The sequence below is a fragment of the Arachis hypogaea genome, chromosome 3 (genome assembly GCF_003086295.3).
Source record: "Arachis hypogaea cultivar Tifrunner chromosome 3, arahy.Tifrunner.gnm2.J5K5, whole genome shotgun sequence".
NCBI classification, from domain to species: Eukaryota; Viridiplantae; Streptophyta; class Magnoliopsida; order Fabales; family Fabaceae; genus Arachis; species Arachis hypogaea.
In genome coordinates, this window is record NC_092038.1 from 39,442,578 (window position 1) to 39,514,666 (window position 72,089).

Consider the following 72,089-nt stretch of genomic DNA (forward strand, 5'->3'; position numbering starts at 1 on the left):
GAATTTTGGAATACTTCAAGAATTAACTTGAGTTCCACTAACTTTAGTCTTTCCCAAGGAAAGACTAGGACTTGAGGAACCAAACTTATTCCGTCCACTTAACTTACCTTCACAGTTAGAGGTTAACTTAGTGGGAGAAAAATCCAATTCTCATCACAATTGATAAGGATAACTGGGATAGGACTTCCAGTTTTCATACTTTGCCAGGAGTTTTATTAGTTATTAATTTATTAATTCTTGCAATCTATTTCTCTTGCTTAAAACCCTTTTTCAAACCCAAACACTGTTTTTCCATAACCAATAATAAATCATACTTCCCTGCAATTCCTTGAGAAGACGACCCGAGGTTTGAATACTCGGTTATCAATTTCAAAAAGGGTTTGTTATTTGTGACAACCAAAACGTTTGTAAGAAAGGTTGATTGCTTGGTTTAGTAACTATACTTACAATGAGAGTTTACTATAACTTCTAAACCATCAATCTTCAGTTCTTCAGTCCTCGAATTAGACGAGCATTAAAATGGAAAAAGTTCAAAAGGTGGAAAAGAAACTTTTGGAAGACAAACTGATTGAAATCGAAGGAAATTTGGAAAGCATTTAAATAAAGCAATAAAAGTGCCTTCGATGGAATCAAAGGGCTTCTGACATAAAAAATAAAGGTACTGAAATATAAATTTGACAATAAAATTTAAAGATGCTTTAAAGATAGATTGAGCAGGAAAAATAAAGTTTGCTGAATTTATAAATTAAAAAGATAAAGATATGGAAGGAACCCTACGGAAATTGAATTCGAACACAGACTCGGAAATTCGCTGAGATATGAGTGTGCTTGAGTGTATTTCTGAAGAAAAGTTTTCACCCTGGTTCCTTAATACTTTCTAATATTTATAGCCCTTTTCCCTAACCGACCATTAATGACATGACGCCCCCTTATGTGTGAAAGTTTGGGTAGCAGTTCCTGCTCTTTCACCCAAACGTGTGATAGTGACTGAAAATTCCTTTAACTCAAAAAAACCTTCGATCTTACTCATTTGAGTAGCTATTCGATTTACCATGTCCATCAAATCCATGTCAAATAATTTTACATTCGATGCCTTCATGTGCATCCCTTTTGATCTTTATTTCCATTTCGAAACTTTATTAACATCTTGAATCAGCTCAACCTTGGAATAGAATTATTTTTTACCAACACTTACTTTCTAACTACATTCGTACTTTCTCTATTTATAAAATTCTATTAACTAACTTCATCAAAAGAAAAAATTCTATTAACTAATAAAACTATTAGACTTAATTTTACTCGTTTCATTATTCATTATTTAACATAGCTTTTAGCGAAAGTCCGCCTTTGGAGCAGCATATGTTGCCTTGATTTAGATAGCAAATAATACTGAAACAAAGCAAACTATATATTTAAGATCTGAATCGATGAGAACTATGCTCGAGTTCTCCAAATTCAGCCCCATGCTATTAATGATGCATAAGTTAAAATGATTATGCGCTAGTGTGTCATACGATGGGCAAAAATTTTCAAAAAGGGGTACAAACACGTCATAAAATACAAATTTTTTAAAAAAGGGATATGAATACGTCAATATATATATAAGTAAATTTTATAAATTTTTAAAAATAAATGCTATTTCTTAACTAATAAAATATATTTTATGACAGTTTATATATTTAAATAAATTGAAGCTCAAAATTACCTATTTGCAACATTTGTAAAATACTTATATCTCGACCCTAAACATTTGTTAGTGTTTCACTCAATTTTTGTAATCTCAATAGGGTATTAAAATTGAGCTTATATCAAGATCTCAAGTATCGAAACAGATACGACTATTCTCGAAAAAAAAAAGTAGACTCAATCCGAATATTATTTAATTATGGTATTAAAGTAATTTTATATCGAAATTACTAGTAGTAGAATAATAAAAGAATAAATAATTAAATAAATAAGATAATAAAAGTGTAGAATACTGATCAAAGCAAAATAATAACAAAATTCAAAGAAAATAAACGACAATGAATCAAATAAGCAAAAGAAAACAAGTTAAAAATTGAATTCTAACACTCACATGCACTTGTACTCCATACTCTTCCGTTGTGTCGTAAAGACAGGAAATTTATAAATTTATGTGATAATCTAGTATTCTTTGTTGAAGTCCCTAAACTCTTCTAAGTTTTTAATATTTATAGGCCATGGAGATGAACTTGCCGTAGAGCATGTTATCCACTATCTTATACTACAAAAAAAAATATTTTTAGCAATAATATATTGTAAATTCTCTTCTTAAAACCTTTTTCTAGTGGCAATTATATATTTACCATTAACTATAGATTATAATGGTCATTTCAGCTATTGTCACTAAAAGAAAGCTAAAATTAAAAAAAAATAAAATGAAAAACGCAAAATCGTCAATATCCGTGTCTCGCCACTCTTCCTCACACAAACAACTCTCTCAGTGCCTTACTCTCTGAGAAGTGATAACCACACACCAATCTTCTTCTTGATCTCGTTCTCACATCTCCATCATTTCATGTTCTTCATCGCTCAAATCTCTTCCCAGTTTTCATCTCAATCTTAATCACGCTCTGAATCCTTTTCTCGGACAAGCTTGTGTTGATTTAGATTGAAATCTCAATCGCGCTCTAGTAATCAGGTATAAGTTCCTTAATTCTCTCTCAATTCTGATTCTTGTACTCCCAATTTGTGTTCTATTGCATCCTTTTTCCATATCTCTTATCAATTTTTAGTTTTATCTGAGTTAACTTTTCTCCCACATTGGATTCTACTATTCTTAGTTTTGATCCCTATCGCATGCACTTAATGCAGGTTGAACTCGTCATTCAGTGATTTAGACTCAAAATTTTGAGGGTTTTCTTCGCTCAATGCATTATCGGTTTTAGATTCTGGTAATTTGATTTATTTTTTTGGCTTTATCATTTTTCCCTTCGATTTTCTAAACTTCTTTGGCTTTATCATTTTTGGCTCAGATTATGCTGTTAATTAGTTAATGCATTCTTTTGATGTGTTAAGGATTTAGGGATTATACATTCTAATGTCTTTCATTGTTCATAGATGGATAGGGCTTTGATACTTGGGAATGCAATCGACTACTTAAGGGAGTTATTGTAGTGGATTGATGATCTTCACAATGAACTAGAGTCAACTCCACCTGGCTCTTCACCGCAATCTTCCACCACCAGCCTTCAACCATTGACACCCACGCCGCAGACGCTTCTGTGCCGGGTGAAGGAGGAACTGTATCCTGGTGTCTTGCCAAGCCCCAAAAACCAACCTGCAAAGGTAAATCTTTTATCACCTCGTTGCAAGATACTATATGAATTGTAATATAAAATTTTGCTAATGTGTGATACATATACATATGAATTGTAATATAAAATTTCTGCTAATATGTGACATTTCAAAATTTCTGCTAATGTGTGATACATATGAATTGTAATATAAAATTTTGCATGCCTAGTTACAAAAAGTATTTATAAATGTTGTGATGTATTTCTTAAAAGTGTTGGTGTACTATCTATGAATGCATGATTTAAAGAGTTAGTGGAATTTCATGATGCATGAATTAAATCATTATCACTCTCTAAATTACATGCGGGAGTACTAGTTGGAATATGAGAATTGTCATTAAGTGACAATGATTGTGTATGGACAGTGGCTCGATCAAAGAGCCTGAAATTATTTAAACTAATAGCATGATCATTTTGGATTGTATCATAAATGCACTGTTGTAAGTTAGATTGAGTAGGCTTTGATGTTACCTCTATTGAGATTGAATTATGTTTGTATTGAAACACCAAGGCTCCGATCTAGTAATAATGAAAATAACCCTCAAAGATATTTAGATTTCATAGAAAAATCTTCACTCATATTAGAAGCTATGGATATTTCTGGTCCAAGGTGACAACAAATCATCTTGGCTTTCCACTATATATAGATGTTTGAATGGTTAAATAAAAAACACAACATTATTATATCTGTATTTGGTGTCTAATGTCAATAACTATGAATATGATTGCTTGTATTCTTTTGTAAAAAGTTCTTTAAAAGAAAAGTAAGGAAACTCATGCATTGTAGTTGGTTCAAAAGAATTTTGAATCAATGGTGGAGAATTCTAGTTTTTTTTTTGTTTTGAAACAGAACCGGAGCCCAAATAAAGTTAGCATTTATGTACAGTGAGTGATACCCATTCCGTTATTTCCCTTCTTGGTTGTGAATTGGGCTATTTTACATTTTTGTCACAGTTGTGCTAGTTAGGGATCAAAACTTTTTTTGGTTTTGAATGTTGTACTAAGAGAACTTTGGTCAATTTTTTGTTCTTAAGGAAATCATAGCTGTCATTGTTGTGAAGTGTATAACTAATTTGACAAGATATGTTTTCAATACAACTTCTATATCTATTCTGCAGGTTGCTTCTTTCTTGTATCACCAAGAGAGAATGAATGTTCTTATCGGACCAGATGTACATGAGATATTTGCTAGAATTCCAGGCTTTGGCTTTGTTCAGACATTTTATAATCAGGATACCAAGTATCTTAAGTTTCTATATCTATATGAATTGACTTGATTTTTTTCCTTCATTTGCATAAACATGTGCTTTCATTTAACGATATCTTAATATTTCAATGCCTTTGATCCAGTGATCTACATGATAAAGTAGATTTTGTAGCTTACTTGGGTGGAGATGGTGTCATACTGCATGCTTAAAATCTGTTCAGAGGAGCTGTTCCTCCGATTGTGTCCTTTAACCTTGGCTCCCTTGGCTTTCTGACTTCTCATAGTGTAAGCTAACATTTTGTCACTTCATTAAAGTTCTTCCATCACTCAGTGGATGACTAGCTTATCTCCCTGTGGCAAATTGTTTCCCAATCATTTCACTTCATGTTTAAAGGGTACAAAATGTCAATTGTTATAATTTATTAGAATGTTAACCTTTAACTCACAGGCTCACACTTTACTTACTGGTAGGTTTTTGAAAGCCAGGGACTTTAACATTGAGAAAACAATCCAAATGTGAGAAGAAATGCTTAATTGGCAAAAACCCCACTTGTATATCTTAATAAAGTTACCGATGGTTGTGTTGCCCGTCTTGCTGCCAAACAAGAATTTATGGAGCCATGTTCTAGTGTCAAAGACAGGTACATACTCATTTCCTTTTCTTTTCTTTGCTTTTTCTAATTGTCACGAGTCTTAATTCTTAATATATGTGTGTGGCATGCAGGATTGGCTACAGTATGATTGCTGATGCAGAAGAGAAGGGGCTTATATTACCTGGAAAGGTTGGTTTACCTTAGCTTTAAGAAAATTGCTGCTTTTCTTTATTATTTTATTACTTTCTTTTTTCCACTGCCATCACTTTAATTCTGACGTATACACTTATCATGAGGGAACATGCTATATACGTAAGCCCAAATTCAAATACATGTTCTGTGAAAAGCTTTCATAATATAAAGATATTTGTTCAAGATTGGAAGTCATTTTAGCTTTGATTGAATGGTGTTACTCTTTATTATTTTCTGTTAAAACTAAGATACAGAGCTAGCTAGGATGTGGATTGATGGAAGATAGTGTTGGTTATTTAGATATATGATCTGATTTGTTTCTTATCTACATGTGGCTCTTCTCATATTTTTTGGAAGAGTGTTCCGATGGAACCAACAAGTGAAAATACTGGCATCGGATTAGCTTTCGTGGCCGCAGCCAAGGTTACAAGCACAAAATTACAATGCCTGCTTCGATGAGTCTCGAAAGAAGAATCACTCTGTTGGCTTTTGGGGCTGAGTTGGTTCTGACAGACCCTGCAAAGGGAATGAAAAGAGCCCTTAAGAAGGATGAAGAGAGTGTGGCTAAGACTCCCAATTCCTACATGCCTAAGCAATTTGTGTATATAATGTAGATTTACTCTTAAATCCTTTTTTTTCTTTGTATTATTTGTGTTGTTTAAATTTGTATTATGCTTGATTACTTTTCAAGAGAAATTTGTGTATAAATATTTTGAATGTAATGAAATATTTTATTTTGTAGTAATTAATACGGGTATATTTATATTATGTACAATAATAATAATTATTGGTAAAAATAATTTGAAATTTTAGAAAAAGGATAGGTTGTTATTTCTAAAAGAGTGAGTATAATTAAAAAAGTTTTAAGGATTTAGCGGTAATAATAATGGCAACTAAAAATGAATAACATTACAATTTTAGAATTATTTTTAGTGGCCATATAAGTTGTCGGTAAAATGGGCTTTGGCGGCAATAGTAATGGCCACTAAAAGTAAATAACATTGCAATCTTAGAATTACTTTTGGTGGCCATATAAATTGCCAAAAAAATGGCCGCTAAAACATATATACTTTTGTGGCCATTAAAAAGGTCTTTACCGGTAAATGTTATAATTGTCACTAAAACATTTTAGCGACAAAGCATAAGACAGCTAATATCTAATTGCCGGTAAATATATTGGCGGTTATTTTTATTGCCGCTAAAAGCAAAATAAATAGCCGCTAAAAGTGATTATTTTTGTAGTGTTACTTCCTCCTTTTTCCCAGCCATGACATTGTCTTGACCATGAAAAATCTTGATCCCCAAGTTTTGACACCCACATCTTCCTTGGTCTTCAAGTCCCATGTCTCTCCAACTTGCTCATCGAATTCCACACTCGTGTTCTCCACTTAGTTTTGATGGTCGAGTAGCAAACCTGATGCTCAGGAAAAGACAATAACTACCGTTCAACTTTGATTCTCCTTGTACCATCTTTGTTTGATTTCAGTTTTTTCCGTCCTTGCTTCAGTAGTCGAAAGCTTTGGTAGTCGAAATGTCCTCTTTGTCGAGAGAAATCCATTTTTTTACTAACAAATTGCTCCTTTAAAACTTGTCATTTTGTTCAAAAATACAAATTTTAATATTTCTCGTGCCGGGCACGTGTAACCTTTTCAAATTCTTTAAAATTAAAAAATAGTTACGTTTCATTTAAAATAACGCGCACTTTTCTGGGAATGCATAACGCCCTGAGTTTTAATGAGCCTTTTCTTGAATAAAATATTCCATCATTACTCCTTAAATAAAATCATCCCCAATTTTTAAAAAACTTGCTTCTTGAAAACCCTAATCCTTTTCTCTCCAAGCAACACACCTTTCACAGTTTCTCGATCGCTCTTTCATTCAACCTCTACGCCAACCATCATCACCACATTCTCTTCTTCGACATCCATGGATGCAACTTCTCATTCTCGCAAAGAAGGAGATAAAGCCCTTCCTCTTCCTCTGTTAGTGGTTGGAACAACGCAGTTCTATGATGAAAATGGAGCTTTGAAAGCCCCAAACCAAAATGCAGAAACCTCTAACTCTGGTGTCGTCGGATATTTTGCCATTCTCAGTTAATGGAGTATTGTATTCCTTTTTAGGTCCTTTGGCAACCCAAGAACAAATTGATTCTATTTCTTCTTTCTTTCCATCACCGCAAGATCAACCCTTGATTTTCTACAAAAATATCAAGGCTTTATACTTTGCTGGTCGAGATTTTAGAACTGCTCCCCTTAAGGATTTGAATCTTCTTTTTTTGACCTGGATGTCTCGACTTGCACCTACATATTAGCCGATTTGAAAGTCTCTAAATATTATTCATGCCCTAGAATTAGCTACTTTTGAACTTTCTTATATTGCTCCGTTACTAGGGGTTAGTTTGTACTTTTGGTGCCCTGCCACTAACAACTTTTACTTTCCTTACGAAATGATGGGTCCAACTCTTATGGACATTTTGACCCTGACTAGCCTATCCATTGATGGTGAATTCATGTCATGGTCGACCGATTACCTTGAGGATGATTTTGATATTAATTTTGACTCAAATTCCATATCAAGTTTCATCCAAAACAACATGGGTTCTAATGGAGACCCTATGTCTAACAGTGAACATGAAGCTTTCCTCTTATTTTGGCTTAATTCTTTTGTTTTCTGCTCAAAATCAGTCCAAATTCAGAAGAATAACTACTTGTCCCTAGCCATCATGATTCATCACAAAAAACTCATTGACCTTTCTACCTTGATTCTGAGTCAACTTTATAAAACATTTTCCTTGATTGTTGGTGAAATTCATCAAGGAGATCCTTCTATTAACCCTTTTGGTCCCTTTAGGTTGTAAATTTGTGGCTTAAAGCTGTTCTTGAGCCTCGACTTAATGTTTCTAAGTCGACAATCCCCATCACTACAATCAATGGCATTCATCTTTCTCAACTTTCTTGGACGAAACCAAAAACCATGTCTCTATATGCCTTTTGATACTTTGTCAGAATTCTGTTCGACATTAATAAAGACAATAATATTTCACATTTTTCGAACCCATTTTCATTTCAACCCAGTTCTATTTCATGCCTTAACTCTTTCACTAGCTCTCAACCAGAAAACCAAGTAATAGTCGATGATATGTGGGTTAGGATCGTAATTTCCCAAATTCTCCATGTTGGCTTATCTTTTGAGTCGACATGAGCTCTTAAAAAAATTAGTTGTTTATTCATCTCAATATGTAGTCCGACAATTTGGCTTAGTCCAAACCTTACCTTCTCCTTTGTCTCTCAACCTTAAGATTCAAAAGATTCACTATGAAGTGTCGGATACAAAAGAATTTGATGAGATATTAGAGATGAACCACCAACGGATGTTGACTCAATACCAACTTCTGAATATCAATAGTTATTTTTTATCGGCTCTTCATTTTCATACATGGTGGTCAAAATACTTCTCTGCCCATTGTACATCTATTGATCAAGTCCTCTCGAATCTAGTTTTCTCTCGTACATGGATAGCGTCTAAGAATCAGAGGTAAGTAAAAGAAATCTTTTTCTCAAGTACTTAGCACTTTTGTAGGTATAATTTAGATACTCAACTCGCCTTTATCTTTTAATTCCTTAAGTTACTCGATAGATGCCTATTATTCAAGTTGCTGATGGCCCACAACCAGTTGAGAAAAATTAGGATACACAAGATAGAAGTCAGAGCAGAGGACGATTGATACGAAATTTACAAACCAATTTTTGTAAAATTACTGGCAAGTGCACCAGGTCGCATCAAGTAATACTACAGTGAGTGGGTTATCGTTCCTGCGAAGATTAATAGATCAAGTAATAATAATTAATTGGCTATTCTAGTTAAACAATTCAATTTGGTATGAGAATCAATTAGAGGATATAACATAAAACTACGTAACATGGCATTAAGTAAATGATAGTAATATAAATAACTTAAAGTAAATGACAAGAATGTAAATAGCTAAAAAGTAAATGATTGAAATTAAAAATGATAATAAAACTCATAAATGAATTAAAAACATAAGCAGTAAACAGATCTCAATTACAGAATTGAAATAAGGTAGTAAATAAAGTAGGAATCAAACAATTGAGGTTTAGAGATGTTAATTCTCTGGAACCTAAGATCTCAACTCTATCTCAATCATGCAATTATTGATCTCTAGTAAATCTTAAGTGATTGAACTCCAATTCTTTAGTAATTTAACCTCTCCAAACTTAATCAATTGCCAATTTCTTGATCAATTGCTCATGAGAAGAGATGAATCTCATTTCCTGATTTCTAAATCACACAATTCTTAGGATCTGAACTTAGTTGACCATATGTCACATATCAAATCTAAATTCAAAATCAGAATAATTGTGAGAGAGGATCTTCAAGCTTAATTCCTATGAATCAACTTTCTAGTGGATCATGAAATTAAACCCAGATTCAAACCATCTTCGAATGAATTTGAATCATTCAAAATAAAGAACAAAAATTCTCTCTTAGAAACAATAATACATAGAATAAAGATAGAGAATCAATGAATTCATTCCATCAAAAATTAACAGAGCTCTTCCTCTCAATGAAAAAGAGTTAGTGACTCATGTCTCAGAGGAATTACAAAAAAATTCAAATATGTAAAAGTGAAGAAAGAAAAAGTAAAAGTGTATTCTCAATTCTCTCTTCCCCTTTTTATACTTCCTTTCCAAATTATCTTCAGATTCAAATTCCAATTCCATCAAATTCAACTTCAATTTCAAGTTGGATTCAAGTCCAATTCAACCCAATATAGCCCATGAGTGTTAGTAAGGTTAATTCATCTTATAACTCCACCAAATTGGTTGATTAGTCAAGACTCCAAATATTTGAAGTGATTCTGTGAAGATTCTCGAGGGACGCCAAGCCAATTGTCACTCAATTTGGCCCAAAATACTGCCTGTTTTACCCTTGCCGTAGCACGCCAAAGTAGAGCCATGGAATTCCAAGCTTTCTTTCATCATTTTGGCCCAAAATATTCTTTTCAGGTGCTAGCCGTTGTATGCCAAGGATTAGCCGTGGGACGGCATACACATTTGTTACTAAATGGCCCAAAAATTCAATATGTGAAGTACCAGCCGTGGCACGTCAAGGTACTAGCGTGGGACACAAAACGGGATTCGTACATACGCACGAGGGATGCGTACACATGAGGGATGCGTACGCATGATCCTACATATGGCACTGGTTGTGCATACGCATGAAGGATGCATACGCACAACATTGGAAACTTGCTTCGAACAAGCGTACGCTTGAAGAATGCGTACGCATGACCTTCTTGATCAACCAGATTTGTGCGTACTCATGATTAATGTGTACGCATGTTTCTTCCTTGCTGCTATATTTCCACGTACGCATCATGAATGCGTACGCATGATCACCGTTGAACACCACTTCCTCCACGTTGGACAACAATGGTTCTAAGCTCCAATTCCTTAAATTTGGCCCCAAAAGTGTGTCCTTCAAAGTGTAGCCTTAACTTCAAATGTATTCTTGGCATGAAAGTGTGTTTTTGGCTCTTCTTTCTTTCCTTGGGTCTTATTTTGCTTGGTTTATCTTCAAAATATCCTGAAATACATTATTCAAGACATTAAACAAATTTTCAACTAATCTATGAATTAATTGCTAAAAGAAAACAAAAATTATTACTATTTAAATGAAATTCATAAAGAAAAATAACAAATGATGCAAATGTATCACAATACCAAACTTGAAATGTTGCTTGTTCTCAAGCAAAAGGATTTAGGAAAAAGATAGATAAGACAGAATTTAATTGATTGAACAAGAATTGAGTCAATCTTTGAAGGTTTGTATCCATCCTGGTCAATGAGATTAATTAGGCATGGTGATTATGACTGAACCTTTCTGTCTGGATGAATTTTGAAACCTTAAAATTTTAAGAATGAAGAATTTTCCTAAACTCAGACTTGAATGAAACTGTGAGACTTCCTTATTGCATTTTCATGATCCTTGAACCAAGTTCTTATATTTTATTTCAGAGAAAATTTTTGATCCATTCAATTCTAGATATTTTATCTCAAGGCAACTTTTGATAATAAAATTTAAATCGGTAATCCCAAACTAGTTGGTTTAAGTTACCAGGCAATAAGGCACCCCAAAGGATCTAATCACTCAAGTCTCTTTTTCACACATCTACACCACAAGCATATAACCAGGGATTACTTCCAGACATTGGTGTCCAGAACCTCTTTGGATTTCTAAATGTTTTGTGACAAGGTGGCTTTTAATTGTGGACTTTCAATCGATAATCCCAAGTTAGTTCACTCAAGTTACCAGGTAATGAAGCACTCCTCAGATTTACTTATCCAAGCCTTTTCTTGAACACAAACACCACAAACACATAACTAGATCCTTGGTCATCTATGCTCAAAACTTTGTTATTTGTCAATCCTTCTCCTTTTTTTTTCTTTGCCTGCTGTTTTTGACTTCTCTCAACTTCTGTCAAATTCAGTAAGATTTTATTAATTGACAATATTATTAGCTCACAAATATTATTATTGTCATATTTCTAAAGTTGTAGAGTTATTGGACATTATTTGCTAGCTCGGTAGCGTGCTCAGAGTTGCTTTCAGTTCTTTAGAATCAAGTTGTGAGTGGATATTATGTCTATAATTGTTTTTAAGTATACTATCATCAATATTTAAATTGAATCATTATTTTTAGCATTTGAAAATACTTTATTGTTGTAATTTTTGGATTATTAGAATGAATATCGATTTTTGAAAAACTCATAATTTTATAAAAATACACATGAGATGATATTTATATATTTTATTAAGCATACATGTTTTTCTTATTTGAATTTGTTAAACTTAATTTAAATTTTAGTATGCATTCTTATATATGTTCTATTTTTATGAAATTTAGTAATATGTGATTTGGTCTGAATTGGTTTGGGAGACTTGGACTAGAAAACTGTAGTTAACGATGGTTATGATGTTAATCTAGATGCATTTGGCTCAGACCTCAGCTAGCAGGGGCGTTGCTAGCCTAACGTATAGGCCACACGTTGAATTTGTTATACCGTACGGGCAAACTAGAGGAAAGGGCTACCCTTAGAGGTGGAGCCGCCCTAAGTGTGTAATATTCGATTTGATTTTACTTCTGGAATGAGAACTCCCATTTCAGTTCATCCGTTTAATTATTTATCTAATTATTCGCATATTTAATTAATATAAATTTTTATCTCCAAAAAGAAATATTATTTTTAAGGTAAAGTTTGTATCGTCTTGTGTGAGTTATAGATATAATGTTTTCTCACTAAGTTGCGAAACTCACTCTATTATATTCCCATATTTTTCATATATAGGTGTTATTCCAGGTTCTATTCCACCCGCCCCTCAGTAGATCTTAATAATTTCTAGATTATGTCAATACTCCATATGTCACAGGCAGGATCTTCGTGTGAGTTATGTTATTTTGAATCTCGAACTGTTTAGATAGTAATTATGACTTGGTTATGTGAAACATATAGATTTAACTATACATTTTAGTTATCAACTTAATATATATGATGCGACTTTCGACATGTTTGGTTATGGATATGATTGGAATATGTTGTTGTTGTTGCCTTTGAAAATGAATGTTTATTAGTGATACAAAAAGATAATATTCATGTTGGTAAGGTCCTAGGAGTAGAGGAGATTCTGTCCCTTTTTTTTTTGAAAATTTGATCATTTGCCTTACAGAGGAACTTGTCCCTTGAGTGCCAGTCATGGCTTGGTTCGGGCCATGACAGCCAAGAAGCAAGCCATGTGTTATACGTATGGAATAGTGTGTATAACGCACCAAATGAAGCGTTCCAGTAGCAACCCCAAGCTATGCGTTATACTTGAGGTGACCTGCATATGGAATGGTGCGTATAACGCATGGACTTTGGACACCTCCAGGGCTTACATGAAGCCATGCGTTATACATGGGGTGCCCTGCATTTATACGTGCAAAGCAAATAGAGGCCAGACATTGCCAATTGAAGCCCATGCATTATACGTCTAGCAGCCTGCATATAATGCACCAAACAAAGCCCTCCAATAAGCCTTTAATTTACTCATCAAATCTTTTATTCTTCAAGCATATAAGTGGGTAATTCAAGACTTAGTATAATCCCATAAAATCAAGCATTAATTACCAATTGTGGAGAAGATCAAGGGAGGTTATCTTGAAGGGAAAAAACTCTCTGAGAAGAATTAAAGAATAAAATTTGATTTAATTTAGTTTTTTTTGAATTAGTTTGATTTCTAAATTAGTTTTTAGGGTTAGTATAAAAAGGGAAGGAGCTACACACGTGAGTTTCTTCTTCCACCCATTTTTACAATTGAGAATTTTGATTTTTCTTTGATCATGAGAAACTAATCTCCTCTGTTAAGGTTTGGAGCTCTATTTATTACCATGCATTAATGTTCTTACTTTTCTATTCTTGAGTTATGCATTGATATTTTCTTAAGAATTTGGTTTTCGTCCTTCATCACAAGGGTTTGAGTTTATTAAGAAATAGCTTGAATCTGAATTGAATTCTATATGTATTTTGGAAAAGATTGTTTGATAGAATGAAGCTTGAAAACCTCTTCTCTCAATTCTGAAAGTTTTGAGCTTGGCTTGATAAGTGACATTGAATCAATTAGGTTTAAATCTTCATAATTGTGTGGCTTACGAATCAGTTTGTGTGTTTCATCTTTTATCATAATTGATTTATTAAGGAATTGACGATTTGTTAAGTTAAGAAAAATTGAATTACCAAGGAATTGGAGTTTGGTTAATTAGGATTTGCCATAAGATATATATTTTCATGATTAAGGTAGATAGAGAAAAGCATTTTTCTTGATGTTTTAAACACCTTTGAAATCTTAGCATTCCATTCGTACTGTTTTCTCAACATTTTATAAATTGCCTTCATTTAATCGTCTACTTTTGTTATTTGATATTTAGAAACCCTAATTTGCAATTGTCTAGTTAGAATAATCGATTAACTCTTGTGTGCTCAGTCTATTAATTCTTGTGGGAATGATAACCCACTTCCGTGGTATTACTTGATACGATCTGGTGCACTTGCGGAGTTGTAGTTTTGCAAAATTCCACATCAATGAGCCAAAAACTTGATACATTTAAATGTTGGCAAGTGCACCAAATTGCTCAAAGTAATACTACAGTGAGTGGATATCGTTCCCATGAGAATTAAATGATTGAATCAAGCAACTTCTAGTTGAACATTCTAATTATTAGATCTATCAAACCTTAGCAAAAGGGTGTGAATCTTGAAATCGAATCCTGAAATAGTAAGGAGCAATGAAGGAGAGTGTTTGTTTATGAATGAGAGAATGCTTATGAATTTGGAAAAGTAATCAGTGAAGGAGATGTTAAAGGCTTCGGAGATGTTTAACTTTTAGAAAAGTAATGCTTATGTTTTCTTACTTTTACTCATGCAAAAATACTTTCACGGAAAATCATATAACCAAATTCTAATTCCTTAGCTATTTAATTTTTCTTAACTCAATTATTCACCAATCTCTTGGTCAACTAATTAAGAGGAGAGGTTAAGCACAGTTTCGATTTAAAGCCGCACAACTTTCAAAATACTATTCCTAATCAAGTTGAAAATCATGAGAGAGAGTTTCAAGCTAATTCCGATATTAAATTTCTCAAAGTAATACTAGAATCCAAGATAGAATTAGAATATTTTCTAATATTTCTAAACATTAAAGATGAAGAACGAGACTTAATCTTGAAAAAGTATTAATGCATTAATCAAAATAAAGAACATACTTACATTACTAATCCATAAAATCAAATAGAGCTCCTAACCCTTAACAAGAGAGATTTAGTTACTCATGACAATCTAAAACTAATCAGGTGCTGGATGAATCCAGTTATGACTCGACGATCCCCTTTTGTGAACCATACGTTCACTTATTTATATCCTAACTTCTAACCTAGAATTCAAATTCAAAAGCTAAATTTAATCTTATCTTTTGAAGAATAAGATAGATAAAAACAACCGTTCAAGTGTAATCTTAAACTAAATCTTAACAACCAAATTTTATCTTTTTGGAAGAAGTTAATATTAACTAATCATTCAAATCTTGAATCTTTTGAGTTGAATTGAAGCTTTCTGGGTGAAGATTGATGCATCCGCATCTTTAGTAGTTTTTTCTCTTAATTTCAGTCCATAAGCTAATGATTCTTGTTATTTTAAGTAATCAATTTATGGTTTAGTGTATATTACTTTGAGTGTGTGAATTTCTTTTGTTATAGGAGAATTTTGAAAAAAATCAAGCGAAGACAAAAAGAAAGAAGGGCAAGCAATAACAACAAGCAAGACAAGGATGGAAGGAGCTAAACAAGAGGAGCTTCTGGACAAAGAAGAGGAGTTTGTGTACATCACAAAGAGCTCCAAGGACAACCAAGCCTACAAGTCCTTCCAGAGGCCTCTGCGCCTCATGCATGGTTTGGTGTGCCTCACGCCTCCCTCCATGCGCCTCATGTAGCCACCATCTTCATATCTAGGGACTACCCACCTTGCCTGTGCCTCACATCTACATGTTGCGCTTCATACATGGTCCCATGTGCCTCACGTAGCTTCATAGAGGCCTCTCATTCCTCGTCCCTTGAGCTGTGCTTCCCGTGTGGATCCATGCGCCTCACGCACCCTCATGGGCCACTCCCAGGGCTTGTGATTCCTTGCTAAATCTCCCTTAATCTCCAATCCTTTGAACATTTAAGTTGATGATTAAAGCTTGAGCGCAAGACCCATGATTTGAAGCATTGATTGACAATTATGAAAAATGATCTAAGCTTGACTTAGGATGGAAAACTATTGAAGGAATATTAATTAGTTTAGATTTGATTATGTTTTAATTTGATTTAGTTTGATTCTAAATTAATTAGATTTAGGGTTAGTATTTAAAGAATAGCGAGACACTCACGTCTCTCTTCTTCTTCTCTTCCTCTTCCAGCCATTTTCAGAATTCAGGGTTTTTATTTATGCATTATGAGCAACTAATATCCTTTGTTAAGGTTAGGAGCTTTATTCATCTTTTTATGGATTATTAATCTAAGTGTTTTACTTTATTTGAGGTTTATGATTTGATCTATTTCATGATTGAGTTTTCTTTCTTCATCCCTAAAGATTTAGAATTGTTGGAAAATATTCGTTCTTCATCCCTAAAGATTTAGAATTGTTGAAAAATATTCTAACTCTATTTTGAATTCTAAATATTGTTTTGGAAAAAGTATTATTGGAATTAGCTTAAAAACTCTTTCTCATAACTTTTTATTTAACTAGGAATAGTGTTTCAAAGAGTATGTGACACTTTGTGGTTTTACTTGCTCTAGTTTGAATAAGTGACATAAAATTTCAGACTAGAAAACTCTTGAAATCATTCTTTCTTGTAAGTTTCAATTGTTTGGGACTAGCTTGCATAAGTGACATACAATTCAACCTAACGACTATTCTTGAAACTTATTTGAAATTAATCAGAATTATGCTTTACCTCTTTTCTTAAATAATTGACTAAGGAGTTATCAATTAATTAGGTTAAAGAGAAACTGAATTACCAAAAAATTAGAATTTAATTATTTATGATCTGTCATGATTGATCTCTTCATGCTTCAAATAAATGAACACAAGGATTATTTTCCTAAAGAGTGAACATCTCTGAAACCTTAACATTCTCACCATCATCACATTCACTGTTTGCTATTTATTGTTTTGCCTTTGTTCACGTTTATTTTTCTCATTCTTCTGTTTCTTGAATTGCTTAATTAGAATAATCAATTAATCGTTGTTGCTTAGTCCCGTAATCCTCATGGGAATGAAAACCCACTCACCGTGGTATTACTTGATACGATTCAGTGCACTTGTCGAGTTGTGGTTTTGGCGCTATTACTGGGGATTAATTGAGATTGACAACTACTACATTAATTGATTCTCTAAATTAGATCTTTTATTTTTCTTTGCTACTCATTGAAAATCTCTCCACTGTGACATTGAAAATTCCACTTTTTTTTTCTCTTTCTCTATTTTGCATGCAGAACAAAGACAAGAAATCACTCATCTTTTATCCTAAAATTGAAAGAACACTCCACCAATTGAGAAAGAAGTCTCGAAATCAGAAGGAGTTAGAAGAAGTTGAGGAGTTAGAAAGCATGGCAAACAACAATAATAATTCCAATGCTAGGAGGACTCTTGGAGACTTTGTTACTCTCACAAGTAATAGTTGTGGGAGTAGCATAGTGAGGCCCACTGTAGAGGCACACAACTTTAAGTTGAAGTTTTCACTCATTACCCTGGTTCAATAAAATTGCCAATTTCATGAAAGTCCTCAAGAAGATCCAAATCTGCACATATCTAGCTTCTTACAAGAATGTGACATAGTCAAATCCAATAGCGTTTCTGCTGAAGCTTATTGCTTGATGTTGTTCTCATTCTCTGTAAGGGACCGACCCAAGCAGTGGCTCAAAACTCAACCAAAATAGGACATTGCAACATAGGATGATTTGGTCAATAAATTCTTAACCAAATTTTTTTCACTATAAAGGTTGGCAAAGCTGAGACATGATATCCAAACTTTCACTCAGAAAGATGGAGAATCTCTTTATAAAGTTTGAGAAAGGTACAAAAAAATGTTGATAAAGTGTTCCCAAGACATGTTTGGTGATTTAGTGCAACTCTAAATCTTCTATGATAGGTTTACTCCTACTTCTAGAACTTTGTTAGATTCCTCAGCCGGAGGTTCCATGCACATGAAGACTACTAAAAAGTCTTAGAATTGATTGAGATAGTGGCCAATAACCAGTATTTGTACTCCTCTAAAAGAGCTATAAAGAGAGGTGTGATGGAACTTGATACTTTGAACACTATTTTGGCACAGAACAAGGTGATGTCTCAACAAATTGCCTCACTCATAAAGTATATAGGCCACATGCAAGTATCTGCAGTGAGAACACAAGTTGTTGTATGTAACTTGTGTAGAGGAGCTCACAAGGAGGAAGAGTGTGTATTGTTTTAAGGAGAACAAGCTACCAGTGAGCAAGTAAATTACATGAAAAATTTTCAAAAGCCACCAACCAATGATCCCTTCTCAAAAATTTATAACCCATGATGCAGAAACTATTCCAATTTTAGCTGGGGTAATCAAGAGTCAAAGACCTTCAATGCACCTCATCAACAACAATCCAAGCCCATGCAACCATAAATTTTCACCAAAGACTTTTTTCTTTAGAAACCAAATTTTTTTCTCTGAAAACCAAATTCTCTTCCTTTGAAATTACCATTGAAAACTTATCTCAGGTTAATACCACAATAACCCAATCCACCTCTACATTCATGCAACAAACTCAAACATTCATGGATAAAACAAGAGTCAACTTCCAAAATCAAGATGCATCAATTAGAAATTTGAAAGTATAAATAGGATAAATTGCCAAGCAACTCACAAAGAGCTCACACAATACTTTTCTAAGTGATATAATTTTCAACACAAGAGAATAATGCAAGGCCATTAGCTTGAGAAATGGAAGAATAGTTAGTAAAGAAAATAAACCTCAAATCAAGGCACTAATTGAAAATGTTGAAGAAAAGAAGTAAGAAAAGGATGACACTGTTCATGCACAAACAATTGAAGCTCCAAAGAAAAAGGAAACAGTGGCTCCTTATCAATCAAGAATTCCTTTTTCTCGAAGGTTCAAGCAACAATACCTTGATGAAAAATTCTCCAAATTTTTGGAGGTGTTCAAAAAGAATCACATAAACATTCCATTCATAGAAACTTTGAAACAAATGCCTCTTTATGTCGAATTCATAAAGGAGTTGCTATCCAAAAAAAGAATTTTAAATGGAGATGAAATTGTGCTAATGACCAAGGAGTGTAGTATAATTATTCAAATGAGATTGTCAAGAAAAATGCAAGATACGGGGATCTTTCAAATTTTTTGTACCATTAGAAGCATAAGTTTTGAATAAGTGACATACAATTCAATCTAAGGACTATTCTTGAATCTTATTTGAAATTGAATCAGAATTATGCTTCACCTCTTTTCATAAATAATTGATTGAGAAATTAGCGATTAATTAGGTTAAAGAGAAATTGAATTACCAATGAATTGGGTTTTGATTATTTATAATTTGTTGTGATTGATCTCTGCATGCCTCAAATAAAGGAACACAAGGATTATTTTTCTAAAGAGTAAACATCTCTAAAACCTTAACATTCTCACCATCATTGTCTTCACATTCACTATTTGCTATTTATTGCTTTGCCTCTATTTACGTTTATTTTTCTTATTCTTCTATTTTTTAAATTATCTAATTAGAATGATCAATTAATCATTGTTGCTAGTCCGTTAATCTTCGTGGGAATGATAACCCACTCACCGTGGTATTATTTGATATGATTTGGTGCACTTGTCGAGTTGTGATTTTGCAAAATTTTGCATCAAAGATTTTGGACTTGGCACTGGGATTGGGTGATTGGCGCTTGACTTGAATACATTTTTGGCCCACTGGAAGTGAAAAATCACTTGAAGCTAGTCTCTGGGACTTGGCGCTGGGCGCCCAGTGTATTAAAATTGGGTGGCATTAGGTGCCACTTCTAGAAGTTGGGCGCCGGCTTTTCTTGTCTTTCTAAGTCTACGAAAGTGCCAAGATTTGGGAGATTGAGGTTGGGCGCCCAATTGGGCACTAGGCTTGGAGGTTTGAAAGATGAGCTTGGTGTTCTAAAGCTAGGTGCATGTGTTGGACGTTGGCCTTGCTCCTGCTGACGCTGGGCTTGGGTAGTTGAAACCTGGTGCCAACTTCTCTTCCTTCTCCTGGGAGTGTATTTTGTGTTTTTTTTTATTTTATCCTAATTACTCTAAAAACAAATCCTGAAAACACAATAATCTTAAAACATTTCCAAACATTTGATTAGTCGTAAAATCTTCACTAAAAGCATAAGAAATTTGAATTAACCCTAAGAAATTATTCAAAAAAAACCTAAAACCTACTAAAGATGCCTAGGCATCATTCCTCTCTCTCTCTCTCTCTCTCTCTCTCTCTTACACACACACACAGCATTCCACCCCAACGAATAGCAAAAACAATAATGTTAAAGAATCTTTCGCTTCTATCTTTAATGATGACAACAACTGCTCAACCTCATATGCCAGCGCACTCCCAAGCCTGGGCCGAGGACCACCAGTCTCGAGCCTCTTCTACAGGGTACCCACCAACCCTTTACATTTCGAGATAATCGCTGCATCCTCCTCCTACCAAGCAAACCACTTTTCCTCCTCCTCTTCTATTCAAATGAAATTATTAATCCAATCACAAGAACAACGTTAGCATGCCTTTGCAGCTTTCAAATCCAACATGCTTATATTCCCCTATTGCTCAAGAAACTAAAACCCAATTTCATAACCAAATTCATGAAAATAGAAACAATTAACTAATTAATTAATTAAAATTAAAAGAAAAAATTGAGAGTTAAAATTTACAAAAAGATACTTGAGATTATTTGTCGAGATGTCATCTTTGGTCTCGTACTCTCATTTGAGACCGGGAGTATAATACGGGCTTGTTAACCATCTCCTTGCACTTCCTGAATGCCTTATAACCCTTCCTCAGCATCTTGTTATCGGTACCACCAGACTCTGTCACAACAGCATGGATTTTATGAGCTTTCTTGTCGAACAGTCCTGACAACATCATCTCCTCTATTCTAGTCTCACCCAACCTCAACCAATTTGCAATACATATTTGAAATTCATGTTTCATATCCCTCCAACGCATTGTCGTTTTGATAAGTATAGAGGGGCTTAACAGTCCTAAAAAAATTGTTATGATCGACATTACATTTGTACAAACCAGCTCAAAAATTTAACGTTACATGTCAGCAACTTCTACTAACTAATCGATTTATCATTTGTCAATTGTTAGAGTGCGGATTGTCAAAATTGCAAATGAATAAAATTCGGAGAAGATGTTTACTCTTATAATTTTACGTATCGAATAAGTGTTGGTTTGTATTAGCTTTTTTAAGTCAAAAAGTACTTTTTTTCCAAAAATAAATTACTTTGATTCAATTTTAAACCTATTTGAATGTGTCTCTTAAAAAATATTTTTATTAGAGAAAGTAAATTATTTTTTTTTTTAAATCTAACATGAAAGCAAAATAAATTTTGAATACTTAAAAGTCTATTCAAATACAAAATAATTTTTGTCTATTAAAAAATTAAAAAAAATAAATACCTTTTTCAAAAATAAATCCAAACTGACCTAAAACTTCCTTCTTGTTTTGAAAATGCTACCCAATTCGAACATCATTTATTGTAAGAATCTTAGTTGAATCACCATGTCCAAACCCATAACATATATCAAAAAACTCCTGATAATACATGGAATCAAAATTCAAAGTTAAAAAGTGTTTCGTAATATGGCAAATCTCTTGCATGTCTCATTGGAATAGTCATTTGATCCATTTTGGAGTTATTTAGTGCGAAAATAAAAACTAAATTTGTTTTGTTTTTGTTGGCATAACTTGCGTAAACTCTTTAAAATCTTTTTTCACACTCAACGAATGCGAAAATGTAACTTAATGCTCAAATTTATTAAAATTTTTACTTCAATTTAAAATGGTAAATAAAATATTTTTATTTAAATAAAAAAAATCTTGAAACGAATGAATATTTTTCTTGGATTTTTTATAAATAAATAAATAATTAAATGTTTTATTTATTAATATATGTAATTTGAGGAATATTTACATTTTTAAATCGTATTACATATTCTTTTTATAATGTAAACCAGATAAATATGAACATATTTTGTTTACATTCTTATTTATATTATAAACAAGGTAAATAAGATTCTAATTGATCAAATCTCGTTTGCAAACAAGATATGAAAAATTTACAAAAAAAACTATGTATCATTTACAATGTAAATAAAATATGTGTATATCTATTTATAAATAAGATATGTGTCTAATTTAGGTTAAACGATTGTTATATGTCGATTTGAATATTTTTTTTAATCTACGTCAATTCAAATTATTGTTAGATAAATAGATATTTAAAAAAAATAAATTATAAAATTTATCTATATACAATTATAAATTTATCTATTTTGTGTCTTAAAAGTATATGTTAAAAATTAAATTTTTATTAAAATATAAAAATTTTAAATTTTCAACATATTTATTTTAAATTTGTTAAATAAAAAATTTTAAAACTTTAGATAAGTTTATCATGTTCTTAAAACACATGTTAATTATAAATTGTTTAAAATTTGAAACTTAATGTAAAATGATAAAAAGAAACGTAAAGATGCTAAATTTTAGCAGAGCAATTTTAAAGTAGGGGACCAATGGGAGGTTTTAAATTTTAAATTTACGAAATTAATGGACAATTTTAACATGACATCATGTGAAGGATTAAAAATAAGAAAAAAGTTGTACAATCAAATAAAATATCTATCTAAATACAACCAGATCGTTACTAAGGGGTTTTAAATTCACGCGCATCTCTTCTTCTTCTCTTCTTCTTTCTCGTTCTCCTCTCATGTTGTTACTGTTTCTTCTTCTTCTTTTTTTTACTTTTTTTTTTATTTTTCTCTTTTTTTATCATCATCGCCGTTATTACCTCCACCACCACCTCCACTTTCTTCTTTTTCATTCTAATTTCTTCTGCTCCTTCATTTTCACCTCCTTCTCATCTATCTTCATCATCAACATCATTATCATCGTCGTTATTATTATCGTTCCTTTTATCATTGCCGTCTTCTTCTTCTCCCCCTTTTTTCTCATATTTCTCTTTCAGTATCGTTGTTGTCACCACCACCATACTACCACCTCCATCTCCTCCTCATCCTCCTCTTTCTTTTTTCATTTGAATTTCTTTGATCTCCTCCTTCCTTTTTCTCTTCTTCCCCCTCCTCCTCCATTATCATTATTATCATCATCGTCGTCTTCTTTTTGTATGTATAATAGTTCAAATTCAAAATGCACCGAAATTCCTTAATGATAGCGATACACAAACAAACTCACTTCAAAATAAATTCAAATAAAAAATACACCTTATTTAAATCCAGAATGCACCGCAATAAAATTTAGAATACACCAAAATTATTTAACAATGGCAATACACGAACAAAGTCAGTTCAAAACAAGCACAAATGAAGTGCACGTTATTTAAATCCAAAATGCACTAAAATTACTTAATAATAACTCAAAATTCCTCCTCCTCATTCTTCTTCTTCTTCTTTTCTTATTCATCTTTTTCTTCTTATTTTACTTTCTTAACAAGAACAAAATTAAGAAAAACTAAAATAAAAAAGAAGAAAAAACACATAATGTTGCAAAATTACTAGAAAAAGGATAAACCTATATTCATTCGACTAAATAAGATTGCAATATATTATTATAAACATATTCATTCAAGTCTAATATGAGAAGCAATGCTTCTAAAAGAAGAAATAAGAGCAACATAAAAAAGAAATAAAGAAAGAAGAAAAAGAAGAAGAAAAAATACAGCATTAAAAAAAGGAAAAGTATAGGGTACCAACATATTATCCGCCAACTTCTGCCAACTTTTATTTATATTTGTGTTTCATGGAAGTGTGTTCGTAGATGTGTCTAGTAATTAATATATTTTAAATACATATATAAAGAGACACATCCAGAAAATATATCTATAAAGACACTTCTATTAAACACAGTTATAAAAAAGACATTTTTATTAGACACATCCATGAACTCATTTCCATGAAACACAATTATAAATAAGAGTTGGCAGAAGTTGGCAGATATGTTGTTGGTAACGTAGCGGAACCGTTAAAAAAAATACTTTTGTACTTTTGTAGCAAAATTTTAGCGTAAAAATTAAAAAAATTGTGTTATTGTTAAAAAATTTTGGTACTATTTGTTCTGATAAATTTTGCATAATTTAAAATGTTTCTTCTTTTTCCTCCTCGTCTTCTCTTTCTTCAACTTATCTTCTACTTCTACTTCTTCTTTTTTATCATTTTTTATCTTTTTCTTCTTATTTCATTTTCTCATAATTCTTCTTGGTTCATTCTCTTAAGAGGAATAAAACAAAAAAAATCAATGCTACAAAATTACTAGGAAGAAAAGGAAGTAAAAAAAAATGCAGCAATAAAAGAACGATGATGGGGAGAAAACACACAAAAAAGAAGAAGGAATGCAAAGAAGAAGGAGGAAGAACGAGAAGGAGAAAAAAAAAAGATATGAACACTTATGTTAGTGGCTAGAGAATTGGAGCGTGTATTCACGCTCTCACTAAAAAAACTGGTTTTTGTTGAGTTTGGACCAACTTAATTGAATTTGGTTGTCAAAAAGGAGTAAATTCCCAAAATGGTCCCTCAGATTGAGCCTGTACACCAATGTTACCCCTAACTTTCACATTGAGCTCCGTGCGAAATCTTGGTTCTTCCACCCATTTCCGACGTGACTCAGTAGTCGGAGCGCTGAGCTGGCGGTTTGTGGTCCATATAGGTAGCCCTAAACATTGTTTTCCACAGCCTAGAGTAAGTTCTAACTCATCCACTCCCACCTCATGTATCCTCTCACCCTCCCATGGCTTCACTCTACCATTCTCAAAGTCAAAATCCGATGGTCTTCCTCTCTCTCCAGCCTGGCCCCATTGCATGCCTTCATTCATATCCATGGAATCTTGGGGAGTGATCTGCTGCATTGCTGATTTTCCAAGGTTAAAGGTAGGCGATGGAGGAGCAGCCGAGGCAGTCGTTGTCTGAAAACTAACACAGTGGAAGCATCAGATTCATCACACTTGAGAATGGTGGAAGTAGCCAATTGGTGGCGGCGGGAGGGGTTAGATGGGACGAATACTGTGAAGAGAGGATGGCGGAATGAATTAAGAGAGGAGACATTGAAGAGGGATTCGAAATCCGCCTTCCTTTTAGAACCCCTGGAGGTTAGGGAAGAAAGAGAAAGGGTAACAGGGGCACTATTGGATATTCTAAGAGGAGGAAGGTTTGTGGGGATGGAGGTGATGTTATAAATGAATGGTAGGAGGAATGAAGAGGGATTTTGAATGTTGGGATCAATGCGAGAGGGGCTGGGGAATGATGAGGAAGTTGGGCTAGCATGGTAGGAAGGAACAGGGTTTGGGAGCGCCGATGACTGCGGGCTTGGCTGTAGTGAAGAACAACCACTCATGTTCGCTGGAGTTTCCTCCAATCTCATCTTGCGGCCTCTTGCATCCCTGTCATCAAAACACAGATCTCAATCAAGATTTTTAGGGTGAAACTAACAGAACATAATCAATCATCTAGAACTATCACAATGACATCTGATCTCAGATTAACACTACAAAAGCTAGTTAGATCGCAAGCCTCTAGGATCAAATCAACTTTTTAGCAAGATTAGAAAGTGGATCAACAAAGCAAGCAAGAAAGAGCAAGTAGATCTGAGAGGAAGAGAAGTAGAAGAAGAAACCTTGCGGCGGTAGGTAGTACCGTCCTCTTCTTAACAAGCAATGGAAGTACCATCCAGGCTGCCTACGTGGACCACAAACCGCCAGCTCATCGCTCCGGCTGCTGAGTCACGTCGAAAATGGATAGAAGGACCAGGATTTCAATTAAGTACAATTAGAAATCTGAAAGGTACAATTAGAATATTTAAAAAGTCAGGGTAACATTGGTGCAAGGACTCAATATAATGAACCATTTTAAAGATTTACTCGTCAAAAAGACTTGAATATATAACAAAACTGTAAAAACAATATAAAACAAATAAAAGAAAAAAGTAAAAATCTCTCCGTGAACAATATTTACTAAATTTTAATTTTTTTAATTTAAATTATATTACATCTAAATTTACTGATAAATCAATCTAATTCTATCGAAATAATAATAAATTATATCGACTTATTTTTTAAAATAATCTAAATCATACCATAAATATTTTTTTTAGTTTTGAGGAATTAATTTTTTTATACGTACAAATACTTATATTTTATTTACAATGTAATATATATGTGTTTCGATATTATAAATGAAATATAATGAATTAAATTTTTATATATATCTCATTTACATCCATAATATTATGACTTTAAAAAAATGATATACGAAATAAATAATACAACATAAATTAGTAAATATCTCCCAAATTATGTATTTTAGTAAATAAAATATTTAATTTATTTATTAAAAAATCCTATTTTTCTTTTGGATTAATTTGGATATGAAATTGGTTATATGTAAATAGTTTAATAAAGTGTATGATGCACCACAATTAATCAAGTATACCATAACATCCTCCTTTGCTTGCTTGTCTAGATCAGCTGGGATAGCTAGAAATCTAGAATAACTCAACGGAGTTAATTAATTAACAACATTGCCACACAAGTCTCGATTCGCACACTCACACCCATTCTTGAACACCAAGCGAAAGCTGAATTTCAACCCACCGCTTCTTCTTCTTCTTCTTCTTCGTTCAAAGTCACAAAACGCCAACGAAGACAGCGATCTGACTGACCAAGAACACCGAACAATTATATACTTAGAAATCTTCTTGCAAAACAAAGGGCAAAAACAGAAAATGTATGTGGATCACGCGTTTTCGATCTCGGACGAGGACATGATGATGGGTACCTCGTACACTGTGAATAACAAGCCCCCAATTAAGGAGATCTCACTCGCTGTCGCTCTTCTTGTTTTTGGAACCCTTGGAATCATCATCGGTTCTCTCATGGCTTATAACCATGTCGGCGGTGACACTGCTCACGGTGACAACCATCACTCTATTCTCTCTTTTTTCTTTGAAAAAATGAAAATATCTTGCATTTAGGGTTTTGAGATTTTTGTTATTCTGCTCGAATTCGACTTAAAATTCTGAAAGGTGAAAACTTTTTACTTGGAATAAAAAGATAAGAGTTTTTTACTTCTTGGGCAGCTGGAAAATTAGGAAATTGTGCTAATTAATTACTCAATTGAGAAAGTTGAAAACTTTATGAATTTTTTTAATATTTAATTTGTGGTATTTTTGTGTGAATGATTGATATAGGGTTGTTCTTTGCGATCTTGGGAACGCTGTTGTTCATACCAGGGTTCTACTACACAAGGATTGCATATTATGCTTACAAGGGTTACAAGGGATTCTCTTTCTCTAACATACCTCCAGTTTAGTTTACTTATATATGTATGTCATATTGTTAAGATGATCATATACCCTTCTCTTGTACAGATCTCTTTTCTTGTTGAACTTTGTACTCTACTTTCTTTTGTGTCTAAACTAAACCATATATACTGCTACTTGCTACTGCTGTTAGGATTTGTTCTATCAAGTGAATCATTCTGCTCTGAAATCGTTAACTAGGACATGGATGAATGGTGATAGTTTAAGTTTTGCGTGTCATGTGTAAGCGTGGATTAAATGATATAGAAGTATGATTTGAGGGCTTATCTCTCTCCTCTTTTCTTTTATTTTTCTGTCTTTTGGTTCTTTACATTATGAGGAGGTTTGTGTATGTATGAATTCTGAGTTATTGATTTGATTGGAAGATATTAGGTGCTGTGGATGTGGATACGTGATTGGTGAATGTGACTGAGGAAGAAGAATTAGAATTGTTAGTGTCAAAATTGAGAGAAGAATTAAAAGGGGGAAAGTAGACTCTCATTTCATTCGACATAGTTCATTACAATATCTAATACTAGTATTTATACTATTTTATTTTCGAGTAATAACTAATCCTGCCCTATTAACTTAATACTATCTTTCGAGTAAACCCAAATTATACTCACTACATTTTGCTAACAGAATACTATCTTAATTGTGACAAGAAAAACTTTCTTAACAAGTTTTCTTAGAACAGTCGTTAGAAAAACCTTAAATATATTTCGATTTGCTTCTAACTTGTAGGGGTATTAGAGAAGTTCGGGATTGGGTCCTCTGAACCATTTGAGCTAAATGATGGGTCCTATGTGTGTCATATGTAAAGCATATACCCTTGTCATTTAAGAGTATGTGATTCATACATGAATACATCATCTATATGTGACTAGCATAATTTGGAACTTAGGAAGGATGTGATTTAATTTCTGTGTGACTTGCAAGTTGCAATAATCAATTTTAGGTGCTTACATGGAGTTCAAGATGCCACTTGAATCACGCAGTGTTTTCTCCATGTTTCCCTTTCTGAAGATTGATGAACAAGATCGTTAGCAGCTGCACTAATTGACAGTTTTTCCTTTCATTTTATAGCATTTATTTTGGTTGGTTTGGCCTATTTGTGTTGTGGACATCAAGGGGATGAAAAGGTGGATTTGCGTATCAAATCCATCATCCATTGCTAGAGAATTTTGATGAAGTCTACATTTCCATTCAACGGTTGAGATGGATGAGTCGGCAAAATGTTCTATGTAAAATAAGTACAACAAACATTTTTTTATTCAAATGCTGAGATATGGATCTTTTTTTACCTTTCTCTGCTCAATTTCCTCCTTTTGGGGGCTAATATTCCTTTGTCTTATGATTGGACTATGCTTTTGAATATCATGTATGAAACCAATCATGCATAGGGAAGATTGATTTTGAAAGAAAACTTTGAAACTGATATCGTAAGGCTTGTTATGCCCTTTGGAAAAGAATATACTTTATTGAAGTCTAGAATCTAGATCAAGCATTTGGCGTATTGTCAAGTTTGTTTATTGAAGCTAAGGTAGACATGATAAGTAAATAACTAAAATCTATAATTTGAAATCCCGATTATTACAAACTAGGAAAAAATATTTATATATTCACCCCAATTCATTTTATTCATTTTCAGCAAAATCTTTTAAATTTTTAAAACAAGTCCAAAACTCAAAACACTCAAAATAAGCATTAGACATTCATCATCCATTATCCCAAAATCTCCATCACCTAATACGCAGCGTAAGATTGTCTCTCACTTTACACGGCGGTCGGCTAAGAGAACTCCATCGAACCAAGGTATTTTTAGTAATAACAATATCATCCAAGGTGGAGATATGGACCCAAGGAAGACGGAACCACCGAGCATGACTGCATAATCGTGACTGATGAAAGAAAAAGGATCTTCAAGAGTGTAGACGCCGCAGAGGTGGGTGGTGACGTATACCAATTCTTTAAGGTTCATTCAGACTAAAGACGACAAAGGAGACTTCATCTAGTTATCGGGGCGGGTTTGTGGGGTTTGGGAGTTATGGCAGCCTTGCCCAGGCCTTTCTGGCCATGATAAAAAAAAAAAAAAAAAAAAAAACACTCGTTGAATTATTTAGTAAGAAATAAGAGAAAAGTGGTAATAAAAAGTTTAACTCTCAAAAGACAAAGGTGAGTTTTCTTGCAACATCTGCTTGACCACCACCAGCATGAGGGGTGGCTTTGTGAGGGGAGGAGCATCTTATCCACACTCATCGAGGTAAATGTTCGGAGGTAATGGGGAGTCATCTGCTAGGAACACAAAGAAGAGTAAGAGACTAGAAGGTATGGAGTTCTCTGGAAGTATAGCTATAGTTCCTAGAGTGGAAGAATGGATGGAAGAGGAGGATGGTAGCAGAGGAGGGGAACCAATTATTCAGGAGGATGCTAGTGCAGATCAAAATGCACATGAGAATACTAAGAAAGTTTCGTTTGGTGTTTGCTAGTGTGGTCAGAAGTGGAGGAAAAGGGAGGCCAGATGAGGATGGAAATGAAGCTAATAGCGAGGATAAAAATGCTACTCCTGAGGAGAAGGAGGAAGAAGAAAATATCTCTATTCAAAAACTGCCAAACGGTCTTTATAACATAGTGATCCCTGAAGAAGTGAAGAGCAAACTCAGGAAGGATTGGTGGAAAACCCTCATTGTTAAACTCTTTGAAAGGAAGATCTTTCTATCTGCCATACAGAGAAGGCTGCAAGCGATGTGGGGAAGAATGGGGTCCATAAAAGTGATTGACATAGGAAATGAGTTTTTCCTTGTTAAATTCTTTAACTCGAAAGATCTTGACTTTGCGATAATGGAGGGACCATGGAAGATTTCGGATCACTACCTCACCATTCCACTATTGAAGCCGGATTTTAATTCGGCTGATGCCACCATAGATAACATAGTAGTTTGGATAAGGCTTCCTGATCATGCTATAGAATATTACGACAGGGCAATCCTCGAGAAGATAGGAGGCATTGTGGGTCGCATAATTAAAGTGGACTCTAATACTGCTCAAATAAGCTGAGGGAAGTTTGCGCGTCTTTGTGTAGAGGTTGAGCTGGATAAGCCCTTGGTTTCTCAATATCTAATCAATGGAAAACCCCATAAGATAGAGTATGAAGGGTTGCACCAAGTCTGCTTTGGATGTGGACGTATAGGGCATGAAAAGAACCAATGTCCAGAAGCTCAAAATGGGAATGGAGCGGCACAAAACCAGCAGAGCTCAGAAGTGAATCAGAATCCAAATCAGAATTCAGCGCTGAAGGTAGAGGGTGAGGCCATAATGATCAGCAAATACAATGGAAAGGGTAAAAATATCATTGATCAGACACATGAGACTTATGTGCCTTGGATGCTAGTCCAGAAAAGCGTACATGGCAGGAGGAGTGTGAAAACAGGGGAAGGAATGCGAAATGACGAGGGAAGAAAAGAAAAAGGAAAAGAGGACAATACAATACAATTATCTCGTTTTGCAATTCTACAAGAAAATAATGAGGAAAGCCATGATCCTACCAATCATGAGCAGTTAGGTAATGACGCTAATAAAGACAAAACAACCGAAAGCTTTTAGGGAGGCAAAAGGACACACAAAACTAATGCTAATGCCAAAAACACACCTTCAGCTATACACACAGCCCAAAAGAGCCATAACTTTGACCCAAACCCACAAACCCCACCTGCTCAAAACTGCCAATAACCTGCATCAACTAAAAAAGGAACCAACCCTAGCCCAAAACAGCAAATGAACATAGACCAAAATCACATGGCCACACAAAATAATAATCTCAAAGCCCCAATAGACCAAAACTAGCAAACCCACAGTATGGATATAGAAAACCCAAGGCCCAACCCAGAAAATTAGAAGGAGCCTAACCCTTGATAAACTCCATTTTTAGGGTTTATCTTGTACTTAATTTAGGAAATTTTATCAATTTTTCTCACATTTATTCAATGAAATAGTATAGTTTTGTAATTTTCTCTTAATTTGTGCTTAAGTGTAAAAACATGTTTTTTAGGCCTTTAATTGCTAATTTTAATTCACTTTGATTCTACTAGATGCCTTGATGTGTTTGTTAGTGAATTCAGGATGAAAATGCTAGTAATAGATCAAAGAAATGAAGAGAGAAGCATGCAAAGTGGAAAATACATGAAAAATCAAGGATTTGGAGTACATACATCAACGCGCACGCGTGAATATGAAGTCGCATGGCGACGCGTACGCGTGACATGACACGTACGTGTGAGAAGAAAATGCCAAGTGAGGTGTACGCGTCACAGCTCGCACATGACCCTATTAAAGTGAAAACGTTGGGGGCGATTTCTGAGCTTCCCAGCTCTCAAATCCAACTGATTCCAGAGACTATTTCATGCAAAATTCAAGATGGGTCAAGGGAGAGAACAATTAGTAGGAGTTTTCACCATGATTTAGTTAGTTTCTAGAGAGAGAAGCTCTCTCTTCTCTCTAGAATTAGGTTAGGATTAGGTTAAATTCTCTTAGATCTAGGTTTTCTTGTTTTCATCTGGTTTTCTTTACAATTTCTTGTTGCTACATCCTTGCTTTCTTAGTTTTATTTGTTATTTCCTTTATTTTGTTGTTTTTATGAGCACTCTTGTTTCCTTTCATTTCTTTTAATGCAATTTATGTTTTATGTTTCTTATTATCTAATTGCCTTGTTATTGTTGATTTCTTACTTTTAGTAGTTGTAGATTTACTATTTCTTGCAATTTACCATGCTTTCCTTTTATGCCTTCCAAGTGTTTGATAAAATTCTTGGTTGGATTTTAGAGTAGATTTTTGTGTTCTTGTCTTGGGATGGTAACTTAGGTGAACTTGAGTTGCTAATGTCCAAGTGATTGATGATTGGTGTCCATTGACTCTAGCTTTCACTAAGTTAATTAGTGAGGTGGCTAAGACTTATGGATTAGAATTGATAAAGTTCATTTGACTTTTCTTCAATTGTTAGAGGATGATTTAATGGGATTGATCCTTGCAATTATCATATTGTGGTTAGTGACAAGGATAAAGATCCTTAACCATTAACCCTTGCCAAGACCTTTTTATCATTTGAGTTTCATTTACCTTTCTTGTCTCTTATTCCAAAACCCCAAAAACACTTATCCATAACCAATAATTGAGCACACTTCCCTGTAATTCCTTGAGAGACGACCCGAGATTTAAATACTTCGGTTATTTTCATTAGGGTTTGTACTTGTGACAAACAAATTAAATCTTGATTGAGGATTGTTTGTTGGTTTAGAACTATACTTGCAATGAGATTTTATTGTAAAATTCTTTACCGACATAAAATCCTTACATCAACCCTATAAGTCTAACCCTCTCCTTGAAGTCCCTGACACCTTCCAGGATATAGAAGGAGTGGAAGAACCCCAGACCCAGAGCCAAAGCCCCCTGATTTCAGTCCCATGGATTCAAGTGAATTAATCAGAGTAGTGGAAGCATATGAAGAACCCCTTATGGTGATACTTAGAGAGAGAAGTATTCTCCTTTTATTAAAAGAGAGTGTTATTGTAATTTTCTTATGACAGATAGAAATTGTAATTAAAAAAAAATTATTTTATATTAATTTCTAATTTTTTATATCTATATTTTACTTCATTATTTGTCTAATACCTAACATGTTTTCACTATGTCAACATTCACATTATTTATTTCTCTGTCTTTTTCTACCTCTTGGATCATTTAAGTTCTAATTATTATTTTTTTATAATATATCTATTGATAAGAAAATAAAATTGTTAATAGTTATACATTTTGATATTCAAAATATACAAAAAATTATTTTTTTAGCAAATCTTTAGCGACTCATAAAAGATAACCGAATGAGTGGTTGTGGATTCAAGTAATAAATAAGATTGAAAGTTACAAAAATGGTACACAGTGATAATTAATTGCTATTGGGAAAGAGAAGTTGGAAAGAAGAAGAAATTAGGAATGAAGAGAGAACAAGTTAGTAAAATAGTGAAGGTAAGACAATAACAGATATGTATATATATGTGTATAGTGAATGGTAAGAGAAAAAGATAACAAAAACAAAAATTAATAATTTTAAAAAATAATAAAATCCAAGATAATTTAAGATGTTGAATATAAAACTAAAAATATATTTTTTTACCCATTAAAATTATGCGTGAAAAACAAGATTGTTTTAAATATAAATTTTTATATCTGTTTCATATTAAATAATATTAAAAAATAAATTTACAAATATTTATAAATAACTAATTCATAAATAATATTTTTATATTTTCATCTTAATTTTATTACCCATAATAACAACCTAATAATTTTGGTATTATACCTAATTTAATTGAATTTATTTATTATATAAATTAAAAAATTAATAATTTATGAAATTTTTTAGTTTTATTTATTAATAATTTATTATTTTAATTTTTTAGTTTTTAGTTCAAATTTATCATTTAAAAAAATATAAAAAATAATTTCTCAAAAATAATAGAAAAGTGGCTAACAAGCACAAACTGTCTGTTAAGCTACTAGTAACTAATAATACACTTACACAAAAAATAGAAAAAACTAATGGATATATCACACAATCACCTAATACATATATTTTACAAATTAAAAAAAAAAACTTTGATCATTAACCAAATTTTAGTACTGCAATAAATTAGCAAGAATGGAGAAAAAAAAAGAAAAGAGATAAAAAATTATATGAGAAAAGATAAAGAAAATGTGTAGTCTAAATAAAGAAGAAGAAAATATAAAAAGTTAAGGTTAAACACTAATTTTATAATGGAGAATAATAAAAGTTGAGAAGCAACAGACTTGGTATGAAATAATGAAACAAATTTTATAACTCAATTATAGCTATTAAAGAAAAATAATATTAAAAAAGAATTTTATGATATTATACAATAATAGATTATTACGAGAAGATGAGATAATAGAAATCTTGTAATATATTATAAACATAGAAGATTATGCCATCTAAATTTTTTTTTTATAGGACAATATAGAGTGAAATTAAATATCTAAGGATATAATTGTAAAACTACTTTAAACGCTCTTTTAATATATTATAAAGTTAAGGTTAAACAGCAACTTTATAGTAAAGAATAATGAAAAACGAAAAATAATAGATTTATATGAAATAATAAAATAAATTTTATAACTATATTATAATTATTAAATAGAAATAATATTAAAAAATCTTATAACATTATATAAAAATAAGTTTTTATGAGGAGATGAAATATCATAAATTTGATGGCATATAGTAAAGATAGAAAATTACGTCATATAACAAAAGTTCTTGCCCAATAATATATAATGAATCAACTATTTAAGGATGATTGTAAAACTATTTTTGGATTTTTTAATATATTATAAATACATAAATAAATAGAAAAATTATAATGTACAGGTTTCATTCTATAAAGATTTATAGATGTTTGGATTGGAAGAAGGCAAAAGTGACATGTGTCTATAAGAAATGCGGCTAGGAGCAACTTGGAGGTCTATGCAGAAGCCAGAAGGGTATGTACAGAAGCCACCACGGAGCCAAACTGCTGAAGCTGGAATGGTGGAAGGTTCCGTTTGGTATTTTTTCTCTTTGGGAGAATTTCGAAATGGATAGAATGAATCACTAATGATGCTATTATCAGTGTGCATTATTGCTTTGGATTTGTGCATATATTACTTTCCGCTCCTCACAGTAAAATATATTTTTGGGAAAACTTTTTTTATTGTCATTATTTATCGATGTTCTATCTTAAATTTTTCAATTCATAAAATCTCGAGTATAAAAATAAGAATAAGATGATTTAAAACTTTATTAATAACAAAATTAAATAATTTAGATAAAAAATATTAATAAAATATATATACATCCTAATAGTTACAAAAAAGTGAATTGTTTTTATTTATATTTTAAGTTAGTAAACTGTTAACACTACTTTATAAAATATTAGTCAAAAACACAATTTTGAACAAAAAATAGTATGGTATAAATTAGGGCAAAACACATAAATAAACCAAAGCTATTCTAATATTAGGTGATTTACCTAAATAAAAAATGTTAGGTTGATCCCAAAATCATATTTCTATATAAATTGAATTGGTTAAATTCCATTTACGCAATATAGTAATAAATCGAATTGGTAAGTTTTGAATTACATGAAAATATTATTTTTTTGTATACATTGTAAAAATCACAATTAATCGAATCGGTTAATTAAGTGGTTATATTGTCCAAATTTTATTCCGAAAAGTTAGAATGAAAATTTGAGGTTTTAAACATCGTTTTTGTACTCAGTGGGTCTTTCCGAGTCAGAAAATGTGTTTTCTGTGAAAAACCGTAAAAAATCGTGAACCAGCAATTGAACTGGTTGAACCGATTCAAGTCTGGCCGGTGCTGCGCAAGAAAAAGTAGAGACAGTTAAAAACCTTAGAAAAACAGTGGAAATGAAAAACCGAGCATTAATTTTAAAAGTTTGGCCCAAAGTTGGGCCAAATGGGCTAAAAACGCTAACAGATTGAACTGGGCCCAAGTTGGGCCCAAGTCCTATATATATAAAGGTTCATTTAATGAACCCTAGCCTCGTAAATACACACACTTCAGAAATTGAAAGAGGGAGAGAAGAAGAGGTTGAACCCTAATCACCTCAATCTTCTTAAGCTCATATCTTGAGTTCTAGATCTCCGATTGCGTGCCGTCAGCGGCTACGTATTTCTTGCAAAGAGCTCTACAAAACCCATCTAAGAAACTCTAGAGGCAAGCTCGAAATCTTCCCAATTCTTCTCTCCAAAATTTCGGGTACCTAGGGTTTTTGAGTAAGTGAGTTTTTGTGATTCTTGATGTTTAGGTTCACTCTAATCCTTGCTTGACTTTGGGTTTTGCCATCCAAATCTATTGGGAGAGGTAAGAGCCTTTGATCTCTTGTGAATTTTTTATTTATGTTGAGCCTTAGGTTGATTTTGTGGTGATTTATATGTATGTAGCTTGATTATTGTGAGTTTGGAGCTTGTTGGTGCTTGTTGGAGCTATATTGGTGGTTGAATTTTGATTGAAAGCTTATTTAGTTTATATTAGGAATCGGCCAATGTATGGTTTTGGTTTTTTCTATGTAGTTTATAATATTCATGGACACTTAGGCTAGTGACCCATAGGATAGGAATGGATTTGAATGGTTGATAGGTTGTTAGATGTTATTGTATGATGATGTTTAATGAAATGATGATTTTGATTTGAGATTGTTGATTTATAGTGATATGATGAGAATAAGTGATTTGTGAAGTTCAGGAGTGAATTATGTTGATCAATGTGATATTAGTGTTGATTGATTGGTATTGTAGTTGAAAATTGTTAATGAAATTTGATAAATGAGATATATTGACATGGATGTTGTGGATAAGGACAAGTGAGGGAAAATGTTGTAATTTTAGTGTGGTATGACATAGGAGGTTAATTTTGATGAAAGGTGGGGTTTGGGAATGGTTTAGTGTGGTTTTGGTTGTGTTTTGCAAAGCAATTGTGAAAGTGGTGATTTTGGGTAAAAATAAAATTTTGGAGAATTTTGTTTGATCATAACTTTTGCCTCGATTTTCAAATTTGGTTGAAATTTGTCTAGAATTAAAGATTTTTGAAAACCCTTTAAATTGGTATAAAGATTGTGAAATTTGGAATTTTGTAAAAGAAGTTATGATAATTCAAAAATTGGTGTTGAAAATTGGAAATTCTGCAAAGTTACAAAATTCTGAATTTTCAGGGCATGCGCACGCACACCTCTGTGCGGATGCACACGCCCTGTTTCTCAAATTTTGCTTTGTTTTCAACTATTTCACCTTCCCGATGAGGTTGTAATCTTCCATAACACCTTTTTAAGACTTTTGGACATATTTTTGGGTACTCAAACATGTGGAATGGTTTAAGGGTGTTATACCCTATTATTTGGAAAAAGTTAGCAAACAGAGTACTAAGTTTCTGTTGTACTGGGGAAGGTTTGATGATGCGAGATGAATGGTTGATGAATGATATGTGAAATCAAGGAATTGAAATGTGAAAGAGCATTGGTTGAAAAGAGTCGAGGACTCTGAATGAAGTGATGGATCACCTTGTACTGAAAATGTTTTGAAAACCACTGTACCACTTTCTCTTGAGATTATGAGACGCTATGCTCCCGGCAGGGGCCAAGGTTGGATCCCGCCTGTCGAGGTAGCAGCGGCAGCGTAAGGATGGTGGTTCGTCCCGCTTACGCTTAGATGTGAGGTCGGTGGCAATAGATTCCGCTCGCATCCCACGGATCATCAGAGCGTGTAGGCGCAAAACCCTGGACAGTGATCCAAACACTATATCTCAGGGGTTCCCATACCATGAATCCGAAGGGTAACATCTCCATGGAGATGTGTCGGATTGGCAGTTGAACCGACAATGTGATATCACAGCCAGTAGGGCAGGCATTCATCATATGCATTTTCTACCTATTTGTATGCTTTGCCGACTTGATATTGTTTTCCCTATCTGTATAACATGTCTAATTGCTATTTGTATTACTTGCTATATATGCTTCTACTTGTATTTTACTTGTATTGTATATACTTGTGCTCTTACTGGGGTTGAGGAGGTTCGGAAGGCGGTGACAATGAGATTGCATGGCGGATCAGTTGGTGAAGGCTGTGGGACAGCGGTGTATGACTAAAGTAGACAATCCCTTAAGATAGATTACCCTTTTATGGTACCACGGCTTAAGTTGGGTTAAGGAATTATATATTATGCTGATTTTAGTTTAGAATGCTTTAAGATTGAATTCTTGTGATGGATATGGAGTCTAGGATTGCCTTTGGCGTCCCGAGGTCTTATATCCTACATCACTGGGAACTGTTACCATACTGAGAACCTCCGGTTCTCATACCATATTTCTGTTGTATTTTTCAGATGCAGGTCGCAACCCACCTCGGTGAGTTGTCTGGTTGGTGACAAGAGCGGAGGATCTGGATATCTTTTGGAGTCCTTTTGATATATGTCTCTCACTTTTGTACTTTGTTTAGCCTAGAGGCTTGTATTTGAGAGAACAAAACTTGTATAAGCTGTTTTTACTGTCTGGTTTCATACATGGTCTGTATATGGCTAGCCGGTTTAAACTCCGCGAGTCGTGGCTAGTGTCTTACGATATTATACTATTATACTATGATGTTTTGTTACTCCATACCTGTTTCTTATGCTTTAAATGAGTAGCTTCGTTAGTACGTATTGCGCTTTTGAAATCATATTTTTGAGCTATGTTCTTCATCGGGCTTTTAGTTATTATTACTCCTTCTATATAATATATGTATAAGCTTAGAATTGTCGTAACCTTTGATTAACCTTTGCTTTACGACGCGAAGTAAGGCTACGCTAATTAGGGTGTTACATACATCGAATTGGCCTGATTCGATTTATACATGCATGATGTGCGTAGTAATAAATCGAATGAGTATGATTCGATTTATACATGGTTTGTGGCAACTAGTAATTCGAATTAGGTTGCTTCGAATTATTGAATTTGATCGTCCATGATAAATCGATAAAGTCCAATTCGATTTACTAGTAGATTGAATTCTATCTATAAATCAAATTTTGACTATTAAATTTAATGTGAAATCAACTTATATAAATATTAATTTTTATTATAAAAAAGAGTACTTAACTTATCAATTTTTATATGTTATTTTTAAGTTAATAAATAAATAAATATTAATTTTTATTATAATAGTAAAAAATTATAGCATACTAAAATAGAATACTAAAAAAATACTATATAATATAAAAAAATACTAGAAAAAGTATAAAAAAAGATTATAACAAATTTAAAGATAATATTATAATTTAATATCATATTTTTTTTTAGTAATTATCTATCTAAAAGTGATTTTAACAAATATTATCCAAACAATATTCATTTTATTAAAATTAATTTTAGTATAAAATTGTCAAACATAAATTAATTTTAACTGCTTATTAGTAAATTGATTTAGGGAGAGTACACGACAACACTAATTTCGGAACCTCATCGCTAAGGTAGCGTTTGTTTGCAGAGACTGGAACTGAAACTGGGAGACAGAGACTCAATATTATGTTTGTTGAGCTAGAGACTTGTACATAAATTTCTGTCTCCGTTTTCAAAATTTTAGTATTTCAATACCTCTAAAAAGTAGGACACTGAAAACAGAAAACTTTAAAGACGGGGACAGAAATTTTAATTATAATTTGTACCTAAATTACCTCATTCTAATTCAATAATTCCAACATTAACCCTAATGTAAATAAGGGCTTCATTGTTATCCCTCGTGATTCCATCTTCTTATTCTTCTTCAAGGTTATCACTCCATCTTCTTATTCTTCTTTAAAGGGGAGAAAGCGGCGCCTCAACCTTCTTTCTCTCACTGCACGGTCGCCGTCTCGTCGCCAATTTGTCCTGCACCTTCACCATTCCGGGATGTGGTGAGATATACTTTCCTGGGTAGATGCAGTGGCATTGATTTTACTTGCTCTGGGTTTGGTTTGCAACTCCTAGGGTAGTTGCAGTAGTTAGCCCCCACTTGCTCCCAGTCAAGGTTGATTTGAGATTTGTGTAATTATCTGAGTTTCGGATTTTCTTGGGTAGATGCAGTGGGTCGGCTCCACTTGCTCCAGGTTGAGATCTGAGATTCTGTTGACCCTATGTCGTAAGTGTGGCCGGACACTATAAAAGTTCCAGATGAGCTCGCCCCCATGGATAGACACCAGTGTGGGTGTTGTGTGATTATGATTATGATTGTGAATAACTCGAGTTGGGGATGCACGACAGAGGGACAGTCCAATGGTTAGCTACCAGGACTTGTCGGGTTAGCTTTATAACCGACAGATGAGACTCATCAGCCATAGGGCAGACATACATCATTTGGATATGTTTGAATTGTTTGGATTTGCCTATTTGTTTTGGATTGCTATATCATATATGCTATGTTACCTGACTATATGCTATCTGTCCTACTTGTACCTTAATTGTGTATTATTTGTCTGTCTTGACTGTGTTTGTACAACTGAGAGGTCCCTCATGTTGGTGTCGGTTGACGCTGAAGGCTGCTCTTGTTGGAATGGAATAATGATATGAGTAATTTAAAATGATGATTATTGAATGAGATAATTTGAGCTCCCTAGGTAGACGCAGTAAAGTGATTTCACTTACTCCAGGTGAGGATATGAAGTAATGATATAGAATGGTTGAAGCAAAATAACTGGTGATGGTTTTGTTTATGATTCTAGTTCTGATTCATGAAAGAGTCAAGAAGTTGAGAAGCATGAGGAAGATGAATTAGTGAGAACATATGGTGAATGTTTGGTGAAAGGTAGTCTAGGATGCTTAATGAGTTTTTATTACAATGCATTGTATTTATTTGGCACTTTTACCGTACTCGGAACCCATGGGTCGGGGGTTCTCATTCCGTATATATCTCTTGTTTTTCAGATATAGGTTCAGGTGTTCAGAAGTGAGCTGTGGTTCATCTGAGAGACGGCGAAGATCTTTATATTTTCTACTTTATATTTTGCTTAGAATCTCTCCACCTTTATTTTGAAAAGCTTATATTATGTATTGAACTCTTTTGAACTTGCCTATAGAGGCTTAGGGTTTCTTTTGGGAGAGATTAGGAGGTACTGTTGTCATCTACTTTCATATTGTACCTTAGCCAGCCTAAACTTCGCGTGTCGCGACTAGTGGATAATTATTTATGATACCTATCTATATTTTGTTTTATCTTATTCTTCTCGATGGCATTATCTTTATAATGTCTCAGCTCACGCTTTATTTTCTTTTGTCGATGCAAGAGCGATACGAATTTGCGATTTTATTTTACTCAATTTTAGGCTTCTCGTTTAATACTTCATTTCAATTTTAATTATAATTATGTATTATAATCCATCTGAGAGTCGTACTACCATAATATCATTGACTTATGACTTGAGCATAAGGATTTGAATATTAGGGTGTTACATGCGTCACTTGGCCTTCACTGTTTCACTCCATTCCTTCTTTGTGGTTTGAGCGAAGCCGTCAAAAATAGGGAAATACAACACCTTAAGAGTTGCCGAAGCCATAGTTGTCATAACCGAACCGGTCAAGTTATTGGTTCATTAGTTTATTGGTTCAACTGATAAATTACTGATTAAATCGGTAGAATCAGTCCTACATAAATAAAAAATAACAAATAGTAAAGGGTTGAGTAAAATGACAATTAGGTCCTTGAGGTTTTCAACTTCGGATTATTTAGCCCTTAAAAAAATAAAGTACCAATTTAGTCTTCTATGATAGTAAACGATGGACATGTTATGTTCCTCTATCAATTTATCATATGAAATTTAATAAGGAGGAGGCACATAAGAAAAAGTGAAAAAAACCTTGTTGAATTTGATTATAAAAGTAATTTATTCACCTAATATTTTTTAATTTTTTTACTATATTCGTTTAGATTTATAAATATAAAATCTATAATTTAATGTATTCCAATATTTTTATAATATAAATTATAATTTAAAATAATTTTTACCAAATCAGTATTTATAATGATAAATATTATGTTATATCATAATTTTATTTATTCTAACACTATAAATTTTAAACTTACTAATATGTCCGTAAAAAAAGTGTCAAATTTTTTTGGTGACTAAAAAAAAAGTGTCAAATGTATATTTAAATGTGAGATGAAAGTTATTATAAAATAAAAAATTATTGGATTATTTGAATTAACAAAATAAAATAAACAATGTTATCAATTATTGAGACACTTGTATAAAATTTAAAGCATTTGTAGGTAAACCATACACAAATTTTTAAATAAATAGGCTTGTTTCATTTTCAGGCTTCAAAGCCAAGGCATGAGCCAACTTTTCATTTACAAGACAAAAAATGGACACATGTCAAAAAAAACATGGTTAACATAGAATTTCTATAAATCTGTATACATTTAATAACTATTTTATTCATGCCAACTTTTCATTTACAAGACAAAAAATGGACACATGTAAAAAAAACATGGTTAACATAGAATCTCTATAAATCTGTATACATTTAATAACTATTTTATAATAAAATAATAAATAAAATTTTTAATAAAGACACTAAAATTATAGTTTCTGTTGTGAAATAAATAAAAGATATATTAGATATAAAATAAAAATGTATTAATATAAGACTCTAGCATTAAAATAATTAGCTCAATAATGATTTATATATATATATATATATATATATAAATAGAAAATAGTATAAAAAGTAAAGAGAGAGAGAATTGCATAAAAATTATATATAAAGATAGAAAGAAGTATTAAAAGTAAGAAGAGAGAAAATTGCATTTGTTTATAGTAAGAGAAAGAAAGAGAATATTATTATATTGCTGTGTATGTAATCTATTTGCCTCGTCCATGCTTTTATAGGCAAATGAATTCAACCTTTCAAACCATATTAATTGTGTTGTCATGAGAATTTGTTTCTTTCACCATAGGAAATCAGATCCACCATCAATGAGCATCCATCCTTATGATCAATCAGTCCACATGATGACAGAATATATTGAATCAAACTCCTCAGCCAAAAACACTCACGACTAGCTTCATGAATCGCCAGTATTTCAGCATGATTAGAGGAGGTTGCTGCTATCGTCTGTTTCGTGGACCTCCATGATATAGTTGTACCACCATATGTGAACAGATATTCTGTTTGAGATCTCCTTTTATATGGATCAGACAAGTATCCAGCATCTGCATAGCCAACTAATTGTGACTTGGATCCATAGGGATAAAACAATCTCATATCAACCGTTCCATGAAGATATCGAAAGATTTGCTTAATTCCACTCCAATGTCTTCTGGTTGGAGAGGAACTATATCTTGCTAGTAAATTCACCGCGAATGATATGTCAGGTCGCGTATTATTAGCAAGATACATTAGCGCTCCAATGGCACTAAGATATGATACTTCAGGACCAAGGATATCTTCATTCTCTTCTTTAGGGTGGAATTGATCCTTTTCCACATCCAAAGATCTTACGATCATTGGAGTACTTAATGGATGTGACTTATCCATATAAAATCTTTTCAAGATCTTTTCTGTGTATGTTGTTTGATGAATAAAGATCCCACTTTTTATATGCTCGATCTGCAGGCCGAGACAAAACTTAGTCTTTCCAAGATCTTTCATCTCAAACTCTTCTTTTAGAGTTTTTATAATTGTTGGAATCTCTTCAGGAGTCCCAATAATATTTAAATCATCAACGTACACAACAATTATAATGAACCCAGATGTAGTTTTCTTTATGAAAACACATGGGCAGATATCATCATTCTTGAATCCGTTTTTGGCCAGATACTCAGTAAGACGATTATACCACATTCGTCCAAATTGCTTTAGACCATATAAAGATCTTTGCAATTTGACTGAGTATAACCCTTGCGAATATTCATTGGATGGTTTAGATATCTTTAGTCCTTCAGGGACTTTCATATAGATATCCCGATCTAATGAGCCGTATAAATAGGTTGTTACCACATCCATTAAATGCATATGCAGTTTATGATATGCAGCTAAACTGACCAAATAACGCAATGTTATCGCATCCACTACAGGGGAATACGTTTCTTCATAATCTATATCGAGCCTTTGTGAAAAACCTTGTGCCACAAATCGGGCTTTATAGCGCACAACTTCATTTTTCTCATTTCGTTTTCTCACAAATACCCACTTATATCCAACAGGTTTTACATCTCCAGGTGTACGGATTACAGGTCCAAAGACTTCACGTTTTGCAAGTGAGTCTAATTCAGCCTTCATGGCTTCTTTCCATTTTGGCCAATCATTCTTTTGTCGACATTCTTTGACTGATCTTGGCTCAAGATCCTTACTTTCATGCATGATATTTAATGCCATATTATATGCAAATATTTCATTGACAATTGTCTTATTTCGGTCCCATTTCTCTCCTGTAAAGAGATAATTTATTGAGATCTCGTCATGTTCACAATTTTCAGGTACCTGAACGTCTTCTAGCATTATATCAGAATTTTGGACAACTGCAGGTGTCTCTACTATGTCTTTTTCAACAGGAATATTATTTACCTCTTTTCTCTTTCGAGGATTTTTATCTTTGGAATCGACAGGCCTGCCACGCTTCTGGCGTGAATTTGCTTCAATGGCTACTTGTCCTATTGGGACATCAATTCGAATTGGAATATTTTCCGCTGGTATATAAGATTTGGTTATCCTCTTTGTATCGGAAAATGCATCAGGCAATTCATTTGCTATTCTTTGTAAATGTATAATCTTTTGAACTTCCAGTTCACATTGTCCTGATCGAGGATCTAAATGCATCAACGATGATGCATTCCAGTTAAGTTCCTTTTTAGGAAGCTTATTCTCTCCCCCTAATGTTGGAAATTTTGATTCATCAAAATGATAATCCGCAAATCGGGCTTTAAATACATCTCCAGTTTGTATCTCAAGATACCTAACTATAGAGGGAGAATCATATCCAACATATATTCCCAATTTTCTTTGGGGTCCCATTTTGGTGCGATTAGGTGGTGCAATGGAAACATATATCGCACACCCAAATATTCTTAAATGGGAAACATTTGGCTACTGGCCAAAAGCTAGTTGCATAGGGGAGAACTGATGGTAACTCGTTGGTCTCAAACGAATAAGTGCTGCGGCATGTAAAATAGCATGCCCCCAAACCGAGGTTGGGAGATTTGTTCTCATAAGCAAGGGTCTAGCAATTAATTAGAGGCGTTTAATAAGTAATTCTGCTAACCCATTTTGTGTGTGAACATAAGCTACTGGATGTTCAACACTTATTCCATTAGCCATACAATAAGCATCAAAGGCTTGGGAAGTAAATTCACCAGCATTATCAAGATGACTTGCTTTGATTGGATTTTCTGAAAATTGTGCTTTTAATCGAATAATTTGAGCTAGTAATCTCGCAAACGCCAGGTTGCGAGAAGATAATAAGCACACATGTGACCATCTCGAAGATGCGTCTATTAGGACCATAAAGTATCTAAAAGATCCACATGGTGGATGAATAGGTCCACATATATCACCTTGAATCCTTTCTAGGAATTCAGGGGACTCAAATCCAACATTTACTGGTGATGGCCTTAAAATTAACTTTTCCTGAGAACATGCAGCACAACAAAATTCACTAGTTTTAAGAATCTTCTGGTTCTTTAGTGAATGTCCATGAGAGTTTTCAATAATTCTCCTCATCATGGTTGTTCCCGGATGACCCAATCGGTCGTGCCAAGTTATGAACTCATTTGAGTTAGTAAACTTCTGGTTTACAATGGCATGTGATTCAATTGCACTAATCTTGGTATAATACAACCCAGATGAAAGTGATGGTAATTTTTTTAATATAACTTTCTTATTTGAATCATGAGTTGTGATACATAAATACTCATGATTTCCCTCATTCATCGTCTCAACATGATATCCATTTCGGCGAATATCTTTGAAACTCAACAAGTTCCTTAGAGACTTGGTAGATAATAGTGCATTATTTATTATAAATTTTGTTCCTCCAGGAAACAAAATTATAGCTCTTCCGGAGCCTTCTATCACATTGCCTGAGCCAATAATAGTATTAACATATTCCTCTTTTGGCACAAGATGGGTAAAATGTATATCACTTTTGAGAATAGTGTGCGAACTTGCACTATCTGCAAGGCATACATCTTAATTACATATCCTTGCCATTCTCTTCAAAAACAAATAATAATAAAATGAGTAGTATGCACAGTTAAATTGAATACTTGATCAAAATTATTTTTCTAAGAAACACTGTACATAAAATAATGTCATATACTAAAATTTTATTTTAAAATTTGACACATTTAATAATTTCAAAATTCATAAACATTAATATTTCATTATTTATGTACATCACATTTGAAACTTAAATACATAGAAAATAAAACTTAACAATAAGTTCTTTACATTATTTATTTACATAGATACTTCACAATCCCACATATTAAACTATTCCATCATTGATCAAATGACCAATATTTCCTTCAGGATCTTCAAAGTAATCAGATACATCATAATGAGTGGTGGAGTTCTCAGCATCATTTGAAACAAAATTTGTTTCCTTTCCTTTGTCGTCATTTTTCAAAGATGCCTGGTAAAGATCGACTAGGTACCTTGGGTACGACAGGTACGTGACCAATGACCCTTTCCACCACAACGGAAACACTTATCCCCTGTTGATTTATTCTGCCCGATATTCCTTTCTTTATCCCACTTCTGGTGAGATCCTCTCATTTGAACATAATTCTTTTTCCTTCCATAATTTTTCTTATTATTAAAACCTTGCCATTTACCTCTTCTGGGGTAATTTGCCACATTTACTTCAGAAAATAGGGCAGCGCCAGTTGGGCGCGCTTCATGATTTTTCAATAACAACTCATTGTTGCATTTAGCAACAAGAAGGCAAGAAATTAACTCAGAATATTTTTTAAACCATTTCTCTCGATACTTATGCTGCAGGAGCACATTCGAGGCATGGAAGGTTGAGAAAGTTTTATCCAACATATCATGATCAGTTATTTTTTTCCCACACAATTTCATTCGTGAGGTGATTCGAAACATTGCAGAATTATATTCATTTATAGATTTAAAATCTTGGAAACACAAATGCGTCCATTCATATCGGGCTTGAGGAATAATCACCATTTTCTGATGATTATATCTTTCTTCAAGGTCTTTCCAAAGATCTGTATGATCTTTTAGTGTAAGATATTCATTTTTCAATCCTTCGTCAAGATGACGACGAAGAAAAATCATGGCTTTAGCTTTATCTTTCTGGGATGCATTATTTTCAACCTTAATGGTATCTCAAAGATCCATTGAATCAAGATGGATTTCAGCATCTAGTATCCATGATAAATAATTGTTTCCAGATATATCAAGAGCATTGAATTCAAGATGAGAGAGCTTTGACATAATGAAAATTTGTTAGCTGAGTTTTCCTAAAAATTTGATCAGAGTCTCGTGCTGATAACGTGTTGTGAAATAAATAAAAGATATATTAAATATAAAATAAAGATGTATTAATATAAGACTCTAGCATTAAAATAATTAGCTCAATAATGATTTGTATATATATAATAATATTATATGTTGTAATGTGTATATATATATAAAGATAGAAAATAGTATAAAAAATAAAGAGAGAAAAAATTGCATAAATATATATATAAAAATAGAAAGAAGTATTAAAAATAAGAAGAGAAAAAATTGTATTCGTTTATAATAAAAGAAAGAAAAAGAATATTATTATATTCGTATGTGTGTAATCTATTTGTTTCGTCCATATTTTTATGGACAAATGAATTCAAACTTTTAAATCATATTAATTGTACTGTGAGAGAATTTGTTTCTTTCACGTAGAAAATCAGATCTACCATCAATGAGCATCTATCCTCATCCTTGTTGTAACAGTTCCGAAAATCAAAATGGATCAGCGGACCGAATTGAACTAACTGAAAACTGGGAGACTTTGCGGTTTAGGCCATACCGAAAAACCGCTCTTTTATAAATCGTCTGAAAACTGTTGAATTGACTGAAAACTAGTCAGTCGGACCGAACCAGGATCCGGCCGGTTTACACAATACGAAGCTCCTTCCTTTGTTCCCCCACCCCAAGAGCCCCTTTCTCCCCTTCTTTCTTTCATTCAGAAAGAATTAAAAAACCTTAGCCTTCTAATCCTACACCACCACCGCAAGGAGTGGCACACTGCCGCAGTCCGTCGCACCCAAAGTTCGCCGTCCATCTAGCTTCCCTCGTGCTCCAAGTCTCCAACCCCTGTTTGCTGTCACCGATCGTAGCTGCTTCCTCGAGCTTGGTGTCCGTTGTCTTCGTCTGCTCAGCCACGCTTCCGCCGTCGTCCGTCGCGCTCAGGGGCTTCCGTCCTCGTCTGGTCGTGTTGCCCGAGTCTCCAACTCGTCTCCTCATTCACCAATGGTGTGGTCATCTACTAGTCTTCGTCTGGTCGCCGTGGTCTAGTCGCCGTTGTCTAGTCGCCGTTGTCCTTCGCGCTCAACCTCTCTCCGTCCTACTCTGCCCAGACTGTTCAGATCGAAGGTCAGTGCTCACTGCTAGTGCTTGCTCTTCGTTTTTTTAATTCAGAAATCATATTGATTATTGAATAAATATGGAACGTTTTGGGTTTTTGTCGAATGATTAATTGATTAGCTCTGACTGCTCTGCTGCGCTGCTGTTCTTTGTTTTGTGCATCTTTTTTGCCTAGTGCTGTGCTGCTGGAAACCTCGGATTTGTGCTGTTTTGTGTTTTTATTGGGCTTAATTGTGCTTAACCCCATTACAGATTTATAAATTATTAATCTTTCATATATTCTGCCGTATTGGTCCTCAATCCTCATCTCAAATTTTAAGGGTTTAGGGTTTGTGCAGTATTTGTGCTTTAATTGTGCCGTGTTTTGTGCTTTTTTGCGAAGTGCTGTGCTGCTGGAATTGTGCTGTTTTGACTTTTGTGTTTTTATTCCGCTTAATTGTGCTTAATTGTGTTGTGTTTGTGCTTTATTTCATCCTCATTGATCTTTGTTTAATTGTTTGTGCTTAATTGTGCTGTGTTTATGTTGTGTTTGTGCTTTCCAGTTTGGGTACACAGCTTAATTAAGCTCCTCTTGAAAAAATAACTTAAATAATATATGCTTATATTAAAAGTAGTTTATAAATAAGTTATTTTATGTTTGGTTTTTTAGTTTTAAAAGTGCTTATTTTAAAAGAAATGTGATAAAAAACTTTTTATTATGAGAGAAGTCATTTTTTTCTTAACTTCTCCATAAGCATTTAAATAGCTTCTTAGAAAGCTATAATTTAATTTTGAAAATTGCACCAGACATTAATACTACTACTTTTCATAAGTTAAAAGCTCAAAAAAAAGTAGCTTTTGAAGTTTCCTAAACGGGCCCTTAGTTAATCCTCATTACAAAATTTGTAAATTATTAATCTTTCATATTTCATTTATTGTTCTTTAGTTGTTCTCATTACAAATTTATAAGGTTTAGGGTTTGTGCTGTATTTGTAAATTATTAAACTTTCCTGTATTGTACTTAAAGTTGGATGATATTTTAAAGTTTATATTAAGCTATAATTATGTTGATTTATTATTTTATTATAAAATGGTTATTCTAGTTGAACAACAATTGAATCGGTTGGACTAATGAACCAGTAGCTAGAGTGGTTTGATAACCGGTTCAGTTTTCAGAACCTTGACTAAAACATAATTATAATCTAATAGGAAGATGAGAAATATCATTGAAACTAAGAGGATTAGAAACCAAATTATTCTCTACACATGCATTATTAATTTATTATCCCCAAGTGGACTTGACTGATACTATCTAACTATCATCTAAAACTGGAAAAAAAACTATAAAAATTAATAATCAGATAGAAATTAAAACAGCCATCATTTACCAACAAAAAAAATTTAGTTAACAATTTAGCAAAAACAAAATCATCCAATAATCAAAAGGACAAGAACATGAAGAAAAATTGTACAAATTCCCTGTTCGAGCATCTCTCTCAAAGACCCGAACGGCTGCTTCTTCTTTCTCCAGCATTACTCCCATGTCTTAACCGCCGGCTGCTGCTATGTGTTCTCTCTCCATCTTCGCTGTCGCTATTTAATGTCTCTGCAGCGAGGCTGCAAACTTTAAGCTCCTTCCCACTGCTGCTGTGCTCTCTACTCACCCAGTCTCCGACACTGCAGTTGTACACTCTCTTGCCACCGGTCAGCTCTCTTCTAGTCTTCTGTGCCTCTCTCAATATCTTGATTCTGATTAATTGATTACTTGATATATTAACAATATGGATTAATTCGATTTTTTTTTAAATTCTTTGTTCATCAAGTTATTTTATTAGATTAGTACTGGTTTTGCCTCTTTATGATTGAAAATACAATGTGTGATTAAACTGATTAAATTGAATGTTAGTTCTTTAATCTTTATTCTCTGTTCTGCCCAAAAAGAACCTTAATTTGCTTGTTTGTGATTAAACCTTGTTGCTAATGATGAACTAATTAACATTCCGGAGCCTTAATTTAATTCTGTTTTGGTTATCATTTGAGTGTAATTAAAAGCTAAATGGAAGGAGGAAGGCCTTAGTTTGCTTCTGTTTAGCTTGCCATTTAGGTTCACTAACCCATCTTCGCAAACACAATATATAAGTGCCATGCATATGATTGCTTGCAGTTCTTGATTTATCTTTGATCCTTTTTGAATCTTGGACATAATACATTTCAAATGCCTAACAACGTAATATGTGTTCTGTGTAAAAGGATTTGTTGCATTTTTACAGGCTATTTCCCTTGAAATTGCTTGCTTTTCTTGTGTTATAAATTTGGACCTTAGAATAATGAGGTTTCATCCGGTTTAAGGCAGGGTTAGGTTCTCAAAAATTGACCTGGAGAATATTGAGGGCCAGGTCTGTGCTAGAACAAATTGGGTTTCACCCTACCCATGTACACACACCCCTATTAAGTGCATCAAGACACTTAAAGATAACAGATTATGCAAAATTGAAGTACCTCAACACATTCATCTATGATGGTTGTTGTTGATATGCCTCTACTTTATTTCCAGCATTGCCTAACTCTCTCTTTGTTTGTTGGTTTATTCTTCAGCTTGTCCAAAAATAATCATTAAACAAAACAAAAGTGAAAGTTTTCATGGAATACGCAACTGTGTCCTATGGATTGTGCAACCTACACAGTTTTCAGTTTCTCTCCCTACCCATTCTCCAAGTTCAAATCTTTTCACATAAACCACCGCGAAACCCCTTCAACATTTTTTCCACAGTTAGTTCAGCTCAACAGAGGTCAGGGACAACACCTAAAAGAGACCCTAGTGGTAGAAATCATCGCTCAGTGCCTCAAACAGAGAAGAACATTGAGATGAAACCGTCAAACGTGGGTAGCAAGCAGAGGCTTAAACGATATTCTTCCTTGTTGGGTAATTGTGCTTTGAGAGGAGCTTTGAATGAGGGAAAGGCCATTCATGGTCACCAGATAAAAACTGGGGTGGACCCTGATTCTCACTTTTGGGTTTCACTCGTCAACTTGTATGCAAAATGTGACTACTCCAGTTATGCATGCCAGGCGCTTGATGAAATGCCTGAACAAGATGTCGTGTCCTGGACTGCATTAATTCAGGGATTTGTAGCTCAGGGAAATGGCAGGCAGGGTGTTGATTTGTTTAGTGAGATGAGAAAGAAAGGGATCAGTCCGAATGAATTCACGGTTGCCACTTGTTTGAAAGCTTGTTCTATGTGCCGGGATGTTAGTTTTGGGAAACAGGTTCATGCTGAAGTGATTAAGGAGGGTTTATTATCTGATGTGTTTATTGCATCTGCATTAGTTAATCTATATGCGAAATGTAGTGAAATCGACCTTGCTGATAAGGTGTTCTTTTGCATGCCTGAGCAGAATGAAGTATTGTGGAATGTGTTGATTAATGGTCATGCTCAAGTGGGTGATGGGAAAGGAGCATTTAGATTATTTTGTGAAATGATAAATTCAGAAGTAGAATTCAGTGAATTTACCTTGTCCAGTGTACTTAAGGGTTGCACAAATTCAGGACAATTAAGAGACGGCCAACTTGTGCATTGTTTGGCAATCAAAAGTGGTTTTGAAATAGACAAATTCATGTGTTCCAGTCTTGTAGACATATATTCAAAGTGTGATATGGTAGATGATGCACTAAGACTTTTTTATATGATCACAGACCATGATGTAGTTTCGTGGAGTGCAATGATCGCTTGCCTTGAAAAGCAAGGTCATAGCAGTGAAGCAATTAAGCTATTTTACTTGATGAGACATACTGGAATTGAACCAAACCAATTTACCTTTTCAAGTGTTGTTAGTGCTGCTGCTGAATTGGGTGACTTGCTTTTTGGAGAAAGCATCCATGCTTGTATTTTCAAATTTGGGTTTGAATCAGATGTCTCTGTAAGTAATGCCCTTATCGGGATGTACATTAAAAATGGTTGTGTGGATGATGGTTATCGAGTGTTTGAGGCGATGACAGGGCCAGATCTTGTTTCTTGGAATACTCTATTGTCAGGATTTCATGACTATGGTTACGCTGAATCAGGATCAAATGTTTTCTGCCAGATGCTTGTCGAAGGATTTAGGCCAAATATGTATACATTTATTAGTATTTTAAGGTCTTGCTCTGATCTCTTAGACATAAAGTTCGGAAAGCAAGTTCATGCTCAAATTCTGAAAAACAGTCTTGATGGAAATGAATATGTTGGGAAAGCCCTTTTGGACATGTATCTCAAATTTAGATATATGGAAGAATCATATATAGTTTTTGCTAAGTTGATCAATAGGGATGTCTTCACATGGACAGTAATGATCACTGGTCTTGCTCAAACTGAGCAAGAAGAGAAGGCTATCAAATTCTTAAATTCAATGCAGCAAGAAGGAGTAAGGCCCAATGAGTTCACTATTGCTGGCTGTTTAGGTGGTTGTTCCCGGATAACTGCTACTGAAAGTGGAAGGCAACTTCACTCTATGGCACTTAAAAGTGGACTTCTGCCTGATATGTTTGTTTCCGGTGCACTTGTCGATATGTATGCAAAATGTGGCTGCATAGAAGATGCTGAGGCTATTTTTAAGGGACTGGTTTGGCGTGATAAAGTCCTATGGAACACTATGATATGTGGATTCTCTCTGCATGGTCAGGGTTATAAGGCCCTACAGACCTTTCAGAAAATGAAAGATGAGGGCAACTTACCCGATGATGTTACCTTTATAGGTGTCCTTTCTGCATGCAGCCACATGGGTCTTGTTGAAGAAGGGAAACAACACTTCAACTCCATGAGCAATGTTTATGGTGTCACTCCTAGAGACGAGCATTATGCTGGTATGGTTGACATTCTTAGCCGTGCAGGAAGATTTGTAGAGGTTGAAAGTTTTGTCGAAGAGATGAAGCTCACGTCTAATGCATTGGTCTGGGAGAATGTTCTGGGCGCATGTGCAAAGCATGGGAATGTCAAATTTGGTGAAAGAGCAGCAAAAAGGCTATTTGAGCTCAAATGCGAGACAGACTCAACTTACATATTACTTTCAAATACTTTTGCTAGCAAAGGTAGGTGGACAGAGGCCAAAAGAATAAGGGCCTTGATGTCCAGCCATGGTGTGAAAAAGGAACCTGGTTGTAGCTGGGTAGAAATAAACAATAAAGTACATGTCTTTGTGTCGGATGGGGGACATCCTCACATCAGGGAAATCCATTTGAAATTGGAGGAGCTTGGTGAAAGTCTGAGATTGATTGGTTATGTACCACAAATGGAACATGTGCTTCATGATGTTCCAGACACAGAGAAAGAAGAACATCTTAATCACCATAGTGAGAAGTTGGCTCTTGCCTTTGCCCTTATGAGCAATAGCCATAAGAAAACAATACGAATCTTCAAAAACCTGCGTATCTGTCGCAATTGCCATAATTTTATGAAGCATGTCTCAAGGATCACAACTCAAGAAATAGTTATTCGCGACACTAACCGGTTCCACAGCTTCAAGGATGGATCGTGTTCCTGTCAAGATTATTGGTGATTTGGCTGAAGACACTAACCTGTTGAACTTGTTTTCATGTAATTCACTGCTTTGAAAAGAACTACTTGTGCAGTTGTGCTCATCCATATCCCTAGTGCTGAGATGTGAGAAGATATCAAAATAACTCTGGCAAGGTAATGAATGAATTTGTGTACTTCTTTCATTCCTCGTTAATTTCAGCGACATTCATAGCTATGAAAGCATTTTAATCTCATTCATGCCAAACTCACTTAAAAAAAGATTGAACATTAAATATTTGTAATAATAGGCACCAAGCTGTCTCAAATTTTATTTGGCTCATAAAATTTGATAGAAGGTTTCTTTTTGGTGTAAACTTCTTTGAATGACACATTGAATCTGGAGTAATTAGTGAGACTACAGGCATAGGTCAGAGTCAATATTAAAATTGCAATTTCATTGTCTGAATAATACATTTAATTTATTTATCACATTTCTTTTACTGATATAGTAATATATAGTATCCATCTGTAATTCCTGTTCTACCCAATACATCATCAAAAGGGCCTGTTATTTGCAATCAGCAAAGAAAGGTGCTTTCTATATCAATTATAATATCTTAGTTGGTTTCTATGTATCCAGCGTGCTAATATTGATGATCTATCGGGAAAAAGTTTTCTAGGGATGGAACTTCTGTGGAAAACGGATGGAATGCTCCTCCTTATCAAATGCATCTTGCTGTTGTGTGCATCCTTTATTCAGGTTTGGCATCTAAACTAAAGTAATTTTTTCTTTTTAATTCAAATTTGCTGCGGGATTCGAACCCCAGAGGCTTGTTTGAGCGGACAAACGAACTTATGATTCGACCAACCAAGTTAGTTAAAACCCACCCTAACCATTAGTGTTAGAAAAAATACTTTAATTAAATTATCATTAAAGAATAACATAGGCACATAGCTAGTATTTTTTATTAAAATTTTATGTAATTATCTTATTTTATAATAAATAAATATATAATAATATAGATATACTTTCTTTTTCTTAAAAATATGTTGTGTATAATAGTTTTTTTTTTCTACTTATGACTATAATTATCTTAATAAAAATAAATATATTTAAAGAAAAAATAATTTTCTATATTTATTTCTACTTCTAAAAATATCTCTTTTAACGGTACAAACAAGCAAAATAATGTTCCTCCAGACATTTGATGAGAGGATGAAGAATAAACACTTTCACGATGCAAAGAAAAGAAGAATAAAGACTTTGACTAATGGCTAGGAGCCTAGGACTGAAGTACGTAATTATGTTTGTATCATAGTTCTGAAATTGGACGGGCCCAGCCGGTCGAACCTACCGGGAACCAGACACCTATGCGGTTTGGTCCTAAATAGAAAACTGCAATTCTGAAAACCGCTTGTAAACCGCTGAACAGGCTGGTCGGACTGAATCGGGACCCGGCCGGTTTACAAGAAACGACACTGTTTTGAACTTTTAGAAACACAAAAGAGCATCAGAAATTCAGAAACCCTTTCCTTCCCTTCAGTAGTAGAGCTCAAAGCCTAAACCCTGGAACCCTAGCTTCTCAACTGCCGCTGCAAGGATTGCCACCGTCCGTCGCGCTCAGGCACCAGCATCGTCGTCTGGTTGTCCACACTTCATTCTCATTCAACAATCGCACCTTCCTCGAGCTCAGCGTCAATTCCTGGTCTTTGTCTGCTCTGTCGGGCTCCTGCCCATCGTCCGTCGCGCTTGGGCACCACCATCTTCGTCTGGTCGTGGTGCTCGAAGTTTCCAACCCACCAATTGCAGCTTCTTCCTTGAGCTCGGTGTGTTGGAGTCTGCCCTTCATTTGCTCAGCCACAGCAGCTTCTTCCAACCGACCACCGTCTTCGAGTCGTGCTTGTTGCTTGGCCTCCATCTCCGTCGCGCTTCTGCCCCTCTGCTCAGACTGCTCAAGAAGTCAGAACTGAGGCTTCGGATTCTGCCAGAGCTTCTCAGATTGGTTTCTTCAATTTTTTTTTTGAATTTTTCGTTCTTGGTTTTTTGTTCTTCGGTTTAGGAGTCTGCTACTGCTAATACTACTCAGATTGAATTGTTGAATGATTAGCTCTGCTTATTGCTGTGCTGTGCTGTACTCTGTTTTGTTGCTTTTTTTTTGTGCTGTGCTGAAAAAAATTGAGCTAAAAGCTTGAAACGTTGATAATCCTTGTTAATCTTTGAAAAAGTTTATTGCTGATGTGTAACCTTTTATTGTGGTGTTGTGATTTAATTGTTGGTGTTGTTGCTATGTAACTTTCAATTATTCCTGTTGGTGTTGTTGCTTTGTTTTAAATTTTAATTGGTGGTGGTGTCTTATGATTTGCTATAATTTGTTAATTTGGTGTAATTTTCATACTGTGTTGATCTTTGTTTTGATTGTTTATTGTGTTTGTTCTTCTGGTACAAATTCTCCTGATTTGAAGGCTTCCATTTTGGTTCTAGATAAGCCTGCATTTTGGTTCTTGTCCTTTTGATTATTGGGTGATTGTGTTTTTGCTAAATTGTTTACTAATTTTTGTTGTTGGTAAATGATGGTTGTTTTAATTTTTGTCTGATTATTAATTTTTATATTTTTTTTTCAAGTTTTAGAAGATGGTATTAGTCAAGAAGCACTTAGGGATAATAATGCATCTATAGAGAATAATTTGGTTTCTAATCCTCTCAGAGTCAATGATATTTCTCATCTTCCTATTAGATTATAATGATGTTTTAGTCAAGGTTCTGAAAACCGGACCGGTCATCGAACCACTTTAGCTATTGGTTCACTGGTGTAGCCGGTTTAACCGTGGTTCAACCGACATAATTGGTTTATAATAAAATAATAATATATAAATAAACATACTAAAGCATAATTATAGTCTAATATAAACTTTAAAATATCATCCAACTTTGAATACAATATATGAAAGATTAATAATTTACAAACACAGCACAAACCCTAAACCCTATAAATTTGTAATGAGGACAACCACTGCAGTTTGATTTTTTTTTTTGTCTTTTTGTAAATTAGTTAGTACTGTGATTCTTTTTGCAAATTCAGTGGTCAGTGGTCACTACTAATTTGTTGGTTAGTTTTGATTATTTGATTATAAATTCTAATTAATTGGTGCTAATTTTTTGTTTGTGAATTTGTGATAATTATGCAGATTGATATCAGCCATGCCGACCTTTAGTGCCATAGCATTGGATAGGTTGTTAGAGCCTGGAGGTTCCAGGCCTGTTGAGAGATCTGCTCCGTGTTCGATGCCTCTGCAAAACTCACAGAATGGGAGGAATGCTAGTGCGCCCCGAAGAAGAAAAAGGCTCCTCGTCCTCCATTAAAACCATCTCTTTATGCCACTCCTGAGGTGACGCCACTTCCAGATGCACCCTCTCCATTTCCTCCGTCACCATACATCATTAACCATAAGTGACGTAGCCCGCGCCTCCTCAAGAGCACTTCAGAGGCCAGCATACTGGCTGAGCGGAATGTTCTCCAGGATTGTGAAAAGCCTTTTGGTAAGAGCTCAGATATGGTGATTGTAAGTTCAGCTGGTGACCTCCAAGTTCCTTATAAAAATCCTGAAGCAGTTAAAGGAGCAAGGTGACAGTGTTTATCACTTTGAATTTGATAGCAGCAAGAATGGTGACTTTGGGACTGGACACAGGGAAAGTGGGAGTAGTAGCATTACAAATGATTTACAGGTACCGACAATGAATTCACAAAGAGGCTTAGAGATTGAAGATTTCTTCGATCCAAATGAATCAACGAGTTTTGCAAGTATTACAGATGTTGAAGATAATGCTGGGCAGAACTGCCTATGAAGTACAGCAGTCTTGGGGAGTTTTTTGATGCTTGGGAAGGTAATTTGGTTTAGTTTTCTGCCAGTTGTTTCTGTTGCAATGGAACATACACAAGCAATAAGAGCCTTGTTTGTTTTTCTCACTTTTCCCCCAATTTTCAACCTATGCTACTTGCTGCAGTGAGCGGAATATCCTAATTATAGCATGGAATTATCCATAGTATGGTATATTTCATACGCCTTACAAATAGCGGTTTAGTAGTGCTTGTAGTGAAGGTCTTAGAAATTCTTTATTCGTGTTGGAGATGAGCTTACTTGTCTTTTTTCTTTCTGCAGAACTATCTTCTGAAGGTGGAGCTCAAACTTCTACAATTGATTTTGAAGCTGAATTGTGTGAAATGAGGTTGAGCCTATTGATGGAGATAGAGAAGCGGAAGCAAACTGAAGAGTCCCTTAACAGCATGAAAAGCAAAAATGAGAGAATTAAGCAAGGGTTATACAGTGCAGGAATTGTTTTGCCTGCAAATCTTACTGCTATGCTGCGGTTGACCTGAATTCTTATCCCATGGAAGATCTATGTCAACAAGTTCATGTTGCAAGATTCATATCGAACTCACTCCATTGGGAGAGGAATGGCCAGGGCTGAAGTTGAAGTAGAGATGGAAGCTCAACTAGAGTTAAAGAACTTCGAGATTGCTCGTCTCTTGGAATGCCTCCGATGTTATGAGACCATGAATAGAGAGATGGTTCAGAGAAACCAGGAAGCGATAGGTGAGACTTATGTCATATATTTGGTCTTTGATAGTTTTGATCAAGTGAACGTACTCATTTTTTTCCTTCCTGTAAGAATATCTGTTGCTGGCACTAGTTTGGCTAGTCATTTTACATGTCCTCGAAGCACAATTATCATGCTTTACTTTGAGTTTGACAATTATGCATGTTCAAGAAAGATTTGGATGGACATAGCACCTGTATTGAGTGAGAATTGTCTATCTGGTTGTCGAGCGGGATTGTCTGTCGAATGTTAGTTTTATTAACAGTCTTGAGAATCGTGCATCCATGGTGTGTGCGACAACTGTTGATGTGTTTATTTTGAAGACAGCAAATAGCAATTAGCGGTTTAGGATCAGTTTTAGGATAACTCCCCCCTTTTTCCTGTTTACCACAACAAAAGTAGAATTATTAGAATACAACAACAACAAAGCCTTATCCCACTAAGTGGGGTCGGCTACATGAATCAAACGACGCCATTGTGCTCTGTCATGTATCATGTCTACAGAGAGACCGTTTACATGTAGATCTCGTTTGACCACCTCATGGATGGTCTTCTTAGGTTTTCCTCTGCCTTTCGCCCTTTGTCCATCTTCCATCTCATCCACCCTCCTGACTGGATGTTCTATCGGTCTTCTTCTCACATGTCCAAACCACCTGAGACGCGATTCAACCATCTTTTCCACAATGGGTGCTACTCCAACTCTCTCCCTTATATCTTCATTCCTTATTTTATCCAATCGCGTGTGACCACTCATCCATCTCAACATCTTCATCTCTGCCACACTCAACTTATGTTCGTGCTCTCCTTTAGCCGCCCAACACTCCGTACCATACAGCATAGCCGGTCTTATAGCGGTGCGATAGAATTTACCTTTAAGTTTTAAAGGCACTTTTTTGTCGCATATAAAACCAGATGCACTCCGCCATTTTGACCAACCTGCTTGGATCCTATGATTTACATCATGTTCAATCTCTCCATTATCCTGTATGATGCACCCAAGATACTTAAAACTTTTAACTTTTCGTAAGGTGTTCTCTCCAATTTTCACCTCTATATTGGAGTTTTCCCTTCTCAGACTGAACTTACATTCCATATATTCCGTCTTGCTACGGCTTATGCACAGACCATACACTTCTAGAGCTTCTCTCCATAACTCCAACTTCTTATTTAGGTCTTCCCTTGACTCTCCCATAAGGATGATATCATCGGCAAAAAGCATGCACCATGGCACAGGCTCTTGGATGTGCTCTGTGAGTACTTCCAAGACTAATGTGAAAAGGTATGGACTTAAGGATGATCCCTGGCGTAATCCTATACCAATAGGGAATTCCTCTGTCACACCACCTTGAGTCTTCACACTAGTTGTGACCCCATCATACATGTCTTTAATTGCCCGAATATATGCGATCCTTACTCTCCTCTTTTCTAAAACCTTCCATAAGACCTCCCTTGGTACCCTATCATACGCTTTTTCCAAATCAATAAACACCATGTGTAGATCCCTTTTATTACTACGATACCTCTCCATCATCCTTCTTAATAGGTATATCGCTTCAGTGGTAGATCTGCCTGGCATAAATCCAAATTGGTTCTCTGTTACTTGTGTCTCTTTTCTCAACCTCCGTTCTATCACCCTTTCCCATAACTTCATAGTATGACTCATAAGCTTAATCCCTCTATAATTTCCGCAACTTTGTATATCCCCCTTATTCTTATAGATAGGTACCAAGGTGCTCTTTCTCCACTCATCAGGCATCTTCTTTGACCTTAAAATCTCATTAAAAAGCTTGGTTAACCAGTTGATGCCTTTTCCTCCAAGACCCTTCCAAACCTCAATCGGGATATTATCAGGTCCTACTGCCCTGCCATATTTCATCTGCTTTAGAGCCTCTTTTACCTCGAAGTCTCGAATCCTTCGATAGTAGTCAAAGTTTTGATCTTCTTCCCTTGTGCATAATCGACCAAGGCTCGGAAGAGTCTTCTGTCCCTCATTAAATAACTCGTAGAAGTAGCTCTTCCACCTTTCATTAATCTTCTCCTCTTGAGCCAACATCTCTCCATCCTTATCCTTTATGCACTTAACCTGATCCAAATCTCTCGTTCTTCTTTCCCGACTCTTTGCAATTCTATATATACCTTTTTCTCCTTCTTTCGTGTCCAAAGACTGGTAGAGACCCTCATATGCTCTTGTTCTTGCTTCACTTACAGCCACTTTTGTCTCTTTCTTAGCCGCCTTATATTTTTCCCAGTTATCTGCATTGCGGCATAAAGACCACTCTTTAAAGCATTCTCTTTTTATCTTTATCTTTTCTTGTATACTCGCATTCCACCACCAGGACTCCTTGTTTCTTGGTCCTATTCCTTTAGATTCACCAAAACTTTCTTTTGCTGTTCTTCTAATAACTTCTGCCATCTCCCTCCACATCTCTTCCGCGCTTCCATTCCCATCCCACCTTGCCTCTTCTCCTACCCGTCTTAGGAAGCTTCTTTGTTCCTCACCTTTCATCCGCCACCACCTCGTCCTTGGGTTCTTCGTATGATGTCTTTTCCTCAACTTTTGCTCAACGCGAAAATCCATGACGAGCACCCTATGTTGTGTTGTCAAACTCTCTCCCGGGATAATTTTACAGTTAATGCAAAATTTCCGATCGACTCTCCTCAACAAGAAGAAGTCGATTTGAGAGCTTGTCATGCCACTCTTATAGGTTATAAGATGTTCGTCTCTCTTTTTAAAACATGTATTTGCGATGAGAAGATCAAAAGTTGAGGAAAAGTCCAAAATAGTTTTACCCTCGGCATTGATCACCCCGAAACCATGGCCTCCGTGAATACTCCCATATCCAGTCACTTCTCTCCCAACATGGCCATTTAAATCTCCTCCTAAGAAAATCTTATCTCCCAAAGATATGCCTTGAACTAAACTCTCTAGATCCTCCCAAAACCTTATCTTGTGTTGTTCGTCCGAACCCACTTGCGGTGCATAGGCGCTAATCACATGAAAAGCACCTCCCTCCACCACAAGTTTGATAGAGATGATCCGATCTCCCACCCTCTTGACATCAACTACGTCCTTCTTCCACTGCTTATCCACAATTATTCCAACTCCATTCCTATTCTTCACCTTTCCTGTATACCAAAGTTTGAAACCAGAAGAATCCAACTCCCTAGCCTTTGCACCAACCCATTTCGTTTCTTGTAGGCACATAATGTTAATCTTCCTCCTTGTCATGGTATCCACCACCTCCATGGACTTTCCTGTTAGAGTGCCTATGTTCCATGTCCCAAATCTCAGCCTTTTGTCGCTTCGACCTTTACCTTTTCCTTTGTGAACTAGCTTATTTACCCTCGTCCGTTCACGAAAACGCGAGAACCCTTGCTCATTTAACACTACATCCGGGCACCGATGCAGCGGCTCTTGCTTTGACACCGTACTCGAGCCATACGGCGCGTTACTTCCGGGTAACGACCTAGCTTTAGCGCAATAATGTCTTTGATTCATGTCATGGGGGGTTCGGCTATATTTTTACGTTGGTTGCCGAAGACCTAACACAACCCTCCTCCTTTATCCGGGCTTGGGACCGGCTATGTACCGCAAGTGTAACATCAAGCGGAATAAAGCTGCATTATTTGGGAATGTGGTCAATTTAATGCTGAGATAATTGAAACTTCGAGCTCATAGCTTTAGGTCTGTATGGAGAGATATCACAATTGGTTTAATTCTTTGTTTTTTTTGGGGGATGGATTTCTACTTATTAATACTGTACACAACCCTTGATGTGCACCAATATTGCAAGGTTTGCATTGAAAGCCCTTGATGTGCATCAATATACTATCAGAGTCTTGTTCACTTCTGTTATATTGTGAGTCTCATTAAAAACTTCTTTCACCTAAGTCGTAGGGGAATTTTCCACCACATCCCAAGCTTGTTGATAGAATTTGGTTGGGAGACCATCGCTTCCAGGAGCCTTCCAGCTTCCCATAAAAAAAAAACCACATTTTTAATCTCCTCACTTGATACCTCCTTAGCCATATCCTGATACTCCATGTCTTGTAACTTAAGAACTGATTAGAAACAACAAAATCATTATAATTAGATTTTGAATAATAAAAATTCTTAAAAAAATTAACACCCCAAACTTTAAGAGTGTCCACATTGTCCACCCATTCGCCTTCCTCACTCTTTAAGGCTGTAATTTTGTTTCTCTTACGTCTTTCATTCGCATTTGAGTTTGAATTTTTATCACCAAATTTGATAGTATCACATCTAGACATTTGTTGCCAATAAGTCTTCTCTTGAATTGCTATTGTCTCATATTCTTTCCACAAATCTTTTTGGAGTTTATCCAAGAAGGGATTATTGTTGAAAGAGTTTTTTGTTGATCCCTCCAAACCTTAGGAGAATGTACCATTTTTTCTTGAAAATATGGCCAAAAACTTTTGTTTCAAGTCTTAGTTGTATTGACAAAGTTGCTAATATTTTGTAATAGGCTATTTTGTTCTAGCCCATATTATTATAATCCTCATGCAAAACCCAAGGAGCAAGAAATTTAAAAGGCTTAATTCCTTCTTCCCTTTGAGCTAATTGAAAATCCAACAAAATGGGGAGATGATCAAACTTTAATTTGGGTAAATGTTTGACACTAACATCTGAAAAAATATTAGAAAAGTTAAAATTACTAATATAAACGATCTAGTCTTCCTTTTGTAGTCTCCCTTTACCAAGTAAAAGGGGTCTAGAGAATCCTAAATTCTTAAACTCACAATTAAGTTAAACATCATTAAAGGTATTAGTGTCAAGAGAAAGATTAGAAGAACCCCCTTGTGTCATTTAGAGAAAGAATGGAGTTGAAATCTCCTTCTAAACACCAAGGTCCATTAATATTCTTAGCTAAATCCTTTATCTTGATCCAAAGCTCTCTTCTATTCTGACCCTAGGGCTAGCGTAAACGGCCGTAAAAAATCAAGGAGCATTATCTTGCCATTGCACTTCAATATGAACAAATTTTTTGTGAATAATGAGTGGCTTTATGTTCGATGAATTTGACTTCTAAAGGCACCAGATACCACCTGAAAAACCTTCAACATCACTAATACACCACGAGTCAGATCCAATTTTCTGATAATAACCCCAGCCTTAGTACATGAGACATGAGTTTCCAACAAGATACAAAAATTAGTTTTATATCTAAACATAAGATCATTTAAAATAGATTTGAAGCCTTTAGAAGAGTCTCCTTTACAATTCCAAGATAAAATATTCATAGATACTAATATAAAAGAAAAAGTCTACTTGGAGATAAGAAACTCCTTGGTCCATAAGAGGTCCCTCTAGGCTTCCATAGCCTTAGGCTCCTCTTCGATATCTGCTACATTCCCACTTGGAGCAGTTTCTTCTATATATCAAGGTCAATGGCCATCTTATGTGCTTCTCCACCATAATTATTTGCTCCCGTAGGGTTCTCTTTATAATACTCATTGTTTTGTTCTACATTTTCCCTCCCATAATCCTTACTATGTGAACATCTAAAATAGGGTAATTAGTACCATTAGTAGGGATATAATATCCTTCTTTGTGGCTTGAATAAAGAAAGTCTGCTAAATTGTCTCTAATATTCCTAGTGCATTCGATCATTCTCTTTGTTTTGTTCTCTTGAGAAGGTTGACTCGGTTCAGCAATAATAATTGTCTTTTGTTTGTTCTGAGATGTACTTGCCGATTTCAGTTATTCTTCATTAAGTTTTTTGTTTATTTTTAAGTTTTTTGTTTATTTTTTGGCTTTTTCCTTTTGTGTTTTGGTTAGAGAAGTTGACATTTTGGCCTCCTTTATGATTTCGATTCTGTGTAACCAGCTTATCAATTTGTTGACTTACTACGGTATTTATCTTTCTTTTTTACAGTTGCTTGGACTGACTTTCCTGATACTTTCCTTTTTTTATTTTCTCTCTCCTGAGTTTCTTTCTCATTTTGAAAAGCATCAAATCTATTATTAGAACTTTCTTTTTTGATATCCTCATAATTACTCCCTGATTCTTGCCTATTTTTTCTTTGGGACTTTTCGACAACCATCTAGGGACCATATAAACTTTTCTCATTTACAACAGTTAAATCTGATTTTTTTTCCCAGATTGATGCTCGTGACTTTCCTTAACTGTACCAATGGCTACTTCCATCACTCCCAGATTTTTTGTTGCAATTAGATCTTTCCTAACATGATTCCCTGTATTCATCAATGCTGGCTAGTCTTGGACTGCGGTGGCGTTTCTCCCTTTCGGTGGTTCTGTTCTTCAGTAGCTACTTGAGATTGTTGTTTGTCCTTTGTTTCCTTCATCTTCTCCGAACATCCATCATATTTATGTATGTATCTACCACAATTGAAACATATTAGATGAAGACCTTCGTATTCTAGCCTGAATTCTTTTCCCAAGGCTGAGAAAGATGGCACTAGCTTTTTTCTTAAGTCAATTTTCATGCAAATACGTGCAAATTTACCTCTTGAATGAATAGACGTGTATTCATCCACTTTGAGCATGGTTCCAATAGATTTTTCAACCTTCTATAAGAAATATCTATTATATAATTTGGCTGGAAAATTGGGAATCCTGTTCCAAACAACAATCTTTTTAACCTCACTCTCTTGGGGTATGAACAAAGGCTGCCACTTTTGAACCAAGAGGTAATGATCAGTGATCATCCAAGAACCCTCAAACAAAGCATGTGAATAATCCTCTTGGCTAGAGATTTCATTAGGAAGTACCCTCCAACAAGATCCATCACTCGAACTGCTTCCTTCTTTGTCCATCTCCTGTTTATCCACCGTTCCATAGTCTGTAAATTCAGACTCTTCCCTAAGGGCTTAACGATGAGTGCTTGCTTTCACGGCTTGCATCATTTATCATATTCCTCCAAAGACACCTCTATAACAGGATTTGGATTGAAAGGAGCCTGTGGTTTCTCCATATGTTCGATCGGATCCTCATCGAAGATGTAGTCTTCTGTGACCATCTCGACAATTTCATATAGATTCAGCTTTCCAAACCCGCTGTTCATCAGCCTATCCTTGTAGGAAAGCTTGGAACCTTAAGATGCACCATTGACAAGGGTAACAACATTCTCTAGTGAGTTTTTAGACTCTTTAACAAACTCTAACTTTTCTCCTTCCTATGTGATCTCCATATGTTCTTTTGCTTGATCTTCTCCATCCATCTTGACTTTTTTTTGTCCTCCTCGTCACCAAATCTTCCTCTTTTAGTTATCTTCCTCTTCTGCTTGCATCTAAGTTTTGAAAATATAAAGAAAAAGAGTACCTATCCTATTTCCACTTTCAAAAATAATTTCAGCTCTGCAATTTCTGTCTTATTGGACATTTCATTTCACTATCCAACCTACTAGTGATAAGTACAATATACTGGAAGAAAAATACCCATTCAGATACACTTGGAAAGTGTAGCCAAAAATGAAAAAAATAATGCATTAGGCAAAGGCTACGCTTTTTAGGTTTCAGAGACGCTTTTGTGGGGGATGCATATATCAGTGTTGCCTATTCTCAAAGGCTACGCTTTTCTGTATCAAAGGCTACGCTTTTGGCCTTTGAAAATAGGGTGCGCTTTTTAAGTGATTCTGTTCAGGACCAAAGGCTACACTTTTCAGCTCTAATGATGACCAGAATTCTAAAGAATAGGCTACACTTTTCAAGGTTACTACATCACTTTATAAACGTAGCAAATAGTATACCTATAGTTATTCTATATAAGTATAGCCTTTTGTCCCTTCTTTTTCTTAATTTCTGTTAATATATATAAACAGAAATTTCTAATAATCTTTTTATCTAAAACCTAATATTTGGGAATATATATATATATATATAATTCTGTATTTTTAATTAAATTAGTTAGTTATTATAAAATAAAAATAAATACATAATAATATCATACAATAATCTTTAAATAATAAAAATTATCCTTAAACAAAATATATTTATATAATGAACCAAAAATATTGGGATGATCATAAGTTTGAGTATTCATACATCTCACACTAAAATAAGCATACTCATATCAAAATATGCATGAGACCACTTAGAGTTTACTACTAATAAACTAGGAAAAATCAAAATATTATATCATACAAATGTATCTTCTAATAAAAGACATCATATCAACCATACATCTTTCAATTTTCAACACTCCATCTTTGCCAATAAACCATCATGATAAACATCTCAATCTTCATTCACATCTCCATAATTATTCTGCATAATTATGTAGAAAAGTAATTATGATTTGAAAAAAGTCCAACAAAAAAAAAATAATTAACATATCAATCTTCTATTGAATTGAACTATACCAAGTGTAGCTTAATATACAAGCGCAGTAACTAACAGAATAACAACCCTGTCACTAATTCATCTTAATTATAATTAACTTTATATATGTTGGGTAAACTTTTGTCACCTAATTTAAACAAATGCATTCTTCCTTGGAGAAACATAATTGATTGAATATCAATTCAGCATCTAAGTAAAAAAATTTATGGAATAAGAAAAAGGTGGTCATACCATATCTATGTTTGGAATATAAGTTGATCCATGAGCGTTATTCGCATCAATTGGAGAGTGTTAGGCATTTTGTGAGAAAGCTTCAATTTCTTCCGGCCTCATTTCAGGTTTGGATCGCTGAACTAGTAACTTAATCATGTTTCGCAATCCATGAAACTCATCCTCTTGGTGCTGCTGTTTGACCTTCATGTCTCCAAGTTCAACCTTCAAAGATGTGACTTCCTCTTGGTGCTGCTATTTGATTTCAGAAATTTCTGCATGCTTTTTTAAGTCACTTCATGTAACAGATCTTCCATAGCACCTAACCCGACCTGGTTGTTCTTTTCCAAATAAAGACTCAAAAGCATCCTCATCTGTTTCACCAGCAGCTTGCCAATTTTGGAAGTCTTCCTGATCAGAAGAAACATTTAAAATTGAATTAGTTACCATATCCTAAATTTGATTTATAATCATTAATAATTCAATGAACTCTCATACAATTGCATCTTGTGTTTCCTAATCAACTTCCTTCCTTTTTCGACTTGTTCGAGTAGTAATGAACATTTCAAACATTTTTGGTTCCTCATTTGTTCCCCTTTGTCGCGCGTTACAAAATAAAGTCTTAAATAAGTAAGGCTATAACAACATAACTAAAATTAACTAAACAAATCACAACATGATTATTAAATAAGTACACCAGAGCCACTCGTACTCTTCCGAAATCGATTGGCCCCATGCGATGTGGAAACTTTTGCTATTCTTTATGTTTCTTGTTCTTTTCACTTATTGACTATAATTGAATAAAAAGTTAGCACATAAAAACAAAGAACAATATAATTAAATTTTGCTTCAGAAAACAAAACTACATCAAACAAAATAGCAGTAGATATAATTGCACAAAATAAAATTACAGAAAATAAAATTGCAAAACAGAACTACAAAAAATAGAATTGCACTAAATCAAAATTATAGCAAACAAATTAGCCAAAAATCAAATTGTAAAAACCGAAGTTCAGAAGTTCAGAATGGAACTGGCACTTTAATTCCACCTACCACTGCCATATTAGTTTAATTTAGCAATATATCCAAAGAAAATTCAATTCAGTTTAGGAACCTACCTCTGATCTTTTTCTCTTTAAATATAAAAGGTGCATGACGTGGCGGAAATTAGCCGATTAAGAAATTAATATAAGAAATATATTGCAAGTACAGTTTCTAACCAGCAAAAATTCGCTTATCAATTTAGAAAAGAGTTGTCACAAATTTAAGAACAAAATACTGGGAGTAGGAATCCCAGGTCGTCTCCCAATGAGTTGACAAAAGAGTGCTATTTTATTAGTCAGGAGTTTTTTGAGAAATTTTGAGAGTTGGAGAACAGAAAAATAAATAATTGTATTTGAAAGCAATAAAAAATTAGCAAGAGAATTTATATAATCAAATAAAAGCCTTGACCGGGAGAAGATTAATTGAAGTTCTATCCTTGTTGGATTTTTCCAAGTGTAATAACAAGAGGTTATTGTTTTCACTTAGTTAACCCTTACTAAATAAAGGAAAGTCAAGTGATTGAGCTAACTCTCATTCACAAGTCCTAATCCTCTCCTTACGAAAGAATTAGCGTTAGCAAATAGAGAATTAGCCAACAACGTCCAACTGAAATTGACAGTTGAGTGCTCCAACGCAAGGGTCTCTTCTTAATCGACCCCCAAGTCAAGTTAGGAGTCTACTCCATTGACATGAATGTAACGTTCACAGGCATGTAAAGGGAACAAGAAGAAGACATGATAAATGAAATAAAATAATACTGAAAATTAATTAAAGATAAAAGTAGTTCCTTGCATTAATAAATCCCAAAATCATAACATACCTATCTAAACAGGGTTAATAGGTAATCCAACGAGTAAATGAATAGAAAATAAACTAGAATAGTGATTTCAACGGAGGTAGTAGCTCTTCTCAATATCCAAAGCAAAAGCATAAAATCATAAAAACTAGAATCTACGAATGTGAAGAAAACCTGGAGGGACTGGTAGAATTCTCTCTCCAAGATTCAAAAACTAAAACTAAAACTATGCGTAATGTGAATGTGTCTTGAGTCTCTGCTATTCCCTGGCTATAGTCTCTGTTTCTGGGCTGAAAACTGGGTTCAAACTCAGCCCAAAATCGCCCTCAGCGATTTCTGCGATTTCTACAGGTAGCGCATGCCACGCGTACGCGTCAGTCACGCGTACGCGTTGTTTGGCGAACTTCCTGGTCACGCGTACGCGTCAGACACGCGCACGCGTCGCCGTGCAAAACTCCAATTCACGCGCACGCGTGAGCCATGCGTGCACGTCGATGCTCGCAGGTTATCTCCTTTATTTCTTGTGCTTCATCCCTGTATGCAAGCTTCCTTTCCATCCTCTAAGCCATTCCTGTCCTATAAAGCCTGAAAACACTTAACACACAGATCACGGCATCGAATGGTAGAAAGGAGAATTAAAAAAAATACTCAATTTAAAGGTTTAAGAAGCAAGTTTTCAATCATAGAACAAAATCAGGGAAGGAATTGTAAAATCATGAAAATCATATGAATAAGTGTGTAAAGACTTGATAAAAACCACTCAAATTAGCACAAGATAAACCATAAAATAGTTCTTTATCAGTGCACATATAAAGTCAAAGTCTCACTCCATAAAAGAGAAAAAATACGCTTGGATGACTAATTATTTTTTAAAAAGTTTTAACTAACGTATATGCTCCTGATAAAATTGTGGGAATCTAGCAACAAATAAATGTATCTTCAACAAAATTAATACTATCTAATTTTATTGAGAATGTGCTTAAATATCTAATTTGTCATGGATATGTGTTTGTACAGTATGAGAGAGGACAAATTTGAACATACTAAGAATACTTGTGGATTCAAACAAGGCATATATCTAATGACTAAGAACATTCTTAATAAGCGAAAAGGAAAATCTCATCACATAGGCATACAATGCAGGATAATATTCAATGAATATATCCCCCCTAATCACGTGTTGTCCTTACCCATATGTATACTTTCACTTCTCCCACATTATCAATTGAATTTTCATTATTTTTCTTATGTCTTAACAAATAATAATATATTTGCAATTAAAATACCAACTATTTTACTTGGATTGTAGGATGACTCCAATAATAGATCAATTTTATGAATTGACTTTCTGATACTTGTGTCATTCGATTTTTCACCATATCTTCGATAGTATCAAAGGGAACAAAGTGCTTCTGCTTAATCTTTCCTTTGAACCACTTTCAAGCTTTCCGAATTGCTTGGATCACCCATTTTTTTTTCACTATCTGGGTGAATAAACTTATTCTGCATGATATCAACAGTGTTATATGTACCTTTCTATATTTAAAAAAATTGACATTCAATAATAACAGAAGAGTCTTATGTTAATATAGTTGCACATGAATTTCTTAGATTTAGGAGTTACAGCGTGTCAGCTAGTGTATAAAAGACTAACAAATCTTTTATTTCTACCAATTGTGCCTACAAAACTAGTTAAATTAGACACACTTTGATTGGTGGGTCATACTGGTTGTCCAATATCAAAAATAACTTCTTTCCGCTGTTCCATGGTTCTTGCATAAATCTCTTTGCAAGTTGTTTTTCCTGGGTTTTCTTCTTCTTTGGCTCTCCTAGTTTCATGCATTAGGGGAAAAATTAGGGAATAATTAGTGATGCCATTGAAAAATTAAGCATTATGATTTACAAAAAAATATAAAAAATGAGCAAAATATTGCCTTTGTCATCATCAAGTCCTCCATCACATATGAATAATAATTTTCATTAAGTGGCAAGCTATCTCCCACATCATCACTTAGTTCAGAGCTTAGTCCATCAATTTCTACATCTATCCCATTTTATTTTAAGAATTCATCAACAGTTGTAGTCCTTACCCTTGGCTTGCTCTTTTCCTTTCTTGATCCATCTTGCTCCAATATTAAATCTTCAACTTGTGGGGTAGTGTTTGAACTAGGCAAAATAGTGTCATGTTGCCTTTTTTGAGTCCTATCATGTGTGACTTGAATGATCTGTTGTTGCCCTTGGTTGACTGTGGGTTGAGTAGAATTTGCACAACTCCGCTCTTGACTTACACTTGTTGGCACGCTATTATTCATATTACGAATTGCGTCGAGCTTCCTTTTAAGTTCATCTGCACCCATCTTTGTAAGCTTAGAATTATTCAAGCCTTGTGTAGACGGTTCACCTTGCACTCCATGCTTCTTTTTCTCAGCCATAGTCACAGTCAAGGGATTCTTTCTTTTTTTATTTTCTGGTTGTTGTGCGGGAATGCTCGGCTGTACTTCCAAGGTTTTAGGCGTGAAATTCGTCCTTTTGGTGATTGTATCAAGTGTGCTTTGTAAATGAGTAAAATCCAGCTTCTTTGACGTAGATTTCTTCACTCCTTTGGTTACACTCAACTCTTTTTGACTTTCGACTACATCCAACCTTGGCATAGTTTTCTCCTTGTCATTAGGTGTTGCACTTTGCATCTCATATTGCTTGCGTTCATTTACAATCTTTTGTCTCTTGGCTTCAAATTGTCGAAGTAAATTCTTACTTGATGTTGCTTTAAGATCAATAAATTCTTATTACTACACAAATAAATTAGTTAACTTGAGTTAATATAAGCAATAAAGTGACATATCATATAAGAAAAAAACTAACAAAATGAGAAATTAAAACAAAAATATAACTTACAAATAAAAAGGGGAAGAAGAAAACTTAGGTATACATATGTACATATTAAGCAATAAATTGCTTAGGATGACCCATGGGAATCAGAATCTTCAA

General features: G+C 34.3%; 2 protein-coding genes and 2 pseudogenes across 5 annotated transcripts; 3 read left to right on the forward strand and 1 right to left on the reverse strand.

The window, feature by feature from the left end:
- The first annotated feature begins 2,820 nt into the window (after nucleotides 1–2,820).
- LOC140183453 (putative inactive cysteine synthase 2) lies at nucleotides 2,821–6,054 on the forward strand (annotated as a pseudogene).
- Nucleotides 6,055–24,476: 18,422 nt separating this feature from the next.
- On the reverse strand, nucleotides 24,477–25,869 carry LOC112790331 (BES1/BZR1 homolog protein 2-like; annotated as a pseudogene).
- Nucleotides 25,870–26,714: 845 nt separating this feature from the next.
- On the forward strand, nucleotides 26,715–27,807 carry LOC112790332 (uncharacterized). The gene is made up of 2 exons (XM_025832668.3): nucleotides 26,715–27,110; nucleotides 27,389–27,807. Exons 1-2 carry the CDS (start codon nucleotides 26,924–26,926, stop codon nucleotides 27,508–27,510), a joined length of 309 nt encoding a protein of 102 aa, XP_025688453.1. The 5' UTR covers nucleotides 26,715–26,923; the 3' UTR covers nucleotides 27,511–27,807.
- Nucleotides 27,808–47,961: 20,154 nt separating this feature from the next.
- LOC112790333 (putative pentatricopeptide repeat-containing protein At3g23330) lies at nucleotides 47,962–58,010 on the forward strand. Of its 4 annotated transcripts, XM_025832669.3 has the most exons (5): nucleotides 47,970–48,669; nucleotides 50,171–50,343; nucleotides 51,235–54,305; nucleotides 54,772–54,891; nucleotides 57,318–58,010. In XM_025832669.3, the coding sequence occupies exon 3, from the start codon at nucleotides 51,280–51,282 to the stop codon at nucleotides 54,169–54,171; it is 2,892 nt and encodes a 963-aa protein (XP_025688454.1). In that variant the 5' UTR covers nucleotides 47,970–48,669; nucleotides 50,171–50,343; nucleotides 51,235–51,279; the 3' UTR covers nucleotides 54,172–54,305; nucleotides 54,772–54,891; nucleotides 57,318–58,010. The 4 variants fall into 4 exon arrangements, with proteins under 4 accessions (XP_025688455.1, XP_072088967.1, XP_025688454.1 ...); XM_025832670.3 differs by lacking the exon at nucleotides 50,171–50,343 and having other exon boundaries at nucleotides 47,962–48,669; XM_072232866.1 differs by lacking the exon at nucleotides 50,171–50,343 and having other exon boundaries at nucleotides 47,962–48,669; nucleotides 54,804–54,891; nucleotides 57,318–57,692.
- Nucleotides 58,011–72,089: the final 14,079 nt, after the last annotated feature.

Coding starts and splice junctions, on each gene's coding strand:
- LOC112790332 (XM_025832668.3), top strand. CDS start 26,924: ATGTATGTGGATCACGCGTTTTCGATCTCGGACGAGGACATGATGATG. Junction 27,111..27,388: donor CGGCGGTGACACTGCTCACG/GTGACAACCATC, acceptor TGATTGATATAG/GGTTGTTCTTTGCGATCTTG.
- LOC112790333 (XM_025832670.3), top strand. CDS start 51,280: ATGGAATACGCAACTGTGTCCTATGGATTGTGCAACCTACACAGTTTT.